Here is a 66,356-nt window from a genome sequence, read left to right on the forward strand (position 1 = left end):
GAAGCGATTCGTTACATCGAATAATTTACAGTATTTTGTACTTGAAAGAGAATTTCATTGAAGCCCAGTGTTATTGAGCCAGAAGAGTGGGCCAGATACTAAGCTTGCGATACTTACATTGCCTATGAACGCTGCTTAGTCTGGGCATGCTTGGACATGGCGAAGACCAATCTAAAAATCAAATATGTGGAAGCAGCTTAGGAATGGCTCTTTCGCAAAGGTATTGAGACTTATTTAAGCTTAGCGCTGTCAGTTGACAATGCTTGTGGTATGCGCAATATGTGAAACAGAAATTAAATTATCGTTCGTCTGCGCTCGCACGTATTGAAATGTCTATTTGCAACGTGTTTTGTTATTGCTACTGACTGTTTATTTTTACGTTTATTATGGACATTCATTTTGTTCATGACAATTGTTTTTTATGACAAGTTTCGATTAGAAACATTATGTATCGCGCTTATCTAAACTTTGACAATTTTGGCGATATAGCCATGCCCGTCTGTCTGGCTGTATGAGCAATTGATTCTCAGCAACTATAAGAACTAGAGCAACCAAATTATGTAAGTATTGCAGTAAGTACACGCTGAACAGCTTACACGTCACAGCGTCGGTAGCGACTTTGACATGGCACGCCCTGAAGCACCCCGCTGTCTATATTGAAAGTTGTGGAATTCCAAAAGTGTGAATATTTCCGAAGTTATTGTTCGGCATCGGCTAAGAGCATGATTTGGCTTGTGTGACTTATTTGAAATTTTTCAGCAAAGTATTAAGTATAAAACGAACTGCTTCATGATTAGGAGCACATCAGTTTTGAATGTCGTAGCTCACACGGCAGACAAACAGACTGATGGACATAGCTTAATTAACTCAGTTTGTCTTGGTGATCAAGAATATATTTTCTTGCCTGCCATTTGCACTCTCTGATACCCTTGTCCATTTTTAATATGTATCAAAAATAACAACAAGAAAATTATTCAAAATAGTCTTTTTAAGCGCAAACAATATGGAGTAAATTGTTTTAAATGTCTAATACGTGCATGCGGTTAAGTCAGCAAGATGTATGGACCATTTGCAGATTTATATTCAGCACGCGTGCATCGAATAAGCCAGTTCATTAATTGGGCAGACTGGTGCATCACCGTAAAAATTGCCTGTTTGTTCATATATCATATATACATATGTCCTTGCCAATTAAGAAATCTAATAAATATTTTTTGCTTTTTGTAACACTTTGAAAATCAATGCACTGCAAATGATTTTAAATATTTTTGGCTGATTTTATCAAAACATTTGTGCAATTTCATATTATAGCATATATGTATGTGACCCTGCCTACGCCCATAGGGGCGAATTGTGTGTAACATGCGGTAAGGCACTTTTGTTTCAAATCAATACCTTTCCCTGACCTGAAACCCACATCAAGGCTGTTCACATCGATTTTACCAAAACCCCAAAATATATGATTCGGCCTTTGGGTGGGAGGCATTTCATTGTGTGAACGAGTCGTAAGCATGTGTGTGCCTTTTCATAAATTAAAGCAACAAGAACACAATACAGCAACAATCTGGCAAATCAGCCTACAAACAAATTATACAGTCACAGATGTCACACGTAACTCGCAAAGGCTTAACAAGAATACAAATGCATATGTACGTGCAAATGTACATATAGGAGCAAACAAAATGGCAACTCATAAATTAGGCATATGTATGTGTATGTGTATGTGTATGTGTATGTGCATGTGTATGAGGAGTGTTGTAAGTTAGTCGTGCGCAAATGTTTTTGCATCAAATGCAAGTCAGCTAAACTAAATTGCTCATACGCACTGCCGTCGACAGGCGCAAAATGCCTCAACTAATGTTAAAATTGCTTGGATTAACTAAATTGATTCAAAGTGCCTAAAATTATATTTAGCCGATCCAAATTAAATTTTGCTTGACCTTTTGCAAACATGAATTTGTGTTTGTGCTGTTATCATATAAAATTTTAATTGCTAAAAGTGCCATTTGTGCACTTATCAAATTAATTAAAGGCTTGTGGTTTACGTCAGCGCCATGAGTGTTTTCAAGTGTTTCAGGAATTTCTGTGGAATAGCTTTTAATATTCTACCAGTAAGCCAAAAAATTGCTTATAATCACTTATGTATATGTACATACTATATATAAATAAAGTTGTGTAGATGACAATGGCAGAAATGAGCCTGCATGTGGCTGATAATTATGCATTTTAAGCGATGAAGGTTATTTATGCGCATTGCATTTATATTTGCTACAATTATTCTGATTCTCGTATGACCGTTTGGAGCAGATTCATAATCTCTGCTTTAATGCAATAAAGAATAAAAAAAGCTGTCAAAAAATTTGTTGCAAATTTTTATTGAGCATTAACTCCGCACGCGCCAAATTAGCTAACATGGCAACGGACGGCAGTAACATGAAACTTGGCGCAGTTACACAGAAATGAGTGCCCATAAACTGAGGACTACATTTGTTCAGCAGACAGAGGAGCGCGTTGAGCACTGGTCATGTACGCGCATTGCTTCGTGTGCATGTGAGAGTCATGTACTTTTTATTTAGAGGAGCACGCACAGTGAGCAATCGCGCGCAGTCAGGTGTTCTGGGATAACACAAACTTAGACAAGCATGTAAATGTGGACTGACACTAACTGGCAACAAAAAGCTGCCAGGGACAGTACACGCTTTATCCTTTTTGTGATGCAAACTCGAAACACGTAACAAATGCTAAGTGCACGATACTTTGACTTAGTCCATTGGTCTATTATCAAGTGGGTAGAGCAACTTGCAGAGCTTATTGTCACATCGCTCTTCTTTCTGTTGACTGCCTAGTGCGGCACACACACCACACGCAAACACATACAGCATATGTGTTTAGTATTTTCTTCTCTTTATTGTGGCTACACACTGTGTATGAGTGTACTTACAAATTCGGGTAATTATCTCAGCATAAATGTCACTTTAGCTGATTGTCTGGCATTCCCTCTGCCAAACACACATTGTCTGGCGTGCGCCGCCTCAATATTCTTGTTATGTCATTTGCGCATGTGTTTAATGTCTGTGTGCCATTTAAGCAGCCGTACGCAGCCACAGATGTCATTAGGCTTCGAGACATTGGTTACGATAAAGTCTGACAGATCACAACTAAGGTCAGAGCTCGATTCGATTGCCTAGCGAGAAATGTCATTTTTAAATGTTGCAAATTCTCCAATTCAACGTGGAATTCTATATTTTTAAATATTAGTCCTAGCACAACTTATCGGAATTTGTTTCACTCAATCAATTATATTTTAATAAATGAACAAATTCTAACAAATTTGACAAATTTCAACACAATATAGTTAATATATGCATGCATATATTTATTTATTTAAAGTTCATTAAAGCGGTTTTTTTTTAACTTTTAGCTATAAAAATCACTGGTGTAAGATGATAGTGCATGTGTAAGCCAATGCGCCATTTAAAATGATTTGATTTCGAGTAACTTCATTGAATTAACAATTGTGTCAAATCGCATTAAGCATAAGAGGCTAACAATAAACAACTATAAGTTGACTTACCCTATAAACGATGAGATCGACTTTGCAACGGGGTTAAGGGCTTAGTGCACGCTGTTGCTTCAGTTAATCTGCGTTAAGAGTTTTTATAGTTTAAGGATTACATTTTCCACGAAGGACATTTCCCAAATAGACAGGGAAGCTCACATGCTGGCAAACGTTGTTCAAACACAATGTTTACCACAGTTTATGTTATGTTAGTTTTTTTGGTCACGCACATAATATTCTGTTACAAAGTTTAAAGCTAAGTCAAGTTTCTATTTAAATGGTTGGCTTCTACTGGTTATAAGATTAATATTGCATTAAAGGTTTTTTGTTTTTGGTAAATATTAAGATTAAGGTAAATATATTATATTCATATTAACACATATATATTATTTAAACTACTTTGACTTCGACTTCGGTTCAGTTGTTACACGTTGCTTCGTTGAGTTTAGACTGAGCTCGCCTTTGGGAAGAATGCTCCTTTTATTGGCGGCCAAGTGAAACTCACCACAGGCAATCTGGGTGGGAATGTGTGGTAGAGCAAACGGGCTACCCCCAGCGGCTGTTTGGAAGGATACAAATAATTGCAGATGCATGTCCAATAGAGAATAAGAGCGAGAGAAACAAACAATGAGGAAGAGAGCTGCTAAAGCTTTTTCTCAGCATACACTGTAAAACAAACTTCTAATTAATCTACACATACATACTTGTAAGGAAACAATTGTAAAAAACAATTGTAATATCACTTATACGAAATGAGACAAATAATTTAATACTTTTTCTGTTTTCTGAAAACTTAAACCTCATATATGTACCATAAAAGCTTTTTGCATGTCCATTATGATCTGGCAACTCTGTGAAAACACTGTTGAGCTTTCGCTCTTGGCATCATGAGCTAAAGTGTTGCCAGCTTAGCCATTTTCCGGATAAATCCTTTTACAAGCTGTTTTAGTCAAAGCGAGATTCTCATGTGCCCTCAACTATTCCGAAACCAATACTAATAATTCTTTTATAGATTTATATAGTTTTATATTGGTATAAGAATTGTTGAAGGCACTGCTATCATGTATTGAAATTAAGGATTTCATTTGAAAAGAAGTTGAATATCTCGATACTAATCGTAGTAGGCTGTGTGACCTCACACAGTATGCCACGTCATTATACGTAGTTCTGACAGATATTGCATGGCATCTATAATGAATATTAAAATAGTATTATATTTTGTTAAACACACTCAAATATTTACAAATACAAAAATATTTTATTTATAGATGAATTAAATTCAAAAATGATTTGAATCTTTTACATCTCTGGTGCTCAGCACAAATATAATTGAATTTTATATTATCAGCTTGGACAATAATTATATATTTTCATAATATTTAAAATAATTAGAAATGCACTATGTAATTTTACCACATATATCAATGAATCAAATAAAAATTGTTTCTACATTTCTACTCCAAAAAGTTATTTTATAGGCTACTACAAAAAAAATAATTTAATTTAATTGAGCCTGCAATGATTTTCTGTCGTTTTTGAAGCATTTAGCATTTTTATTCCCAACACTGATGAGCTTTTACGTATCAAAACAAAATTATACCCAAACAAAAGCACCGAGCCTTATATACACACAGACACTCGAAAATAGGACGCGCACATGTTTAGCGCCGCCTGAGTACGAGGTTACAATTTACAACTGTGGTGAATATACATTATGTGCTACCGGGTGCCGCCGCGTGTAGTAATGTAAGGCACGAAGAGAGAGAGAGAGAGAGAGAGAGAGAGAGAGATAGTGAGAAAAGGCATCAGTTTTGGTTTTAGTATTTGTAGAAGGTATCTCTGGCCACAACCCAACAACTTGCACACAAACGATGAAAACAATGCAAACAAAAATTTCCGATTTTACTAGCAATATCATCAACTGAAGCATCATTTGAGCATCAACATGAACATCAGGTCACGAGTTTTTATCTCATTCCTCTTTATTGCTCATATTTTTTTGGCCCTTTGCAGTGCAATAGTCTTTGGCTAAGATGTTGTGGGCCAGTTTGTGTTTGTCCTGCTTATGCAGATAGTATTTGTTTCATTTTCTTTTTTTTTTATTTCCATAACATGTTACTCATTACAATGATGTTCCTGCTAAGCAACAAATTACCAAGCATTCAACTCGCTTAATTGTACGGGTGCGGAGAATGGTAAACTCAAATTGGTGTTGTCGTAATTATAATTGTAATTTCGACCGGCAAACCTTCTAAAATTTTGGTAGACGCTTTGGGATTGCAAGTAAGAGTTGGAAAAAATTCAAGCAAAAAATAAAGCAAAATAGAAGATTTAAAAAAAAAATGAATTAAAAAATTATATTTGTAAAATTGAAAATGGGAGGTTTTTGATGATTTTTATATACAAATTTAAATTTTATTTAAATATTTTTTTCCATATATTTAAAAGTTTTTTTTTTAATTACATGAAAACTGTAATGCTCATAATAAACATAAAATATTTGACATAACGTGGTGTTTAGTGTTTTACGGAAAAACATTTAATTTTAAAAGTTTAATAGGAATATTAATAAAGTCTGTCATTAATTTTGTTTTGAGCTTATATGGATTTAAAAAAAAAACGGATCCTTTATGAATGTTTATTTATTTTAGTTTCGCAGACCATACTTTACGGCCTTTGAGCGTAATAAATTGTAAAAAAAATATGATTTTTCTAAAGAAATTTTGGGAATTGAATACCATATATACATATATCGAATCTATAATATATGCTTTATTTGACTGCAGCCCAACAATTCCAACCTTTCTGAATCATTTATCTTCCAATGATAAAGGATAAAACTGGAATATTCTTTCGAGATTCGAGGGCTTCCTCTAGCGGCTTCAACGGACTCCAACCGAGTTGAGGTACCTCTTCCATTATGCAATATATACATTGCAAAGTATGAAAATCATAAGCCATTCAACCAATCGTTTTATTAAAAATACCTAAAATTGGATCCAGTTGCTATCAACGCAATCAAAAACAAAAGCCCAAAAGCATTTGTTGCATCACTAAAGCATGCGTAACCAGCTTTAGTTATGCATTTTGCACTTTAAAATTGCCACGACAAACGGGATGATGCTGACATATACGTTATACGTATTTGATTTGTGTTTCGTAACTGTGATAGTTGCTCAACAGCATTTGTCGATTGTGGATTGACGTCATCAGCAACAGTTATATGCATTCTTAAAAGCAAAACTGCAATTATGCAAAAGTCTTTTGGAAATGTTGAGAGCGATCTATTTTCAGTCGGTCAAAGGTGAACGTGAGTTCTAGTGGGTAAGAAAACTGCGCACCTCGTTAACCTTTTAATCTCGAACGGGACTCGATTAGAATTGTGTCAAGTGCGAATTAAATTGAAGGATTTTTATTGAAGCTTATGGTTTATTTTTAATTATAAACAAAGTTTTTACTAACTTAAAGAGCGATTGAGCGTTCACGTGCTTTCTCAAACTATTAACATAAAAGCAAACAACTGCCAAGAGTCCTTGAGCGCTGTGTGTAGACCCGATTGAGCATTGTATAGCTAGCTCGGCATCAGTAACAGCTGTGTGACTTGTTTGCTAATTAGACTTGTTATGGAGATTAATGTTTTGTTGTAGTTGTACCCAAATTGACAATTAGGCAGCAATTGTTCGCATTAAAGGTCATGTAATGTTCGTGCCAATATGATGTATATAACACTCAAACACAAATTAATTTTCAGTTTCTATTTTTTAGACGCACTTACACCAACATTCTAATAATGTGTGACTTAAAAGTATTTTTTATCGCTGCGGAGCGTCTGTGGTCTGGCATCACGTGATCTGCACGCAATAAGCCAATTTGATTGGAATGCCCTGGGCAGTGTTGCTGTTTTAGCCTTGTCCTTTTTAAAATTGCTTTAGCAATTCTTTGCGTTCGTCCACTATCCGGAAGTTCAGACTTTTAAAATAGTATTATGCACTTTTAAGAATTTCCAATTGGATTTACATATATTGAAAAGAAATGTAGGTATATAAAAAAAAAAAAAGTGGGTTTCTCTAACTATTACACTAATAACTTAAATAATGTCGCTTATACCAGAAGAAAAGAAATCTCAAGGTTGATTAATAAGTAACTATGAAGAAAATCTTCCCATCAGTACCAACTAGGGTCTCTGGTTAAAAAATCTTCTATTTCGGTAATAGAATTACCGAAACTAAACTATCTATACATAACTAAGCAAGCTCAGTGCATATTTAGCATGGCTATAAGATTCTATATAAGCAATAAAAATAATTTCACAACCAAAAATTGTATGTTTCATCTTTCATTATTTATTTTTCTATTTAGTTGTTATTTTTGTTGTTCCTCTGGTTATTTCAGATTGGAATTCTGCATCACTGGCGTCTGGCACCCTCTTCTGGCAGTCTTCGCCAACACACCTGTGACTGCCGTTCTAGCAAGCTTCATTGTTGCGTTCACTCCTGCACAAGGCTTGTCATTGTTGCTTGCTTTCAATTCGCTGTAATTTAATTTCGTAATTGTATCCTGCACTCTTTCTGTATTGCAAATTAAACTACCGCACAGCCAAGCGTCAAATGGAAAGGTTGGCACTGAATGGGCAGGGATCCGGTTTCAGTTTCGATGAAAGTGTGCATAGGACTACCGGAAACTACACATTTATGCAGAGCACTTATGTTAGGATGGAACTGCACTGACGATTTTAATTATCAGCAAATTCTGGCTCATTACGTATACGCCGCATGGTATCTGCTCGATTTCCAATTAAAAGTCGTTGACGCATTCGTAAGTGCAAGGCTGCAATGTTATTATAACTACATAGTAGTATTCTGAGGGACAAATTGTTATGAGAGCTCCTGAACATGCTTTGATATAAGCGCGTTTGCTAAACCAACGCTATACTCACTTATATACATTGCTCAATACAAAAATTCATTTTTCTCTTACCTTTGCATCTTTAGCGTACAATAAACAGCTGCGCTTCAAGCGAAAATATCGACGGCGCCAGCGTTGAAAGGACCAAGTGTGCTTCAGCAGGAAGCCTTCCCTTATAACGGCAGCCTTGACATAAAAAAATAAGAACGAGAAATAAGTATGAAGCATATAGTAACTGTCGGTGCTAATGCAGTGTGTCTGGCTTTGTTTTGACTATAAAAACACTCAATCATAGTGGGGCAGCGCTTAAAGAGCTGATGAAATCGTTGGACCAGCGCATAATGAGTGCAGTGACTAGTCACAAACACGCTTAACTTTTTGCAACATTTCTCGTCACTGGCAATTTCTCGACAAAATGTCAGCTTTAATTGGCTGCAGGCTAACAAAAGCGCCATGTCCTCTTCGCCTTTATACCTACCTACCTACCTGCCTGTTTGTCAGCACTGGGTGTGGCGTCGATGTGGCCAACAATCAATTGTTCAAACAATGGACAGTCACATACACACACACACATACGACACATATACACACGACACCGCACAGTCAACTAGTTGACCAGGCTTTCATTTTGATTTCACAGCGCTTTCGATTTCGCATTGTTCTCTCGCTTACCATGAAAGTGTAAATAAGCGTTAAGCAAACTAACGTATTGACATTAAACTTGTCCAATTATGTGGCAAGCTGAGGTTGTAACTGCAGGTTTTTTGAGAAAAATTCAAGAAACTGCAAAAGCCAGGAATGACAGGTTTATGTTGACAATGTTGACAATCCATAAGAGGTAAAATCTAGATATAAAATGTTTTCACTCGACCTTTTGAAGGCTCTACTATATCGTTTTATATTCAGAGTAAAAGACGAATATGTAAGAAGGCAAAAATAAAAAGACGTCATCTTGTATTATATATTTTCCATATTTTTTTTTATTTTTTATCAACTTGGAGATACAATTCAATTTAATTTACGGAAGGATTTTTCCACGTAACTATTTTAAGCTTAACCCTCCATATTTTTTTTCATTAAAAAAATAATTTTTGAGATAATTGTGTTTAAACTTTAAAGTAAATGTTTATTCTTGAAAAACTTTGCTTTGGGAAAAAAAAATGTTTGTAAACAATAATGTTGCTTACAGTTGCCAGCTTACAATTTGGAATGCGATTCGAGCAAATACTTTCCCAAAGAAAGTATTCCCCGGAATTTGAGATATACAAGAAGCGGCAAAGAAGTGTAACAATTTATAGAATTTCACTCCCCATTTGTGTGGCTTGTCTGGTAACTATTGTCAAAGAAAGGGTTCATCTTCGTTGCACACATTTGTTCATCTTCTTCTTCTCATTGAAGTAATTCACGATACGCCATATTTTGTATAAAGAATCCTACAGAATCCTATAAATTCGGGTGTATTTGTTCAACATAAGTAATATTATGCCCAGCGCTTGCTTTGAGTTTGCGTTTCTGTGCAATCGAAGTTGACGGTGAAGTTGGGAAACGAAGTGCATCGGAAAAAGATGATGATTATGCACTTGTCGTCGTTCCATGCCTACTGACGCAATTATTTGGACATAAAAATATTTAGCTTGTTCCACTTTCAAATATAATTTACATATAATTTATTTGTCCTCGTATTGTCCCAAGACCGCCTCGTATTGTCCCAAGATCACGAAAGCCCTTTTTTAGCGTGGGTTTTGTACTCGTAACCCACACGGCAATAATTTTGTTTCCAGCGGCAAACTTTTAAAAATATTTTTAAAAAAAATTTTTTAACGCACTTTGTACAAATTAATAGTTGCACCCGCATGGCAAAAGCAGCAGCTATTGCAAGCCTTATCATATATTTTAAACGCAAAGAAATTTATTTTCGGACTTCTCCGAATTAGAAGAACGCTGTCTTGGGCACTAGAGGGTTAAGAACTGGTACATACAGACAACAAGTGTATATATTCTTGATATAAGGATGTTGACAAGATAATTGGATATACCCATGTTTGTCTGCCTGTATGAGCGCCTAGAATTCAGCAGCAATATGAGCTAAAGATATATCCACAGCCGTATATGCATTTTGGTATACATATAAAAGGTATACATATAACAGAAGAAGGAGCCAGCCGTCTTCTGCTACATAAATTTACACAACTTCAAAATTAAATTTTCCATTTACAAAAAAAATTTCAAATGTTTTTATACACAAATGTCAATTGTTGGTTAAATATTGGTTAAATAAACACTATGTACTAGTACTCGTAATAACGGCTGCGTCAATATTTACTTTCCGAATTTCCTGAATACTTGCAAAAAACATTGGGAATATTGCTCAGACCCATTATTTGTTACAATGATTGAAAACTCCGAAAGTCCAATCCGGCCTGAAATACATTTTTTAAGAGTCAAATCTGAAGCTTCTAAGCTAAAGACAAGTTAGAGCAGTTAGAAATGCAAGGAGCAGTTAGAAGTGCAATCAGTAAGTAAATTATAAGGATATACCTGGCAAGTAGTGATTGCCATGTTGAATGCGACCTTTTTATCAGCATTCACTAAAATACCAGTTTTATTATTCGTATTTACTTAGTCAAATAATGATTAGTAATTGTAATCACTAGTATTTAAAATATATTCATTCTAATAGTTTTTTATTGATTGCAACCGTAAGAGAGAAAAATAAAGAAATTTTATTTTAATTCGACATTAAAAGCTTCATTAAGGCTTCAAAATTATTTATTAATTATAATTCCACAGTTATGACCCAATGAATAATATAAATAAAAATACAGTACATCCTCAGTTAGCAACTGGCTCGTTTTGCGAGGGTCTACTCTATTAAGTTTGACATATGATGCATTATTGAATAATTTAGTCATTAATATATAAATGCATTCGGCTTCAGTTGACTGAATAGGAAAAATTCATTGATTTGGTATTTCATAATTTCGGTCGACAATGAAACGTAAAATTTATGGCTAGAGAAACATTTTTATTTACAAAGCTTAAAGCACACAAGTGGAGCCCAGCCAAATATGTCATAACTGAGTTCACAGAACTTTAATTAAAACGGTCTTAGGGGGGGTGGTGGTCTCTGTTTCAACATGGATATGATTTTGCCTTATGTGCTGTAACCAAAAATTAAAGACATAACTTCTTTGCTGGCTATGTTAAAGATCAGCTAATATCAATCAATCATTTTAAATTGACGCACAATGGACAAGCTGGCTATAATCGGTTAATATTGAGCATTCATCTGGTTGCAAAGGCATAATGTTAGAATATGAAACGCGCCTTATGATGATAAGTCACTTTGAAATACTTTCGATGGCTATTTATTGATTTTATGTTATGCCCCTTTGGAGTATACTAAGCTGCTGGCTACAGACAAAGACTCGCCTCCATAAAAGCCTTGCTCCTGTTTTTCGCTTCAGTTGACGGGCATTGGCATTGGCAAGAAACGTAAACATAACGTAAATATTGTACATTTTCTTTTGTGCTCTGTTTTGTTCGGTAACTTTTTGGCTCGCTTTGATTATTTAATTTGACGCTCATATGAAAACACACGCAACACGTTCCTTGCGTGCTCATGTTACGAGTATCCTCGCTTGTTTGTTTAACTTCTGAAAGATATCAGTGCGTATGTAGTATTTTATTTACGTATAGCTGTAACAAAACACGGCATTAAATAACGTACAACTTATTGCCTTTATTTTGAAAATGGACGACTACTTTGGGGTCTCGTGAGTTCAAGCGTTGCCAAATTGCCAATTGGCTGTGTAAATAGTCGTAAATATTTCAAACGGCGCCAAAGTTTCCTATGAGCTCACATACACACACATACACATACACCCAAGCACTCATCCATGAATACCATGTTACTCAGACTCTAAAGATGCTGCGGCAAGTTTACAAGTGGCAGACAATGTGGCTCAGCAATAACATGACTTTGTTCTTGGATCTTTTGTTGCAGTGATTGTAGAAGATGTTTTGCTATACATAGCTGAAGAAATAAATATCAATCCTAATGCCAATAAGGCATGCTTCTAAATGCATGAACAGAGCTGTTTATACAACATTGTAGTTTGTCGTTCATGTACGCTTAGTACTCTGCACTTTTGTCGTACGTTGATGGTTGCCGCGACAAAACGCGACCATTAGACATTAAGAAGCTTTTGTTTAGCGGTGCTTATTGTTTGCGCTTTGACATATGATAACAGTCTAGGCCCCAGACTCTGAAGGACATTTACTATGGAATCTGCCGGGCTTATGGGGAGCACTTGACTGCAGATTGTCACTATCAGGGAAATGTATTTTGTGGCAAGCACATTGAGCACAACAGGCGTATATTGAGAAAATAACAAATGGATTACGAGTTTTATTTCGATAAGGTTAATACATGCTTACAATTTGACGGCAACTGCAAGAATTTAAGAGTAGAAGCAAACTGAAACATACTTTAATCGTTCACTAGATTTAACATTGTTCGACGTATAAACGAAAGTACGACCCTAGGCAAACTGAGCAAATGTAATAATACCAATTGTCTTGGTAAGCAAATGAAAAGTGTAGGAGTGCGTAAGATTAACATAAAAAAAGTAAATTGCGGCCACAATATTCATACGCAGCGTCGTCCAACTACTGCTGGCAGCAATAACAAGTGGACACATTAAAGTTGGGTGCAACCAACTTTTATATACATTTTTACTGGGGCATCATGCAAATATACTCACGCACTCACAAGCACTTACACACAAACAGCGGTCACGTCAGAGCTAGCGACGGATCGGTCGAAAACATGACCAAGCGTTTTTGTTAGTTTGTTTTAAAATTTTTAAAAATTTAGGAAATAAAAAATAATAAAATAAAAGCGATTTGGCACGGTTATAGGAGCCTTCATGCTGAGAAACAGGCACTCATACAGACAGAGGGGCATGGCTATATCGACTCAGTTTCTCTTGCTGATCGGGAATATAAATACTTTATGGAGTCCACGCCTCCTTCTGGCTGTTACATAAATTTGCACAACTCCATAATAACCTTTTCCATTTTTTACAAAAATGTAAAACTGTCTAAAAAGGCAATGCCCAAAACGGCAATTTGCCATAAAAAGCAAAGCGAAAGCGATAAAGAAATGACCGCGATTGCCTTTGCATTGTGCGACCTGCACTGGACGCAGCAATAACTTAATTAAGACTCTCGTTTGGTTTCAGACAAGATGCTTTGGCGGCTGCAATCTTCTGCGGCTTTTTTGCATGCTATTTTATGGGGCTTTTGATTTGCTACTATGACAACGGCAAAAGCTTTGATTTTTCTTTACAGATTTTGTTGCGATTTAATGATGTGCTAATTAAATTTATTATATTCTGTCGTTCGGTGGGTCATTACAATGATGCCGAAGAAAAGTGAAATTTTAAACAATGTGCACTTATATGAAGAAGAATTGTGTATTTAAATTTAAAGCAAAATTAATAACTATAAAAGATAGAACGAGGGAACTAATTAAATCCGATACTAAAATTTGAGCCTTGAACTTGTGTTCATCCACTAACTTTTCTTTTGGCAAGCAATGCATTTGTTCGATTTCCATGGCGACCATCAAAGCATTTGCTAACAACTTGAACCCAACAACTGAGCGCTGACCTTTAGCTCAACACATGCCCTGAAATACTCCAACACAAACACACAGACAACGCTAGTACATATAGATTGCAGGCGTGTAACTTCCGCTCTAGAAAGTTTGCAATTGGTGCGCTTCACTGCTCGGTGCGTAGTTAAAGGCAACCATCGAAGTACTTGTACTCACCAGATTGTGACTGCGCTGCGTGGACAGCCGTCGATGGAAAATACGTGCCGGCTCTGTTTCAATATCGGACTCAGAGTCGGAGTCATCACCATCGCGACTAATCGCAATGATGGGTATGATGGGCACCGGGGATATGCTGCCCGAGCTGCAGGCACTGCTATGCTCGCTGCTGTAGCTGCTCCGATGCCTGGGACTCTGGCTGGTCACGTGCAGCATGTTCGGGTTTAGGTTGGACATTGTTGCAACGCAGCCTGACTCGTTGTAGTTGTTATTATTACTGTTGCTCTTCGAGTCTTCGATGCGAATTCTTTAGCATGCTCTGAGGCAAGCTTCACTTTCAGTTTTTTGTCACGTTTCCGGACACTACACTTAGAGTTTATATAAGACTTTCCCATTTGGCATGACCAGCTTCGATTTGCCGCAGGTGGCTATTGGGATAGCTCGAGGTGCTGTCCATGCTTGCTTATGTAAAAACTCACGTACACATCTGCGTTACCCCCATTAACACATAGACACACACGAGTACAGTAATGCAGATATAGTCATTTGTATATGCATTTGTGCTTTAACTTATGCTGCCATTTGTTGCTCCATTTTAAATAGATAAAAAGTATGTTCCATTTAAAAAATACGATAAATTTACATTGTATTTATTTTATATATTAAATAAGTGTAAACATTTATTCGTTAGATGCAATATCCATAAATAATATAGCAAAAATAGTTGTACACCAATTTACACACAAACCATAAAAAATATATGTATGCATATTTTATGTATATATTTAATTAAGCAGCACTAACTAAGTTTATCAATAGAAAAAAGTCCTTCGACATTCAATAATTACACATAGAAAATGTTTATCAAAATGGTCATACACAGAGTTAGAGTTATGTTTATGATAATTGGTTTCTTATAATATTATTTAATTTAATTACGCGCTTAGCTACACAAAGTGTTTTTAAATCGTTCACTGCCGCAGCTAGTTAAGCTTTAAATGTGTTTTCTCTATTCATTGTTCAATTTATTTTCATTTTACTTGTTCTTTTCCATTTTATTTGGAACTGTCTTTTGGAACTGCGTGCTGTGCCTAGAGCCACGCGGCGTACTGAACGAGACCGCAACCCTCACTGCTGTTGCCTGTTTGCCTAAAAGTTGGTCGAATATAGCCTGTTGGCCGTAGCGGTCTCAGCACATATCCTTTAAGTGTTGTCAGGCAGCCTTGCATCTTTTTTCCCTTAAAATATTAATAGAAGCTATACTTTAAGTCCGCATGTATAAAAAAAGAACTATCACATACATTTAAAGTTTTAAGATTATTAAAAACAATTATATGTTATCATTGAAGTTAAAATAAAAATATTTTAAGATCTGACAACCCTAGAGAGAGAGAGAGAGAGAGAACGCGCCCCTTGAGCCTTAGCTTTAGCAACAACTTTTTGTACTCTCCAGTCATATATTGTTAGCTTTCGTCCCGGCAACCATCTTTTATAGTTTTCTCTCTCTCTCTCTTGCTTTCCCTTTTTTGCTTCTGCGTACATACGCGTTGAGATTTCAAGGCGAGCCGTCACCACCAAAGCAAACTTATGATAATGCAAATAAAGCGAGCAAAACAAACCGACTCAAAGTGGAATATCATACAAGGCGAAAATAACAACAAGGTAAACAGAGAGACATGTAAAGAGAACTTCGTAGCACTAAGCAATTGTGACCGGGGTTGGTTTGTTTCTTCTTCTTTACAATTGTTGCTGTTCACTTTCTGGCATTACGCTTTGCACTAGATTTTGTCTCAACGCGTATGTGAGTATTTACTTTGTTCGCCCCCAACCTTTCTACCTGATGCGTTCCTTCGGGCATTAGTCCTCACGCTTGGCTGCTTCATGAAAATTTTGCAAAATTATTTGCAGGCCAAGCAGAGGTTTTTATGCCTGTAAGCAACAGAATTTAAATAATAATTCTGGCTTATTTTCAGCTCTACAATCGCTCTGGAGATCCGTCTTAAAACTTCTAGAATTTACATTAAAACTCATTTACATCGAAAAAAATCTATTATGGAATTGACTAAATTAAAATTCACGAAAAAACCTTTAGACGAAGATGGACAATGTAACTGAGATAAGGTATTGCATTCAGGTATTGCAGAACAGGAACGATACTTAACCCACCGTCCCTGGTACAACAACAAATGGGGAGGCGTACAGATTGCTTGCAAGACGACTACTACAGGCTCGTACTGGCTTTACAAAAATGGTTCGTCGTCAATTCGTAGTACGGACCTGTGTTCATTACTTGCGGGATAATCCGTAAACTTATTCTGTACAGGCTTAAAGACTTTAAGGATGCAAATGGTTGCCAGTGGCAGTATCTCATGTAATTAAAAACTGAGCTTGCTCAATAGTAAATTTAGTAACAATAATACCCCTTTTAGGGGATGCTCGCTATGCTATGACGGCGTTTTCACAAATTAAGTGTGGTCTAAAAACAATTTTACGCAGCTCCATCCTGTAATGATTTGTGGATTTATGGTGCCAAGCGTTCGTAGATCCAGCCATTTTCACCAGCATGCACCAGCTTGCCATCGACCTCTGATTCAACGCCGCTGCCACGACGGAAGCGTATGCGATCGTGCAGGCGATCTGTTTGTCCCTGCCAGAACTCGATTAGGCTAGGCCGCACAAGATATCCGCCCCAGTTTGGCAATGGAACTTCCGTGTCAGCACCCAGCTTTGCTTTGATTCCGGCCTCAACCTCGTCTAGATAACTGCGTGAAGGAATGCGTTGACTCTGTGGACTGGCCGCAGCGCCGATTTGACTAGCCCGAGGACGCTCGTGAAAGTATTTAAGCGAAGCTTCTTGCGGTATCTTCTCGGCCACACCTTCAATGCGTATACTACGTCGTAGCGGCATCCAATAAATGGTGATTGCCACATTTGGATTGCAGGCAATTTCCTCCGCCTTGCGGCTGCTATAGTTGGTAAAAAATGTAAAGCCTTCGGCAGTTGCTTCCTTGACTAGCACAAAGCGATTGGAAGGCTTGCCCTCATCATTAACTGTGGCTAATGCAGCTGCATTGGGCTCCAGAATCTCTTTGGCATTGAGCGCATCACTTAGCCAGTCGCGAAACACACAAAACGGATCCTTCACTTTAATATTCTGCTCCAAAAATGCATCCTTACGCTCGTGATACTTCATGCGGAGTGCTACAAAAAATAGTGTATATTAATATAGAGTTACACAATTTATAAAAGTATACCAGAAAAATGTTCAACGGAGGCGGCGTCGCTCATCTTGCGCACAAATCTAAGAAGTTTCACTGTGTTTTAGGTTGCGGAATTAGATCTTATTGTTACAGTTTTTGCAATAGTACAACGTACTTTTGTAATGTTAATCAAACATAAAGCTCTTCTTTGTTAAAATCTGCTATCACTTTGTTATTGCTAATTGCATAGAGATTGAATTTTATTTTGATAAGCGCACAGCTGATTTACAGTACATAGGGCTGCCATATCGTCGAAAAATGAATAATTTTATTTATCGAATAAAAATACTAAAAGATTTGATGACAAAACATTAAAACATTTCTAGCAAAATTATTAAACTACCACGAAATAAGAAAAATAAAAATATATAAATAAAAATATGCTTTTTAATTTTTAAATTTCCCATAAATAATAACACGTTTTTCGCTGGCCACACTAAACACCATTATAGAGGACTAAAAGAGAGCTTTTTCGATTGTTGGGGTTGGTGCATTGTAGCTTCGTCGCTTGGTGTGACAGGACTCGACAACATAATAGAGAATAGAACCTATTCAACACGAACGGCTGCAGGACGTGTGGGCTTAGCAAAGCGAAGCGAGTGCGGAACAAGCGAGAATTTAAAGAGATAGGCCAAAGCGGGGCGAATACACAAAATTTTATTAAAAGAAAATTCAAAATCTACGCCTGAAAACAAGAGCTCAAAGTCTCCTCAAAGTATACAGAAAAATAAACATACATATGTACACATATTTATAAATTTTGCTGTTGCTAAAATTGTTGTTAGTGCGTGCGTAAAACTATTATCGCAAAATTAAAGTAGGTTAAAAAGGTGCATAGGGAAAAGGAAAGAGAACACAGACACGAGAGCTGCTTTCAAAATAGAATTGCTTGGAGGTTGCTCGTGAAACGCTTTGGTCGGTAAATTGAACGTATTCAGTATAAAAAGCAGTAGCAAAAAAAGCGTTGATAGTGCGCATTGTCTGCATGTTTGTGCGTATTTGCGTATGCGGCTGTGGAGTTGTGATAAAATGCAGTGTAGTAGCAAAAGCAAAAAAACCGAAATGCAAATGGCTTGATAGCAAATCGAACAGATCAGAAATTAAATTAAATTAAAACAAAAATCCTTTTACAAAACACACCGTGATATTTTGACAAACTGTGACTTGCTTTTTTGCACAGTGCAAAACATACACAAATACACACTCATACAGCCTTACATACATACATACACTTGAGGTACACACAGGTACAACATACACAAGGACACACACAAACATAAAAACACAGAGATCTAAGCGGACTATATAGCAATATATGCCCATTGAGTGCCTTATATCATTTGATAATAATCCACAAGGTGTTTACTATGCCGGACAGGAACTATCTGGCATTGTTGATCTCAGCGTCGATGCCAGTAAACGCATTAAAGGTAAGTCCACGCAACCTGTCCAGGTGCGCCCACCCAGCTCTGATCCCATGACTCACGCGTCTCATGAGTAATGTTCCATAATGGCAAATGTAATATGTATGCATGTATGTATGTATGAATGCATGTACACATGTACAATCTGTGTGTATAAATTTTAAATACCTGAAGGACACGCGCTGTTGCCCTTATTAAAACGTATTTTCCAACTCATACATACATACCTTAAATCAGTCTCGCCATTTTGTTGTTCGCCTGCCATTAATTGTTATTGTCGCATGTCCTTTTCCCTGGTGAAATTGCTAGACGCATACGTATGTATGCACTCATACATATGCACATATGAACAACTACAATTCAATTTTTATTTAGCTTTTTATTGCTGCACACATTGTTTTCGCTTCGCTGTCTGTTTTGGCACTCCGCCATTTTTATTTACCCATGAACTCGTTAAAGGCGTGGTAAGTGAGTGCTTTGCGTGATGCTGTTATTATTATTGTTGTTGTTGTGGTTGTTGTTTCCATTTTAGACCCTATACATGAAAAATTTACAAAAGCATCTTATAGTTTATTCGAATAACAGTCTGAAGAAAGCGTACTTATGTACATACATATGTGTTAATGCATGTTTTTGCTCACCTTTTGGTGTTCTTGAAAAGTTTGTTGGCCTTAGTTAATATAACCGCATGTGCTCATCTGTCTGTTTGATTACCTCAATCTCAGCAACTATGCGATCCTCAGATAATCCAGTAAGGTCTCTGTACGAGGTGAGCTTTATTTAGTTTGTAGCTGGAGAAATCATTACTTACCACCTCTAACCTTTTACCTTTCGTTTTTTTTCCTGGATTGCGTTTACGCTTTCGTGCTTGTACTGGGTCGTTCTGCGTTTTCTTAAAATAGGCTTAATCTCCAAGTAGGGAAAGGTGGGATAGGTAGTTCACTTATGGCCAACCAATATTTCACTAATGAAGGGTGCACACATATGTATATGCATATATTATTTAATTCAAATGACAAATTTTAATTTAAGTTTTATTAAGAGTGAGAGAACATAATAATATTTTATGATATAATAATCACAGCTTCGATAACTCGTGAAAACTTTAATTTCAAATTGATCCTATGTGTGCTAATAATTATTTGTTTATTTGTATCAGGTATCCACGTCACTGTCAGTGGATATGCCAAGATACGCTGGATAAAAAAGGGATATCCGCGGGACAGCGAACGCTCCATGTGTCGTGCCTATCGATCATATTTGTCATCGAGATCATATGTACTGGGCTCGTGTGCCAATAACTCCTGCATTGACTGGCAGGCTGGCGAGTACTCGTACACGTTTCATGTCATCCTGCCTGAGAATTTGCCTACGTCATTCGATGGCAAGTATGGTCAGATACACTATGAGATTATAACGACAATCGAGCGGTTGGGACGCTATCCAAAAGTCTTCAAGCTGCCATTTACCGTGATACAACCGTTAGACCTGAATGCCGATGCCATCTATAGAGTGAGCATTTTTCAGCTTATAAGCTAAATCCACCACTTATGAAGGGTACTAATTATATGTTAAAGGTTCCGCTAGAAATATTGGATAGGAAACGCTTCTGGAGTTTCTGCTGTCCAACTGGGCCTTTAACTGTAAAATTTTCGACGCCATATTCTGGCTACGCTCCCGGCCAGAAAATAAATTTCGTGCTCTATATCAACAATGAGTCATCAATCGATATAACCGAATGTGAGGTGAAGTTGAAGCAAGAGGTCAGCTACGAGTCGCATGATCCGCAACATGAATATCGCTATGATAAGCATCTGATAGCTCTCAAGCAATTTGGCAATGTGTTGCGCTGGTCGAGAAAAGTATACAGGGGTTACTTGGACCTGCCCTCGATACCGCCCACTTCGGTTAAGCCGACATGTCCCATTAGCGTTAACTATTCAATTAAAATCATTGTGAATCCAACGGAATTCCATTGGAAACTAAAACTCAAATTACCACTGACCATCGGCAGCATACCAATAATGGATGGACCCGAGGCGTTGATGCGATTTAATCGCCAGCAACTTCAGCATCAAGTAGTTAGTCAAAATTTATTAATGTCAACCCAGCTGAGCCAAAGGCAGCGCGATCGCTCTATGCCCCAGCAGCAGCAACGTGTGAGCAATAACAACAACAGGAATAGCAACAACAACAATCATGCATTGTCTGAAGGTGCAACACTGCCAACCAACATAGTAGTAAACATGACCAGTGCCAGTTCACATTCATCCACGCCCACGCCAACGACTGCCGCCCTAAGGCCAATTGTCATGCCGGAGATACTAGTGACTAGCGATAATGATAATCCCCCAGATTATATACCCATGAGTATGCGCAATTTATAGTGAATTATGTAAATTAGGCTTATAAAACTTTGAACTATTGCAGTGCCGCCCTCGTATGAAGATGCCATAGCCCTGAGTGAAAAATTCAGCGATGATACAGAATTTTTAACAAATGTTAGCATGAGCAGCATTATGTCCACTCAGGGCGATGTAACAAGTGAGCGTGAACACTTTAAACCGCGCTATCCGGTCTATTTCGATTATGAGACACCAACTATACCGCCCGGTAGTGATGATTCCAATGAATCCGACACATAAATCCAAATTGTTACAAATTGCATTCAAACCAACAACAAAAAGAAAATTTAGCATTTGAATGGCTGAGTGGCATTTTATTCAATTCTTTATACTTAATTCCTTTCAATTTCTAGTAGTTAGTAACATTTTTCAAATAATATGTCAAATACCCAGCAAAGCATTGTTTTTGTCCGTCCCAAGTCTTAGGCTCTGTTGTTGTACAAATTTTTCGTTTATCTGCTTTATTTCCAATGCTGTATTTCCAATGACGATCTTCAGGCTTAGAATAGAACACAATGTGAGCCATGTCTGATTTACTTCACTGTCTGTATCAATGCTCTGCTGGTTATTTAGTAACAAGTTTTATCCTTAAAGTCTACTTTGCATGTCAAAAACATTTTTCCGTATAGTAAATTTAAAATAATAATAATAATCTATGTTTATATATGTATATGTTGCTGTTGTTCCTTTTATTCACTAAACATATTACAAATAATATATATTCAAACATTTTTAAATTGAAAACGTAAAATGATTATAATATTTACAGATTTATGCAAAGATTTGTCTGTGCTTATTGTGCTTTAATTAATTGGAGCACTACCGTGAATTGAACGCGTTTATCATATAAGTTATCGTTAGTTTCGGAAATTAATTAATATTTCAAAAACAGTATACTTAAGTTTTATTCCATTTACTTAACACCTTTGCATTTTTCTCAGATTAATAAATTCTAGTCTTAAGCCAACTGGAAGGGTTTCACAAATATACTTAAATTGTACATTTATTCTCCCCCCGCTCACTGTAACACATGCTACCGTCCAAACAAACCTGCGCCAATCTGCCTACAAACGCCTCTTTTGTTACTGCAGAGATGCTCTACAGTGAAACGCAAACGCAATTTCACATCGCCGTGCGGCAGGAAGCGGTCCTGGTATTGGATGAGGAATCGAATAACCAACACACAGTTAGTTTGGCGAGCATTGGCAAGAAATGATTGTATGGCTTCCTTAGAATGCAGAGCAAAAACAATGACATATTTAATCAAAATTAAATTAATTATCTCCATTATATATACATTATATCGCGAATATAAATAGCTTTAAGGCTAACATGACGGAAAACAAATTTGATTTATTATATTTTCTTTCACAAATTCATTTCCTTTACACCACTACTACACTAAAACCTTAAAAACAACTTGAATAATTTGACCAAACTATTATTTTAAAGCAAACGTACTGTATTCCATCAATTTTCATCATCCATAACTTTGAAGTTTTCCCTAGCAACAATTTCCAACAACTTATAAAACTGCACTGGTAAACTTGTTAAATCCAAACATATTTAAATATATGAACATGTTAACGCATATTTAGCAAACTTTTAGATGTAAGCGAGTATTCATAAATTTGCACAATTTTACCAAAATCAATTGAATAAATACTTTTAATGTCCATAAACGAAAATTTACAAACATTAAGTTAAACAACAAAAACATCTAATGATTCGATAAATATGTATTCTGAGTTTATGTCCAAATATATCTAAATATAGTAGTGATAAAACCAAATGCTCCACTATAAAAATTCTCTGATATAATTTGTAATCTTTACTTCCTAAAATTTATAAGCAGTCTATCCAGAACCACACTTTTAAGATTACTCTGTCTTCAATTTATCCAAGTAAACCAAAATGGAGCAATATATATAAATATATACCAATATATGTATGTAAAATCAATATAAAAGTGTTTCAATATAGCATGGAAATGAGCTGAGTGGTAAATACATAATTTAGGAAACAGCTGGGTATTTAAGCAGCTTTGGCTAAAAAATACTTTAAAAAAGTTTACATATACATATTATTGTGTCTAAGCTAAGATTCAATCAATCTACATACGTTCGATAGAAATATTATAAGTAATTTACAAATGTACACACTTTTTCCTTTTGAACATACGAAACATTTGAACATTCGCAACCACGAACCTTCATAAGCTCCTTTTGAAAATTACACAAACCCATTAGAACCTGTTTATTTAGTTGCGTTAAGGCAAGTGATACAGGTTGGTTGGCTGGCCAGACCAACAGGTTGAACAATTGGAGCAATGATCGCTGAGGCAACAATTTTTCAAAATATTATTGAGAACTCACCACAATTGTACTTTCAGTACTAATAAAAATAAAAATACACACAAATTATAATCTCAGCGAGCCTAAGCTTAAGTCAAGCTGTAAAATAAATTTATCTTTATATCGCTGCTTGAACGAAATAAAAAAGCAGCTACAAACAATAATGAAAAATTCCATAAGCAATAGTCGCGCAAGCCAGCCGGCTACAGTTGTCGTTGTGATTACACTTCCATGCCGACCGTTGAGCAGTGAGGAGCGTTTGAATTTCGCGTGTTAGCGTGTTTGTTTATAAGCGTATTGGAAAACAAAAATAAAAGTGGAAACGTCATAACTTTAAAACAGTTATACCGTCTTGCTGCGATGCGCATAAAGTGCCATTTTAATTTGTCGCGCTTGCCTGCGGTTTATTACACTGGCGAGCAAATTTCAGGCACTCTTGCATTGACAGTAAAGAAGAAGCCAATTGCGCTAAAAGGTGTAGTGAGTTGTCATTGACAAATGGCTTTGTTGTGTCCGCTGATTAGATACACAACTACCGAACATTTCTGCTATAATTTCATAGATTCACTCTGTTTCTTAGGCATAACCATCTCACTGTGCGGCACGAGCAATGTCAGTTGGCACGAGCCTGCAGCGCACGCAGTGCTACAAGTGGAGCATAACGACAGCACACTCGCCCAGGCTGAGCCACCTGCTGGGATAGATTATACCGCGCAGAAAGTGCATATTGAACAATTTCAGAAACTAAGTGGAGCTTTGATCTTGCAGCCTGGCTGGACAGACCTTGGCAACTTTGAATTTACACTGCCCAACAAATTGCCAGGTAGTTGCTCTCTTCCGCTGGGCTCTATTAGCTACGCACTGTTGGTGAAGCTGGAACGCGTATCGAAGCCTGAAAAGATCTATCAGCAAAAGCTTTGCATAAGAAAACACATCGAATTTTTTGAACTGAATGCAGGCCACTGTGAGAGCGCCGCCTTACGTCTCAGCTTGCATCGCAGCGTCTTTGTGCCTGGCCAGCGCATAATCTATCGTCTGCAAGCCAAGGAGCCTGCCCGCATCTTCCAGAGTCAGACTCGTCTTTGCCAATGCATTAGCTATGCCAGTCAGCAGCCTGTGGCCAAGATCAATCAGGTAGTGCGTGTGCTAATCGCGAGTACCGAGCCAACTGATGCACTGCGTCTGCCGCGATTGGCGCCTCTTATGAGCCAACAGCTCGAGGAGCCCATACAAATATCTTACTATCTGGAAACTTTGTCCAACTGCTCTGATCCGCTTAAAATACCGTTGTATGTAGGAAGTGTGGCACCACTTGTTGTTGATCAACAGCTTGCTTGCACTGATTTCACGAGAGCTGGATGTTATGTTAACCTGGGTAAGCATTTCACTGAAGCCTATACAAACAGTTATTAATTTTTAATTTTTTTCAACAGGTCTGACGGAGATCGAGCCGATGTTCTATTCCATGCGACAGCTGTTGCCAATCAACAACTATTCACAAGAAACGAATGCTCTGGGTCTGCCGCAGAAACTCAAGTTACTGCAGCTCCAGAAGAAACAGTCGTACGTGCACTTAGCAATACGGCATTTCTACAAAAGTCTTTTTCCATAATTCGATTTACTTTATTCAACTGACATTTTTAGTTAGCTTCGTACGTGCAATGAAATAATTTCAAGTTTTTGTTCAATAATTGGGTGTGAGTAGTAAAAAAAAAACTAAAATAATAAACAAACAGTTAAGAATAATTGTCGGGTCGATTGAATTTGAAGTGATAAACAAGTAGTTGAATCCCCACAAGGGAAGTTTTCATTTAAAAAATTTTTGTATCCCCACTTTTTTTTGTTCAAGATGTTCAAAACCTTTTACTTAACTCTTTAAAATTTATAGCAGCATACAAATATAATATTTGTAGACATACGTTAATTTCCTATTTTTATTTATTTATACAAAAATATTTAAAATAAAAACTTATGAAAAAAAATAGGTTTATGTATATGTATAAGAAATAAAATCAAATATTAAACATTCTCATACTTAATGCATCTTATATTTAGAGACAAGCAGTTTTTGGATGGATGGGTCAAGGCAAACTCTCTACCCCACAATTATGTTCAGCGAATTGTGAAAACTGTGCGTAGGTCTTAAGCTGTGTGTACTGAGAACGAAAAATGTCTCAACAGCCACATTTTGTGGCAGCAATGTGGCAAGATAATTACGCGAGTCCCGCTCTCAACGAATTGTGTGTGCCGCCAAAACGAATGAGTTTTATTTGCTTTTGTTGGTACTTTATTTGGCTTTGAGTTTGCTGTTTAGCCAAAATATAATAATGTAATATGCGCATAAGCTAGTGGAGCGCCGCTGACCTCGCAGCGCCTCGCTGTCCTGTGGCGTCACTGTGGCCTCCGTTTGTGGCCAGCACAAACAAAGAAACTGAAAGGGCGCAAGCAACAAACCGTTGCTCCATTTTGGAGCATTTTCGCATTGAGATATTAGACCAGAAGCAGACTGTAGACGGTTACACAGACGCATGGCGCCAGCTTATTGATTCGTGTCAACCACCACCTCCCCCTTTGTCGGAAAGCGAAAGCCTGTCGGATGCTGGCCAGAGCGAAAGCAAATCGAGAGAGTCACAACAAACGAGCTTAGTGCGCGTCTGGCTGTGTCAAAGTTTAGTTCACGTTTGCATTCTGCTCCTGCTCCTGCCCGGCTCCTGTTCTCATTCAAAATTCCCTTTCTATCTAAGTCCATTGTGATGTGAAGTGACTGTGGAAAGTGCAATTAAAACAATAAGTACATGAACCATGCCTACCACCTGTGTTTTTCAATTGGATCGCCTGAATCCTACATACAATAGTGGCGAGTACATAAGCGGACGCATTTTACTGCGTACTGATAAAGTGAAACGTGTCAATGGTAAATCCATAAGCCTATTTCATCATTTTATTGAATTCTTTTTCTGATGGCATACATACGTCTAACAGCTGTCTATGTAACCCTCGAGGGGGAAGCCAAGGTCCAGTGGTCTATGAGTGGCAAAAGCGATACCTCCAACTATTCGGGCCATCAGCAGTATCTGCACAACCGCACCAATGTATTCGACAATTCTCTCTTCCGTGCAGGTGTGCATGTGTATGTGATAATGGTTCGCATACCACCTTCTTGTCCCAGCACCTGCAAGGGACCATATGGCTTTGTGGCCTATAATATATCGCTAACAATCGAGAAACCTTGGGGCTTCAATGAGGTCTTTCGCAAGTCCATCAATGTGGTTCAAACGCTGGATCTCAATTACAACGCTGAGTTTGCGGTAGGTTGAAACGTAAAGTGTCGTTTGAACAGGGGATAATTCTAAATAAAGAACTTAACATTATTATCTCGTTTACTTGATAAAAGAAAAAAGAATAACAACCAAAAAATAAGTATATAGGCTATTAAATCTATTATATAAATACATATGTAAACGCCTGACTCTTTTAGCTGCCTGTTAAGGATGAAAATATTAAGTACCTGTGCCATTGGCCATGCATCTCTGGTCCCATAGCCTCAAGCCTGGCCCTACCTGCGTCTGGATTTACACCACTGCAAGATGTCCCCTTCAGCGTGGAGATTGACAATCAGTCTCCTCACTATGATATCATTGCTCTAGAGGTGTCCATCAAGCAGCATTTTGTGTTTCTATCGCGCAAGCCCGTCAAGCGCAATTTCTACACAAAAACGCTGAGCAAAGAGATTATTACTGAGCGCACTCTAAGACTAACCAAGCGATTGTACGAGTCGACCATCTGTGTGCCCATGGACACGCCTCGCTCTACGCTCAATCCCAACTACATTGTCTTCGTGCATTATACGTTGCAGGTGAAGCTCAAGACTGGCTGCTTTCACTATGATACGGAACTTTCAGTGCCCATTGTGATAGGCACCACGCCTTTGCAACACCTGCGAACTACAGTGCGCACACAACAGCCGACCAGACGTACACCTACGCCGGAGAGGCAACGCTTGATTGAACGCGTCCAACCAAGGCCGGAAACGCTGACAGAAGAGACAGCACAGGAAACAGATGCTGCCGTCAGTGATGTGCGTCAGGTGCAAGAGGATGATGAGCCGCCCACGTACGATAGCTGTCGTGAGTGAAACAATCGCATTTGACTTAGTCTAAGCGAGCATGAACTTCCCTTTTTTATTTTTCAGTTCCGCCTTCGTTTAGTTTTGCTACTTTGGGGGGCAGTCAGCTGACTCTGGAGAGTCAGCCTTCGGGACAACAACGCATACAAATGCCAAAGTTCCCCGGGTTCAGTACTCTGATTGGGACAGCGCAAGCTCATGGCCTAGATCTGGAGGACTCTGGACTGGACGTTCACCACTATCACTCCTATGGCTCATTAGACACTGATCATACAGGGCGCAGCTTGGATACATTTGGTTCGCTCTGCGGTCCTCTCTCCGAGCAAGGTGAATGCGAAGCTGATGTCGAGCCGGGGGAACAGTTGGCTGTGTTGGACGTGACAGCTCAGGTGCATCAGTTAGCGCCACTACAAGCCCAGGACGAGCATCAATTCTAATTTCCAAGTGTCTTACGTAACATTGAATTAAACTGATATTTAAAAAGTATACTTTCATTGTGGATTAAGTATACATACATATATTGACTCATTGAAGACTCTCAGATAGTATATATTTAATATTTTACTGCCATCCACATTTAGTCGAATCGAACTTAACAAGTGCCAAAAACAATTATCCATAGTACACAAGCATTATTTCATGCCTTTATACATATAAAATTATATATACAAATATAAATATTTACTCACAATTTTAATGTTCAGCTAAATAATTTATTGTAAGACTTGTATGTTCATTATTGGACAATAAAGATGTATACCAACTCTTATTCCTTTTCAGAATAAATCAAAAAAGTTCGTCAAATTGGTTCGATTTAGATTTGTATTGTTTTGTATTGATATTTCCAATACACTATGCAAAAAACTTTAAACTTTTCTACTCATTTAATTAAGGTATATTTTTAATTAATGTGGCTCCATTTTCTTACATTTTAAATATACAGACAAACATATTTTTAGAGAATTAATGTTGCCACTGCAAACCACACATTTCAAACATAAGTAGTCAATACAGATATCTAAGCTTTATCTCATTGCCAGCTAAACTGCTGATAGTTAATGTTATATCGAGCTGATACGCCTATATATAGGCAATGCTTGACTGCAGCTATTGCCAATATGAAGGCAGCTAATTTAATTAAATTTGCTAATTGTTTATAGCAAGCGAGCGTGAAACAATAAGTGGTAGGCATCCGCACCCGCCCTATCTGTGATTAGATAATGTGACTATAAAAACTTTGGTTCAACATGCATAATGTCGATAAGGTAATGTCGTTTAATAGGCAAACAGCAGAACTCACGCACAGCAGACGCAGTGCAACAGTTGACCAGTGAACAGCTCAATCATGAATCATCGCTGCGATCTTCAGTTGGAGAAACCCAGTGGTATCTACTACGCCGGCGAGACAGTCAATGGCTGCATCTATTTAACGCTGCCGGAGCGCGCGCTAATCAGAGGTAATTGCCAATGAGTCACGGTAGTCCGATAGATAAGCAGCATGAGTCACCACAAAATCGATTAAATTTATTACTTGCCTGCAGCCATTGCCTTGGAATCGAATGGGTTTGCGTGCAGCGCTTGGTTGCAGCCTCAGCAAAAGAAGAAGAAGCAACCGAAAGTACCAAAGCCCCCACTTTCCTATGAACAGCGTGTGGATTACTTTGCGAAGGTTGACTATTTCCTGGGCTCCGAGTCATCACTGCCGCAGCTCCTTGATGCAGGCTGCTACAGATACGACTTTAGCGTCCAGTTGCCAGCGAATTGCCCCAGCAGCTATGAGGGCGCCAATGGCCATATACGCTACACTCTAAAATTGCTACTACACAGTAGCACGGATCGACCAGTGGAGGTTGTCTTGAATCGACAATTGCAGGTGCAGCCACGTTCCGAGGATAGCTCAGCACCTGATCTAGGCGCCTGCGAAGCGCAAGCTGTGGAGCCAACACCTGCGCTGAAATTCTGGCGAAAGCCGCTGCGGCTGCACTTAGATATACCCAGGGCAGGCTACGAGCCCGGCACAGGAATATCGGTGCATGTGAGACTGCAAAATTTGCAAGAATTGCCCTTGAGCATGCTGACCTACAAGTTGAATCAGATGACCACCTACGTGGCCCGACAAAAGGACAAGGCCAAGCGGAGTGAGTTTAAAGTAGAGCGCCGTCAGCTACTGAGCAGCAGTCACCAGCTGCAGAGTGTGCCACACGGCGAGCTGCAGAATTTTCAGCACTTGTACACCTTGCAAGTGCCAATCACACCGCCCACATTAAGCAGCACTGCCTGTGCCTGCCTTCAACTCAGCTACGAGGTGGAGGTGATTGTCCAGACCAAGCATAAAAAGCGTTTTATTATGGCTCACATACCGATAATAATATCAAATGCGCCCCATATCCTGCAGTGTGTTAAGCAGGATGGCGGCATACATAGTTCCCATTTCGATTTGGCGGCCATGTCTCCTACTCAGACACCCGAACGTCTGGCCACAACGTCTGCTTTAGCTGCCACAAACTTAAGCGCTTCCATGAGTTCTTTGGGTGAGCTATTTCCAATTTATTTTGTACATAAATCTTTACCTTCTGATTCTTATAGCTTCTAGTTTTCGTGAGGCGGAATTCATGGCGATCACTAATCTGAACAAGAAAGACAAACATGCCATGTCTGGGGAGCAACTCGATTTTAGGCCACGTTATCTCTACTACGAGATCGAGCATGCCGACACGGAAAAGGTGCTTTAGGCTCACAGACATATTTATGAAATAACTGAAATAAGATAATTATTAAAGATTTTAAAATTTGAAGACCAATTTATAGTATTTTACGTGAATTATGGGACAAAAGCTTTGGTTTTAGTACGTGAGTAAGTACAAATTTTGATAAATTTCCTACAGGGTTTCAATTGAGTCTCGGCGCACTCGGCAATATTAATGTTGGTACGTCCGGTCTATCGTCGAGCAACGGCGCCGAAGGCGTCGCAAAATTTGTATACATTGGATAGCGAGGTATAAAGTCGTCGGTGCGATTGTGTTCATTGACATCTGTATCCACAAACTTGGAGCCAATATGAGTGGCTTCTTCGAAGGAAGGTGGTACTGGAAATCAATCAAATATATACAGACTTATACAGTTTGCACAAATATTTATATTTCAAACTTACGGCAATGGTCATAGCTCGGCGGCAGATCAGCTGCGGCTCCGGCTGGAGTGTCTGGCGTCTGAGGTATCCATTCAGACGCATTTGCGGGATTCTCGGCACTCTGAGCCAGAGGTATTGTGCCAACTGTAATGGGCATATGAATATCCGAATCTCTGTGGCAATCGCCGGTCTTAATGGCCATTTTGATCTGATAGGTCACTTTAATGATGCCCTGCTGTCTAGTCGACGGAGGCACCGGTGGAATTACCAGACTGGCATTTATAAGTCTCTTCGATAGGCGACGTACTCGCTCGGGCTGGTACTCCTCCGAAAGAACATTCGAATGTTTTCGTGATTTGTAAGAGGGTGATGTGGCCTTGAACTCATAGATCTGTATCAAGGATAACTCGATGCCGTGCAGATCATAGCCGTGCGATTGATTGTCTATTTGCAGTGTGTAGTGTATTCTCTGGCCGGGCGCATAGCCACCAAATGGTATGGTTAGAGTAGAGATGACTGGACCTGACGAAAAAGGCCAGCAGCAGAAATACTTGATATCCTCGTTCTTTAGCGGCACCTACAATCGTAATAGTCAACAAACGTTAGAGTAAACTTCACATAATCGAATTTGGTAACCTACGAGCATCTCTGGGTACATATTGAGATTATAAGTCTGCAGCACTGTAAGTGGTTGTTTGAAAACATTGTTGAATCTCCAGGAGCGATCCATTACTAGTGACACTTCATACGCTATCTTGCCATACTTCTCCACACACGAGGTCGGACACTCCAGCGGCAGGGGTATGCTGAATGTGTATGTATGTGTGCCCGCTGGAAACTCGCCCTCGCCAAAGACATTAGTGCACGTATTCAAATACGATTCTGAGGCACGGAAGTGCACAGTATAGGTTTCCGTTCTACCATTAACCGTGCGGGTTCGATGCTCCTCCCAGCGCACTTTAGCGGCGCCTTCAAATAATATATAGACAGCTGTGGCATAAAAAATTGTAACACAGTTAGCACAGAGATAAATAACGAATAATTCCACCCGCTTATAATAGAAGTTTACTTTAGCAAAAGGCCATCGGATGAAATCCACGTTTTAATGGATAACATCCACTCAAAGCTCAGTTACTCAAAAGCTCGAGGTTTTTCAACCTGTGAGTAGTACTACTTCCAGAGGTGGCAATAAAATCTCAACAGATATAATCCTTAAATATCTTAAATCAAATCGTAGGACCGCAGACCTCAGACAAATTTAATTGTTCTGAATTGTATTTGCTACCATAAAAATGTACATTTTGCTTCTAAAAGAGAATTCCGTATCGCCTAAAAAGCTGATATTGGGTTGGTTTAAGAGTTACAACATTTATTTTCTTGTTTTGCCCAATTTATTATGTATCAGTACCAAATAGTACATCGTAGTAGTAATTATAGTATATTTTATCTCATTAGCGTCGCTTGTGTTTAAGGCGCAGTGAAACTGAAATAAGATTGATAAGACTTGGGCATGGCTGTTAAGCTTTTATACTAAAGAGCTTTTATGCTCACAGCTCAAAGCGACTACGAGACGACTCTAGAATGCTAAAATATTTTTGATCTCTTTCAAAAATAGGGAATCTCACCATACGTTTGGTACATACATATGTATATATGTATGTGTATTGCTTATCCCCCAATTGTGATCTTTGACGTCCAAAATTTTTGAATATTTACTTATTTATTATTAACTGTTGCATAAATGAGAAACACAGACGCGACTTGGCAGATGTAGAGTATGAAAGTCAATTATCACTTTTCAAAATTGATTGGTAATTAGACGAATACATATGCATACGTACATACATATGTACATCAGACAGTCCAACATTAATTCAAACACTACATTTTAAAGAATTCTACTATTGACTTTAAATTTAACAAAGTCTTCAACAAACAAGAGCATATTAATTTTTAATCCTGATATATTTTTTTGTCAACATTCTTTTGTTTATAAAGTTGCGTGGTGTGGACAAATAAATGTACAGCTATGTATGTGTATGTATATGCTAATTATACAAGTTTGCTATATATTCCACTCATTACTGACCATTAATGTATTGCATAAATTACTATTACACCTGATTGCAAAAAAATAAAAATTACCATTCACAGACTTGTTGCTGCTGTTAGTTAAAACAACGCGACCATTAATTGTTTCGCCGCTATAGTAAATCGGATTGGGTCTGTCGAAAGAAAACACACAAGTCGAGGGCATTGTTGATTAAACTCGATAATTAATATTCATGCTTTAGGTGTAGCGTGCAGGAATTTTAATGATAAATCTTTTCCAATATATTACAATGAAAAACGCGAGCTGGGCAACGAAACGCCGCAACGAACTAAACAGAACTGACAACGCCAACAAAAAAAATACTCAGCAAAAAGTTTAAAGCACGTGTGACATCATCAGTTGAGAGCACCAACTCGAAAGCTCTCAGAGAATACGCACGCGGTCGAGAGAGCGCGCTAAAGTGTTCGCTTCGTTTCTTGCTTTGTTTTGGTTATTAATTGAGCGAATAAGCTGATGAAAACAAAAACTAATAAAGCAAGGGAAATATCAGTAAAATAGCTTATTGCTTTACAACAACAAGATACAAGATCTCTCGATCCAGTTGTGGTTAAAAAATACAAAATCATTCTATCTCAAATATTTGTGTATATTGTTAGGTTTTTGTTTTATAAGTTTCATGACGTGGTCGGTGTTTGTTTATTTCGCGCTAGTCGCAAACAGACGACTCTATATTTTAATAATGGTTTTTAATACGTAAACATAATACAGATAAGATAAGTATTATGTGATAAAACTGCACCGTATTTAAATCTGAACTGGTGACTCAACCGGTTCTCTCTCCTTTTCTTGGCTCTCAGCTTTAAGCGCTTGCTTTGTCAACTGGCGTGGCTCAGCGCGATGGCGACGACGACGTCTTTTCTTCTGCGGTGGATTGGGCGGCGGGCTTTGAAATGTATCAACATCAAAGACGGGATAGCGGGGCGTAAATCGAGCGGCTTCGCTAACCGTATTCGTATCGTTGTCCGCAATGTCAGCGGTCATGAACATGGCCTGCTCATACGTAGGAGGAGCTTTGGCATAGGTGGCAAAAAGATGCAGAAATAAATATAAAAAGAAAAGTAAAAGATATAGTCGTATAGCTTGTAGACTTACGCAGTTCTGGCGGCAGATCCTCCTCGGTTTCGAACTCATCGTCTCCATCCTCAGGCAACTCGTAGTCCTCGAGCTCTGTGTGCTCAAAGGCACTGTTTCCGAATCCCGATGCGCCTGCTAGCGCCATCGCGCGCGCTGACGTGCAGGGCAAGTCGCCAGGTAAATCAGCGTAAGGAGGTGAAGTTGAAGATCCAGGTCCAGGCCCAGGTCCAGCAGTAGCTAACGGCACGTTCCCAATGGTAATGGGTATGACAACCTTCGGATTGGCCATCAGCCAATTCATGACAGCCACAATGCGCACCTCGTACGAGACTCGCACTATTTTGCTGAGATGCTCACAGGTTGGAGCTGTGGCCGGTATGCGCAGCGACTCCGTGAATGATTTCTGGCCATGATGCACCACCGGACCACTCTCCCGTTTGGCCAGCAGTATCTTCTCAGAGACCGTGCGGAAGGCTGGCGTATCGGCAGTGTAGGTAGCACGCAGATACAGCATAATCATTAGCTTCTTGCAGTCTGAGTTGGAGTTATTGCTTACATCGGCATGGACAAGCAGAAACTGACCCGGGACGTAGCCCTGCTGTTGCAACGTCGCTTTTATGTGCACTGGCTTGTCGTGCATGAAGCAAAAGTATTCCATGGCCTCATTGGTGGCCGGCTCGCGCAGCATTTTGCTCTCCTGATTCAGATCGAGGAGCTTGAGCACAGTGAAGCCTACGTTGGTGGTGCGATTTGAGGCGCCGGGTCTGATGAATGTCACTTTGGCCAAGTAGCGTATGTGTCCATACATACCCTCAAACGAAGATGGACAATGACTTGGTATGGGGCATGCAAATGTGTACGTATAAGTGCCCGCGTCAATGTTGAACACCTGACCCTGCTCCGAGCCCATTAGAAATGTAGTTGATGCTATATAATCCTCGCGTCCCACAAAGCGTCGTCGTCCGGGCTTCACATTCACCTGGTGCATGGGCATCACACGGCCATGCTTACGGCGCCATTGAGCACAGGCATATCCGCTTATTTCTAGTTTGATGCCTGAAATATGAGGAAGTATTTTTGAAAAGCGTGTGTGTTAAACATTTTGTTAAACGCAAATACGTGTGTAAATTAGGCCATTGGTTTCAAACGATATTATTTATATCAATTAAAAAGCTTGCTGTGCATATCCTATGGTGAAAATATCAATAACAAGAATAATTAATTACCATAGTATTAGGTGAATCTTCTCAAATCAAACATTTAAATAATATATTTTTTTTATATATACCCAGTACTAGAAACTGTTTATTTTTATTTTAGCGGGAAAAATTATATTATGATTATGTATAATTTAGAAAAATAATCTTTAAGCCTTGGTTATTTTATTGAATTCCCCAGAATTTAGTGGATTTTAACGAATTAATTGTTAGTAAAGCTAACGGTGTGAATTGGTAACTGCCTATGACATCGCCGTGTTAATTTCACCAATGTTTTTTACGGGGGGTAACAAAGTTGATGATCGGTAATTGGAGAAGTTACTGTGTATTCACCAGTGAACTGCAGGGCTTTTCCCTATCAAATATTTATTTTATTTGACTACGGAGCATATACATATATGAATATATGATTGTACGTTATGTACATTCCCTATACAATATGCAAAATGTAAAGCGCTTGAAGGCAACTAATTCTAAATATAGGCAAGTGTAAAGATATGAGTCATCACGTCTGGAATTTCATGAAATTATCACTATTGTATAGTATATATGTATATTCCGTAAGTCTCATTGCAAGCGTTTTGCATCAATTATAGTTAGGCATTAAAAAATTGCAAGCCAAAAAGAAAACCAAATAAAAATAAACACAGCCCAAAAAGTGCCGCAGAACTAAATACGCTGTCTACAGATAAGATAAATATAATGGCGATAAGCGCGAGGGGAGCCTATATAGCATTGGATATAACTTCCATAGACACAAATTACAAATTATAGCCGACTGATGTTGTAAGTTTGGTACATACCTCGCAGCTTTTTGGATTTATTGAGATTGACTATAGCTTTGCCGCTGACCACCTGACCCGTAAAGTAGGTGCCATGCTCATTTTGATCAAATGTTATCATACAGTTGTTCGACATTTCGAATGATTAACGCTTGGAGCCAACCGAACACGCTCGGTGCCGAACGGTAACTGGGCTTTTTGCTTTTAGTGTCTTAATGCGTTAGTACTATAGCGTTGAGTACTATAATTATCTTATCGCTGAAATTCTCTATAATCTCATAGCGCACGGTGAGTTTGAGTTACATGTGGGCGAAATTTTAACTTGCATTTTCTGTTTTTATATGTATAATATTTTATGAATATTTATGTTCATACGCGCAATTTTTGACTTACAAAACAATATACCTATGCATGGTAGATGCGTAGAGAGTAGAATATTGATATACCTTGTAAGTTTAACAAAATCTATTGTGTTAAAAAAAAAAAAAAAAATACATTTACCTGTATGTGGACTAGATAAGATAGCGGTGTCAACTCTGTCTTTTTGTTGAAACACTTGTTGCTTTAAATTCAGTGAAATTCATACACGCAAACAAAGCAGATCAATTTTATAAACATTGAGTACAATTTATTAAATATGGTATTAAGCTGTGAAATTCAATTCAATGACAATCCACTCGGCACTTACTTTGCGGGGCAGACAGTTCTTGGCCGTGTAATAATAAATACAGATAAACAAAGTTTGGTCAAAGGTAAGCTATCAAATTAAAATCAGAATCTTAATCTGTCCAAGGAATATCGTTCATTATTTTTTGTCTTGACAGACAGCGCATGACTCAGCGATGTCTGATATTTATTATTTCGATTACAAGGGGAAACACTGCTGATAAATTGAGCTGAATTTGCTGATATTCTGTATTTAAAATAATTTTATATATTACCTATTGATAGCTGTGGTATTGAAAATCAGAGGCTATGCGTCAACATATTGGACCGAATCAACCACTGATAGCGAAAACAAGTCAGAAACCGATGAGTATACTGGCCACGAGGATTATATTAGATCAAAAGTTGAGCTGCTGAGTGCAGTTGGTACTGGTGAGTATTAAAGCTGCCATCAGACGATTGTGTTTTAAGCGAGTCTTTGGACACACTCAATTTTTTAGCTCCTACAGCGTCCTTATATAGCCTTGTAGAAAAACTCTGGTATTATTTGAATTATAAATGAATAAATTATAGATACAGCCATTGCTCCGGGCTGTCATGTGTACAACTTTTCCTGCCAACTGCCTACCGCATGCCCCTCCTCCTTTGAAGGCAGCCACGGATGCGTGCGCTATATGATAACAGTAAAGCTGATCAGGCCCTGGAAATTGGACAAAACATTTTCACGAGCGTTTACCGTACTGAAAGTAATGGACCTCAACCGGGATGAACTCCTATTGCGTGTATGTCAAAAGAGATTGTGATTGCCCATTTTCTAATTTGAGCTTTGTACAATTTAAGTCACCAGCCCACGCAGAGAGTCAAAAGACCTACAACTGTTGGCCCTGCAACTCGGAGCCGCTCTTACTACGGTTATCGTTGCCCCATCGAGGATTCGTGCCCGGACAAAGCATACCACTGGACGTGCTGGTGGCCAACGACAGCCACATCCAGGTGAAGGAAATCAAGGCCAGATTGATTATGATGGTTGTATACTACTGCCAAAACCGGATGGGTACTAACAACGATCGAGTTGTTGTAAGCCGCAAAACTGGAGAGGGCGTCCATCGAAGCAGCAAGAAGCAATTTACTTTTGAGCTTCGTGTGCCTGCCACGCCTCCCACCTGCTTTGACCTATGCAGCATTATACAAATTGGCTATCAGGTAGAGGTGGAGGTCAAGGTCAAGGGCTGGCATATTAACGAGCGCCTGCACCTCCCCGTCACCATTGGAAATGTGCCGCTTACTAATAAACTTATTCAGCAACCACGCTCCGTTGCATACGAGGTGCAAGTGCCTCTGCAACAAGTCGATGAAAAAGCCTTAGTCCTAGTTGAAGCACCAAACGCCGCTCTAGCTCTACCATCACCCAATCCCTGGGCTGCAGATGACAGCATACGTAAGCGATTAGTATATATAATATAAATGAGTTTTAATTGAGTTTTTTTGGCTCTTAGCGCCACCCACTTATGCAGAGGCCATGCATTCCAGTGCTGCACCAGCCAAAAGATCAAGTGAAGAGGATACACAGAGTTGTATCTTCAAACCACTATATACTGTATTTAATATATCTAGCCCACTCGACAATGGGCAATGTGTCACCACGAGGAACGGTCTTGCTCATGAAGATGTCGATCGCAGCACTTGGTTTTGAACCGAAGCTCAAAATTGAAATTACGAATACATTTTTTTCAAATTTATATGTACTTACAAATAAAGATTATAATAAAGTAGTATGCTTATATATTGTTTCTTCTATTTGTGTGTTTCTGTATGCAATACACTTGGCGAATTGTATTATTTATACTTGACATAGTGATAAGATAAAAATTGTCCATTGCATGGTTATCAACAAACAAATTTTGTATCACTTTCAGTGTGCCTCTAACACTCATATGGAGCTGTTTCTACAGCGAGGAAGCTTGGCTGAACGCCAGAAACAAAAAACCAAAATACAGTAGCAAGTAGCTTGAGCTGTAATTAGAATCAAATCAGTTGTGTTAAACACTCTGAATGCGTAAAGCGCAAAATCTGAACGAAGGTCACTAATATTAAAAAAGAACCGCGTTTATCGATTGGTTCATATTCCATTATGGGTGTTACATGTGTAATTGAGTTTGATAATAATCCACATGGCACGTACTTTGCGGGACAAGTGATGACGGGAAAAGTGACTTTAAGATTGGATAAAGTGAAGATCGTTAAAGGTAATTAAGATCTGTATTTATAATCATTATATTTGGTGGACTACACAGTTGGATCATTCTTAATGAGTCATGCTTATCTTATCGGCACTTTTGTATTTAATATGTTTAGAAGAAGTTCTGGTGAGAAGTGTGACTCATGGTATGCGCTACATCAAGTAGTTGATGGCATTTTGACTTTAGACAATCATATCATATAAAATTTAGGCTTATGACCATATCTTACTAATTTAAATTATTATGAAATTCTTTTTAGCTGTTACTTTGAATATCAGTGGATTTGCTGAAACCCACTGGACAGAAAGCAGGCGACAGAATGATAAAACCTCAAGTGACACGTTCCGGGGGCGCGAGGACTATGTAGCGACGCAAACATATCTATTGGGTTCCAATGAAAGCGGTAAGGCAGCGCGCTAAGGTTTGCACTAACAACAATCTAACATATGTGTCAATTGGATAACAGCTCAAGTAAACTTGGAGGCGGGTATACATGTTTACAGCTTTACGTGTCAGTTACCCGTCGTCTGCCCATCCTCCATTGAGGGTACCTACGGCAGAGTGCGTTACATGACCAAAGTGGCTCTGGTCAGACCCTGGAAGTTTGACCAATCTTATACTCGTTGCTTCACAGTACTTAAGCTTATGGATTTGAACTATGACAGCCCAATCCTGCGTGTAGGCGCCCACTGCGAGACCCAAAAGATCTATTGCTGCTGGCCCTGTCACTCGGAGCCACTAAAATTGGAGCTGTCCGTGCCCCAAACGGGCTTTGTGCCCGGCCAGACAATCCCCATCGGTATCCTGGCCGCCAATGATAGTCACATACGCGTCGAGCAACTGCAGATTAGCCTGGTCATGCTGGTTACCTACTATGCTCAGCATCTGTCGCGCACACACTCAAGAAACGAGCGTTTTGTGGTCAGCCGACTCCTAGGCGAAGCCGTACCAAACCATTGCAAGAAACAGTTCAATTATGGAATGCGGGTACCCGCCACGCCACCCACATGCTTCAATCTCTGCCGCATTGTTCAAATCGCATATCTACTGGAAGTAGTGGCAAAGGTCAAGGGTTGCCACAAGGACGAGCAGCTGGGTATGCCATTGACCATAGGAAGCATACCTTTATTGGGGCATATGCAGGAGCTGCCACTTGGGCCAAATCGTCAGCCCCTCAATGTCCAGGGTTTTGCTAATCCTGTTAATATGCCCACTGCTCCTTCGCCAGATGCTCCTTGGGAGGTCGATTGCAATATACGTAAGTACGTACTGTATTAATGTATATATCTTATTGTTGTTTTTTTTTTTTTTTTATAAATATGTAGCTCCGCCCAACTATGAGGAAGCTGTTCATATGCGCTCAACAAACCGCGCAGTCGATGAATTCGACGGCACAGCTCCACCAAATACGCTGAGCTTAGATGAAAATGGATTTACACCTCTGTACGCAGTGTTTGATGTCCCAAGCCCCACAGCCCCTATCGATTACACTGAAGGGCCTTTGAATAATAATAATAATAATAATAATAATAATGAGCCTGGGAAGTCTGATATGAATAACAGCAAGGGAACCTGGCTGTGAGAAATTGGCCGGAGCATATGCTAAGCATAATCTAACATAGTCCTTTTTTAAAAACTAAATATCTGATTAAATAAAATACACTTATCTTGAGATGAGTGACATGCTTATTAAAATGCAAATTCTAAATTATTTAATTTAGTTTTTATAATAATACATCTGCGACATATTAGTAATAGCCCTGAACTTCTTGAGCTTATCAACGCGTAAACTGCCATATCATAAGCATTTAATTTTAACTTGTTAAATTTTTGTGTATACCATTCGCCCATCGTCAAGGTCTGTTCACTGACTTGCCTTCAACTTCTATTATTTTCAATCCGCATACGCTATAACGAACTTGCCTTTCGGTACGAACTAACTTACAAATAAACTGCCTTATCGCTTATCTAGCTCAGCGCTCAACATGTCCAGCACTTTTCCACTCGCACTTGCCTAATTTAGTCGCACTCCATAGCTCGAACTAAATGTAGAGAGGCGCATTCAAACGCTTACTTACTCGATAATAAGAGACGATCGACCGTCGATATGGTTGTTACGTGTGAGATTAGCTTTGACAATAATAAGTTTGGCATATTCTATGCAGGACAACTGGTGAGCGGGTGTGTAACCTTAAAATCGGACAAGGTGAAGGAGGTGCAAGGTAACATGTTCTACTATTTATTTGCAAAACTATTTCATTTGCTTTCGGTACTGTAAATGCCTTTGCGATAGCGATAAATGTGATAATGGATAGAGGGAATATATAGTATACATGTATATACTTATGTGCATGTTTGATTATGACGACATTGATTTTGATAACCCTTTGCGTTGTAGAGTATTTTTAGAAAGGAATGCGGAATGCCAAATACGGAATGCGAATTTCGCTAAACGCATCTAATTTTGAGCATTAAAGCTGATTCAAGTTCCATTTATTATAAGCATGTTATGTACTGAAATGCAATTATAGCAAGTGCCTGGTCAGCTTATCATTTGATATTTTATATAATTTTCCCCAAGTTAATTTACTTACCATAAATTACAATTCTTTTGACAGCGGCGTTGGTAAAAGTTGTCGGTTATTCTTTGACAAAATGGAGCGAAAGGCGTATGGCAACTACAAAACTCTATGTGGGACGTGAAGACTACATATCTTCGCAGACATATCTACTAGGCTCCGAGCAGAGTAAATATTTTAACTTTAACGCATAATATGTAAATTATTTTTCATACAAGTTATGTGATTTTGGAAGCGAATGACAGGTATACCATACAGGCAGGAGTTCACAACTATAATTTCGCTGTTCAGCTGCCATATCAGTCACCTTCGTCCTTTGAGGGTCGCTATGGCTGCGTTCGCTATATAGTCAAGGTTCTGCTTATCAGACCTTGGAAGTTCGATCAGGCCTATACTCATGGTATTACCGTGCTAAAGATGATGGATCTCAACTTTGAGTCGCCCATACTGAAGGTGGGACCCCGTTGAGCATATTCAATTATTATTCTTACGAATTTCTCGTAGGTAGCTGCACATAGCGAAGGCTACAGAACATTCTGCTGCGGTCCCTGCAAGACGGATCCCCTTAAAATGGAAGTCAACCTGCCCCAGGCTGGCTACGTGCCCGGTCAGCGCATTCCTATTAACGTTGTGGTTATCAACAATAGCAATATGGCCGTCTCTAAACTAGACCTATATCTTGTTATGCTCGTGCGATATTTAAGTGTTAGTCCGGAGCATTCGCGGGTGGATCGTATTGTCATATCAAAGGCAAAGGGCGACAGTATCTTGCGACGGTCCACTCGCTCGTTGACAGTCGAGCTGACAGTGCCCAGCACGCCACCTACTTGTCTTAGCCTATGCAAGCTTATACAAATCGCCTACCAGCTGGAGGTTGAGGCATCGGTGAAGAGTGTGCGAGAGCAACAGCTGATTACCATGCCAATCACGATCGGCACATGGCCGCTGGGAGTCGGGTCGGACTCTCGCGCCACTCCTGGCATTGTGCAGCAGCCACCACGTCGAAGCGCCCGGTATGTGGGCGAGGGCAATGAACTGCCGCTAGTGACATCCATTGAAAACATATTAACTTCCATTTCTCCTGATATGGGTAATCATTGATTTAACCTCTTTTTATATAACTTTCAAACTGATGTTCCCAATGTCACGAACAGAGTCGCCAAGATATGAGGAGTCCAAGCATACATTGCGGGGAAACATCAATGAGGAAGAGCTGCACGCCTTTGGCGTAAACGAATTCGCGCCTTTGTATCCAGTATATAATATAGACAGTCCCATACCTGTCATATCCCCGAACAGCCCAAATATTGGCTACATAAATCAGAGCTTTGTTAAATAATATAAGCCTATTATTTATCTACTACTTATGTCATTGCCAAGTTGATTTAAAACTTTTGAGAACTCCTCCGATTTCCATTACCATTAAGGTAGAGCAAATTATTGGCAACTACAAAAAGGAAAACTATCTGCCCCCACATTGTAAACCTTTTTTTATTTTGTGTATCCCAAAGCTCAAATAACGATTGGATGACAAACTTGTCAAACTATTCTATATATGGTTGCTTATAAATGTAAAATAATAAATTTCATTTTTATACACCCTGACATTTTTATAAAAAATAGAGAAAGTATCATGAAGTTGTGCAAATGTAACAGGCAGAAAGAGGCGTGGCAGACCCCATAAAGTATATGCTTGCTTTCCCTTCCAGCTTAACCAAAACGCAACACAAACAAAGCTTGGCTCTTAAATTAGTACTGTCCTTAAATACAAATATGCTCCACACATTATAAGAGCAATTAATGTAAATCAAATAACTGTATGTTTGCCTATGCTCCTCACCTCTTCTTGCTTTATATATGTATGTAATACTGTTCCCTTGACCTTCCATTAAGTTGAATAAACTGCAGCAAGATCTGATCTACTGAGTTCGTCATCAGCTTTAACCGCGTTTCTTTTGCAGGTCGGGGCTGCTGGCAGTGCACAGATTATTGTGAACATCAAAATAAGTTCGCCCATAAGATATATATATATATTTCTTATTGCCTTGGTTATTTTCTTTATTGTCAAACATTTTTATGAGCGGAGCGAGTCTCAGCGTGTGCGTCGTCTTTCACTTTGCAAAAATCAAGCCCAACTAGATTCTCAACTACTCTAGATATTCCCGTTGTCTCGTTCTCTCAACGCAAAGGATTTACCTTTTGTAACACTTAAGTATTCGCTTACATAGTTAAGCACGCAATATATATATATATATATACATACATATATTTAAAACTCGATAGCTATTGAAAAAGCTCATTAGCTCAACATATATACATATATGGTATATACATATATGGTTGATTAGCAAGAATGTGCGTCTGTGCGCATCGCTGTGTGGGCCACAAGAAATCAGAGACAGTCAGCAAGCAAATTTTGTATGTAGGCGACTTACGCTCACAATTTTTAAAGGAAAAATGTAAATTAAAAGCTTTCTAAAATTTTTGACATCGACCGAGAACATGGTGAAGCTTATGTGTAATTTATTTTAGATTTTTCCGTTAAATTTATTATTATTACAATAATTAAAAAAAATTCATATTCTAGATTAGTAAATAAAGCTGAGTCGATATAGCCGATATAGCCAACTTCATAGAAACGACCACCCCTAATTCAAAAAAACTCGGCTACAAAAATTAAGTTTTTGTTTTTGTAACGGCAATTTAGAATTTGTTAACGAAATGAATTTGTCGCTTGTGAGGAGCGAATCCAAACTCTGTTAATGCACTGTTAGCTGTAAAATTAAACACTGCTCCAAAAATCTATAGTGGCGCCATCTATGCTTTATATATACTGTTATAATTAAATGTAATACTTTATACTGATATACGTTTGTATAATCTTATATACAGCTTGCTGTATACATCCCTTTATTAAAATACTGATATAATTTACTATACGCGTAACAAGAACAGTAATATATTATAGTTTATTATAATATACTGCTTTAGACTGTTATACGTTTGTGTTCCGTTATACACTGCTTTCTCCATATTTCCCCCTTTTTAATGTAATACAGTTTTTATTTAATATACTGCTATAATACTGTTTAGCACTGTTATATATAACTGTATTTCCCAATGCAAAGGTTCTTAATACTGCTTCTCTTATACGTATTCTACGGGTTGTTTAAATAAAGCGAGTTAACATTTGCAGCGATGTGCAAAGCCTAGAAACGTAAAAACCTTACCAAGTGACTATGCTTTTAATTTGCTTGACCATATTAACCGCAACTGAATTTTTGCCCCAAATTTCTTTCTTGGACATATAACTATCGCTAAGTGTATTTTCCACAACAGCATCTGTGGTTCTATTCTAAATTTAAAAAAATGGCTCTACCTTTTCTATTTTGCATTCATGTCTGCATGGACGTTTATTTAACAATTACAATACACAACGTATTTATCAGCTATGTACAAATAAATTACTTGACTAAGAAGACCATATATATATACATATGTATATATCGCTTGTAGGTTAATTCTGATTTATCAGTTGGGTATAACAAATTATCACAATTAGCTCATTCGCGTGAAACAGACACGTTTTAGCAACAACTGTAATAACTATCTGTACAACGGTTACTCTACCCAGTCATAAACTAAAATCCAACTCGCAACATTTTTAGTTTGTATCGTTATCTGTGAACTTACATATATGCAACAAAAGTGCGGTTTGATTGTCCCTTTTTGCGCACTCAATTGTTGGGTCCTCCTGTTTAGTCGTGATGGTTATGTGGTCCAGACATGAGTCAAACTGTAGCTAAAAACGAATGTTAAGCCAGCGCAGCCTGTTCGAGTCGCTTTAGTTGCGTATCACACGGCATTAGCTTAGCACATTCTAAAAACTTTTAATCAGCTTAAAGTTAAGCAACAGCTGTGTAAAATTTGTACGAAATGCTGCCAATACAGAATAGGAAAGCAAACTGACAATATTCTAATGACTTTTCAAAGTGTCGTCTCAGTTCATTTTAAATTACAGTTCAAAGCCTTAAACGCAGCTCAGTTCTGAGGTGACAATGGCAAACATCAGCTAGTAGTCATGTTAGAGCGTCAACCTAATCCAGTTAACCAACAACAAGAGCAACAACAGCGAGGACCGACGGGTAATGACGGCATTAGGTAATTTCCAGCTTGGCAAACACTAATTCACGTACACATACACCTTGTGCACACACACACACACACACACACACACACACACAATCGGCTGCAATGCTATGCCGAATTCCAGGCATCAAACTGCCCTATACCATACCTAACCGCGCAATGTTTGTATATTCGTAGAGGTAATTCGATAGGGATTTAGTGGTAATTGCCGTGCGGCTTAAGCAAAATAGTTTTCAGGATGATTATGAGCTGCTGCGTATGTTGCACGATCATCTATTGCACGATCCACTGTTACAGATTACGTATCCGTCAATTGTTGGACTAACTAACAAAGTGAAGTGAAGCAATTCAGATGAGATTCTTGAAATTCGTTATCGTTATTAAATCACATTGAAATAGTAGAGCTATAGCAATAACAAAAGTATGCTCATACATAAATATTTTTATGGTACATTGCGTAAAACTCTCGAGAGTTCGTAAAAATTGTTTATAATTCAATTTATTTTTTATGTGACATTTTCTTTTGGGTTATTTTTTATGTGTCAGACGTTTGCAATTGATTAGTGTTTAACAAGCTCTTATTTTTCAGCGACTTAAGTGGATTCTAATACGCACGCACACGCACACAAACGCATATGCAAGTATTGAAGTCTCTTGAGATGTGTTTTGTCATGGCTCATTGATAAGCATGTTAGGGCTAACAAACAAATTTTCAGCCAACTTGAGTGGTTAGGTGAATACAAGAACAACAGCACAGCAATGTCTACTTTACATATCCGATTTGTTGTTATAGAAACAAAACTTGTACTTTTTTGTTGGCTTTTTTTGTTGGCTTATACATCTTTGGCTTATACATACTTTGCACCTTAGCGCCACAAAGTGCGCAACATTTTTTACTTGGCCTGAATTCACACGTGTGTTTGTGTGTGTTGGTAAGTGGTTTATATATGTGCTTGTACGATTTCACGGGTATTTCATTGCTCGCTGATTCTGCGCTAGTCCCTCTGCTAGTTCTAGCGAAGCTGCTGTTCTTATTTGCTCATTGTGTTTGCGGCCAAGGCGCGTCTGGCAACAATCTGAAGTGAGTTTTTCCCACTAACGAATTTAGCTCCGCTTGCTGTGGGCGTTTTAAGCGTACGCACGTTTGCTTACCTTGTGCCTTATATATGTGTGTGTGTGTGTGTACTATATGTGTGCATCTGAGTGGTCAGTAATAAAGATGATTGAGTACTTGTGATTAGTGCAGCTGTTTTGTCTGGCGAAGCGCTTTGACGTGCATACAAGGCAAAGCAATTAACAGGAGTAGTGCCTTGTGGTGTATGCGCCTTTTAATCTTGTAACTTGTAGTATTGAATTTCCATTGATCTGAAAACAAATGCAAGCTCTTAATTATTAACTCGGCTTTTAGTAGCTGTAAAGTTTCTGTATTTTGTTTGCTCAACTTTTCTAATGCCAAAAAGTCATTACGCTGCTTCAAACTTTTCACGCACTCACACACACACACACACACACAACAAAGTGCACTTGGGAAATTCGTTGCTGGCAAAGGGTTAAGCAGAGTCACCTAAAGTTTTGTGTCAACGCCAAACAGTGCAACGTTTTAAGCTTATTTACAGAGCCGCACATAAAGGCGGCAAAGTGTTGTCAAAGTGCAGTGCCTGCTGGCTAAATTTACGCTCAATAGTGTGCGTGGCGATGGGGATGGCGATAGCGATGGCGTAATGGGTGCGAAATCTATTCAATTTGCTTCAGGTTGCTCAGAGTTAAAGCAGCACGGGTGCGCACATGGCCAGGAAAAAGTTTGATAGTCAGTCGAAGTCAAAGTTTCTAGCAGACACGAAATCACTGGCCCCTCCCTCTTCGTCCGCTGCTTAGCACCAGGTATGATTGCGTCGCTGCAAAAAATTTCATAAATCAAAGTGGTGCTGTCGACCTCAAGCAACAGCAGCCAAAGCTGATGCAGGTGCAGGACTAACAGATACAAGAATTCAACTTCAGCTCACGCTACTGTAATTGCTTTATGCTGTGAAGCGTGACGCGGTCAGCAACGCAACGTGAGCAACCCATTTTGATATTACACACAAGCTTGCATACAAGTGCATAGAAAAATTGTATGTTTATGTATGGAAATGTTAAAGTTTAAAAGCTATTTAATATATTACAAATTTGATAGCTCGTTGAAGTCTTCACAGGCCTTGTACGGCCTAAGTTTTTTGTCAATATAAATGCAGTATGTATGTATGAGGGCACATCCTCCACATTGATAATGTATCTTAAAAAATGTATAGAGATATTTATTGTTAGTGGCATCTTTGCAGTTTAACTATCAGTGAAAGGCTCCAACAATATTCAACTGGTGTATATCGTGTGTATGTTTACGCAAGTGAAAACTAATAATTTTCAAAAACTATTCACGTGTATGCACACACACCTACACAAACACACACACACACGCACATGCACGGCAGAAAGTTGTGCTGAAAATGTAGCTGACAAAGCAAATTAAAAAGCCATCTACTTCGGGTCAAAAGGCAAAAATCCGTTTAAAATGCAAAGGAATATTTGTAAAAATTGCACAGACAACAATAATAAATTATGCTGTTAGCTGCTGGCAGCGCTAAAAAATATATGTCGGTATACAATTTAATGACGGAACGAAATTTACTCTCAACACAAAAACACAAACACAAACACAAACGTAATACGCGCTGAAGCTTCTTTATAGACTCTACTATATGCAGAAGCACACATACTACTTGCCACACCTCCCCTGTTGCATTCAAAGCACTGCAAAGCTAATAAGCTGTTCTTTGTGGCAGCAACTCATATTATGAGCTGCTCCTCGCAAATATTTTATTTATTTTTTGCCAGATTTATGGCCTAAATAATAAAAAGAAAAAAAAAAAAAAATAAATAAATAAACTGAACAGCATGAAAGACTGCGAGGCACCTTTGTTGAGATTGACGACTTCTGGCAGGTGACGAAAGTTTATTGCCCATGTGTGAAGCTCACAATTGCAAATACGCAGCATACTATCGCCGCCGCCGTCGTGGCAGTGGCCTCAGCTCTAATTAATGTCAGAGTTTGCCACAAGGAAAATGCTGCTAATTAAAAAATATCATCAGCGGCAGCACCCAGCAGCCATAGAAGTTGTAAAAACTTTTTGTTAGCTGCTCGCTTTGTGTTACTCTTTTGCGGATAGTATATACCTACAACATTTACACCCAGCTATATTATATATATTTATAGACCTGAGTAGTTGATGTGCTGCTTGGCCATTTCTTGTGATTATATCCAACAATTTACGCCATGACTGCATTCGTGGCAACCTTACAAATGGCTCTAGGGTTGCGAGTAATTGTCACTGCTTCGCTGCTTTGGATTTGGATTTGCCATTGGGTCTGAGTTTAGTAGAACGTTTTGGCTTTAGCTTTAGCTTTGCCGCTCAACATCATTAAATGTACATAATGGAATTGCTGTGATTTGTTTCGCGCCGAAGATTTATTATCTCAATGCCGTTTCCAGGCGAAAAAATCGGCTTGCGTTTCGCTTCGCCAGCTCCACTGAATGCAGCAATAGCAGGGGCAGGCATAACATAACAATAATAATCAAAGTCGTTTACACAAGGACATTCAAGAGAATTTATGGCCCGATGTGCGACAATTGCAAAACTTTACGCATTTAATTTGTGCGAAATTTGCTTATGACTTGAATTGAATAAACTTGCTGGATATCTGCTTTTCCCCCCAATCACCTACCATCAACGCTCATGCCGTTTATTTGCATTCATAGTTTATAAACAGAATATATGTCGAGTGAAATTGTGTAGAAACATTTGCTTAAGACACTCACTAAACTTCTACATAGTACTTCTGTGTATGAGCCAGTCGTACATATGTTTCTGTTTGGTGCAAAACTTATGCTTCAATCATTTGCATTTCAAGTGGTTCACTTGAAAGTTTCTTTACAAGAAACCGTTGGCATGATTATAGCTCGGCTTCATTTCATTAAAATATGTTTACTTGGACATGAGTAATGGCTGACCCTGTTTGAAATTAATTGCTTGCAAAACTATAGCAACGCTTGCACTTTTAGTTCTCCCCCTTTCTCTGCTCTGCCCGTCAAGGTGAACAATTTCTAAAGTCATCAAATAAATTAAATGTAGGCCATGTCACAAAGACTCTCAAGCTTTCGGCTGAGCTTTGCAAATTGTTGTGATAACATCTCGGTCGCCTGCAACTTATAAGATTTGTTGTTCACTTTGTTGTGCCTGTCACAAACTGCAAATTGAGAGTTATGCATCAACAATGAAAAAGTAATTAACTTTTTTCAATTTAAATTATTTACACATATTATATTTATTTATACGTAGCATATGTACATGCTTATAAGTTTTATTATTTTATTTTTCCAATCGATTTTGCGTCATATATTAGTATATTTTCACATAAACACCGCGGGCGCTTTGACACTTTCAAGGTGTGTCACAAAGACCAAAATTCTCAGGAAATGGAATCTTTTTTCAATTACAAGATTGTAGCTGGCTTTCGAAATTGTTAATAAATGTTTTGTATCGAAATTTACTAAATTAGAAGCGCAGGCAAAAAGTTGTTTAAAATAAAATGGCACGATTTTATTTTGAAAAAGTTTTGCCCCACCTCGCTGGGGCTAAGGCGCAGGACAACAAATTTCTATGATTTTTGCAGAATTTGAGATATTAAGCAGTCCTATTTCGTTATTATTTTGTAATAAGTATTTCATAATTTTCAGGCTCTCTTTATGTTCACTTCTCACGCCAAAAACTTTTAGATACACTTTGACTAGGGCATCGCAGCAAACACACGCAATATACAAACACATGCACTCATGAACGCACACAAAACAGCGGACGCGTCACAGGTGGTCGCTGTAGCGTCAGCACGGTGCACCCCGGCTGAAAATTGAAATGTAAATAATTCCAATTTATCCGATCATTCTGAAATTTTCAAAATCTGCGGAAGCAAGAGATCAGACTTTAAAAGATTGTTTATGCCTATATCGTTTCCTGGATTTAGGACAGCACCTACACACAAATTTTGTTGCTGTAGCTACTTATAGTGCTGGAGAAAATCGCACTCAATACAGACGGACGGACAGACGGACAGACGGAATGGCTATATCGATCTCAGCTCGTCGAGTCATCAAGAATATATATACGGAAGGTCCACTGCTCCCACATTACATGGCAACTTCATAATACCCTTTTCTTTTTTACAAAAATGTCAAAGTGTTTAAAAATGAAGTAAACCTTGCCGCGGGCGTTAAGTGTTATTGATTTGTATTATATGATATAGTACTTATAATAATCTATATTCATTCCATTAGCATTTTGACAATCAGCTTGTTTTGAATTTGAATTCCAACAAATTTGATGTTTTTTGTATGATATGATAATGACATACTGATAATGATATGACATACTGAGTAGGACGACTCTCAAGTATTTTTATTAAAAGTGCAAAATTATATGTAAGATACTTACAGAGGCTTATAAATTGATCCTAACTATAAAAAACGTTAATTTATTTAATGTAAAGATATATATTTTTAAAATATAGCCCAATATGTATATAAATTTAGATTTGGTAATCAAATTAAGGGTATAATCCTTAACCCTTTTTTTTTTAAGAACAAGGAAGTGTGAAATGTAGTTAATTTTGTATAGGAATCGCCCCTAAAAATTGCTTTCACCTGCTTATATGGGCCTAACTTTTGAGCTGAGTTGAGGTGTGTATATTACGATAGTTTTTAATTTTAGCGAAAACTCAAATTGTTAACCGCATGCTATTCTTTTTTCTTGCACATATTCTATGCGAGTGGCCGGGTTTGTATACACTTTGATATTTGATTTCATGATGAAGTTGAGCAAGTGTATGTAAAAGAGAGAAAAAGGCGATGCCCTAATCCAAGTGTATATAAAAGTTGGTTTCGCCCGAGAGATATACAGACCAGCATGGAGAGACTTTAGAGAGACTTTAGGCTACGGGCAAGCAATTTAGTATGAACGCATTTGCTGGGTTCTGGTCAAAGTGGATTTCGAAGTCGAATGCGTGCAATTGTTTGTTTTTTCTGTTGTTAAATTAGTTCATCATGCGAGGACAATTAAAAATGCATTACATGAATTATATGCGTAAAATTAAAGTGTTGAGTGGACACGCGCATTTAAATATGAATTATTAACGGGCAACTACTTAAATGTAGTTTTTTGCTCAAATCAAATACAAATTGCAATTGATACTTGTTCTGTCTTTCAATCAATCAATCAATCAAACAACGTTGTCAACAGCTTTACAGTTCAATCAACAATAAATAGGCGGTTTGTGGGTGTTTCCACCCGCTTAAAATTAAAATCATGGCAAAAATCATATTTGCCACGTGCCCGACTCACAATAATTCTCAGCGGAGTGTGCACATCTATATTATTGGCTTGTTGTTGATAATGTCGAACATTGGGGACGGCGTTCATTATAATAAACCGATATTTGGCTTGGGATTTGAGTGAATGCGTTTCATAGTCATGAAAGCAGACTGTTTTGAATAATAATGCTGTGTATTAAACTCGCCACAGATGCATTGCTGAAGTTGTATAATTTTTGCCCAATCTGCATGCATTGCTCATAAATTGCTTATTGCTTCGCCATTAGCAGAAGCTCTGAGCACTCGTACTTAATTATACCTTATTCAATGGCGAATAATCAAACAAATGTGTGTGCAATTCATTATGTGCAATTAGAGTTCAATTCACTTGGTGCTTGTTAAAGTTCAAGGTTGTACTTATTAACATCAGAGACGGCAAAAGCCAAAGAGAAATCGCTATATATAGCACTTCATTAATATATTCCCCTTCTCCTTCGTCTGCTCCTTCTTAAGCTCTCCCCTGAATTAATAATAACAATAATGTGGTCGTTTGTTTTTAGTGCACACACACATCGACGTTAGCGTTGTTAAATGCCTCCCTAATAGGCTTCACATTTGTGGCCATGTTTTTGTAGAGCAAACATTTGCCGTATATCCTGCGACTGCGGCGTCGACAACCGCAAGTCCTTCTGAATAAGCTACTGTTGCGGTCAACCTTGATGTCAGGCGAATTTGTTTCAGAGAAATATGTTTCGTCGTCTACAAGTTGAAGTAGCATATAATTTTTTTTTATATTAGGGTAAAAACACATATTATTATATTAGTTCTCATGTGCTTGAACGAATTTATGTAAGCATCATAAAAATTATAAACTTCAAGTCTGATTTGCCAAGTAAAGTCAATCAATTTTTAGAAAAAATTCTTAATTTTTTATTCAAATCATCAGTATCAAGTATCAAGCCAACAATGAGCTTCAGAAAGTCAATAGCTTCTATAAGAAGCAAGAGAGCATCTATAGCCAGTCGTCACTCCAGAGCGGGAAGTATCGTTGCAATGCCAATGTTTGAGCAAAGTATCCGACAACAAAAATACTTTACGACCGTTGCTTATGACTTGGAGGACTGGGTGCTTATAGATCGAATCTACAAAGACAGTGCAGATGTGAGCGAGCAGCCCAGTTATAGCACTAAAAAATTCTCTTAGTAAGTGTATAGTCACCTAATGTGCCTGAACCTAAACTTATTGGCAATAGTGAGCTCGAGTGTCATTGGCGTTATCTGCAGATGAAATCGTTGTATGATGCGCAGTTCATGCGCCAATTGAAGTATTTCATATCCACAAAGCCAGTAAGCGAACAATACTTTACTAAGAGGTACTCCGCATACATTCAATTTTACCTTGGTCTAATACTATGCAACTTCTTTCCAAGACTCTTGTCATACACAACGCTCTGGCCTCCTCTGCACACCAAGCGTGAATTGGAGTATTTTAAGAGGAATTTCTTCAAACTGACACCGGCGCGGGAGAAACGCTTGGAATACTTATTAAAAACCGATTTAAGCATGGACTGCTAGGTAATATGCATTTAATTGTAAGTCCAAACGTTTATGCGAAATGTTTGAATTTACAATTAATTGCTAAATTCGGTCTCTACTTGCTCTAATAGCTAATGACGCTTTAAGCTTCACTCGTCATTATCGGTATGAAAGCAATGAAATCTGCAAAGCCTTTTAAGGCAAATAATGCATGAATAAACAACTGTTTAGATGATGAATATTTAATTTCCATTCACAGTTTGCTCACTCATTTAGTCAATCATAAATAATTGGTTGTAAAAAGAACAAAAGAAGCCTATTGAATTGTAATAAAACAAAAAATGTAAAAACAAATATGCATCTGTACATATCACAGTTATGTTTATTCAAATGTTTGCTTGTCGCATTGCAATTTAGAAAAGTGTTAAAAATGTAGTAAATGTGCTTGTGAATAGATTTTGCAATATCAGGCAATCGTTAGCAGGAAACACGCCATTTGTCACATCGAATTTTATGAATTGGGCTTTTGTATTTTGATAATACAAACAAAAACGAACTAGGAAGACTTTTGGTACAAGAAAATAAATGTAATAAATACTTTTATAACAACTTGAACTCAGGAAGTGTAAAAGGGTGGCATTATATTTCAACTCGTATTCTTTTGAACAGCCAGTATTTATTATTATTGTCATTTATCAAGTGTTTTAATAAAAGATTAAAACGTATTATTATATTAAAATGAACAAAGTTAAAATATATTTTGTTGCTAAATTTTGATATTTTTAACAGCTTCGATTTGTTTTATTTTATTCACATACACAAACTCGGTAAGAAACATATTTTTCGCTATAAAATTCTTTCTTTTACAAAATTCTTTTACATAATTTTGCATCCTAGATACAATTTGTTGAACGTGGGTGCTTGGAGTAAAATGCACACTTTCAATGAATATTTAAGCAAAAAAGAGAACGTGAAGCTGCGCAAGCTTATGCAAATCCCTGCAATTACCTATGCCAGCACTATTAATGAAACTACAATATACTTATGCTTAAATGTTCATTTAAATTAAATACTAAGTACTGATACGGTTAACATTAAAGACAACTCATGTGAATTCCGTACTTTATACAGGTTCTATAAAAACATTTTTTTTAAATCACAGTTGCGACGTCGGCATCCGCAACTCTAAACAATAAATTATAATTTCCACATGCTTGGGGTCCCAATTTTTTTTGTTATACACTGTTCTATACGTACTTATGTATATACATTTGCGTTTTTTTTATTTGGTTTGCCCTACACCTGTCCGAGACACGAGTATTCGCCGCCGGCCAATGGCTCGCTACGGTCATTCTCAGTTTTTCTTATGTTTATGAAAAACGGATGAAAAAATCAGTTTTATACTGCATGCCTGTAGGGTGTGTGCGCCAATTTCCGCCATGAGAGCCCATTTGTGAGTGCGAGTGTGAGTATTTGGTCTGTGGTAGCGCTTCAAATGTTTGGCTAGTCATTTTTTTACGCGCTGTCTGGGGGTGTGAGGGCGTTGCCGTGAGCGCAGCAAACTAAATTGTTATTAATTGCGCTTGAAGTGTCCACTTCTTTGGTTGAATGCACTTAAACCAATTATGGCCGTGGCCAGCGCAAGTAAGGTGTTCACTCCTGTGTGGCTTTAAAAATATTACGTATACGCACTGTGTTTAAGTATAAGCTTGAGTTGCAATTCCACGACGCAACTCACTCTCAATGCACCAATAATATTAGCAAAAGGCTCAATGTTAGCGCTTCTAGTTTAAAGCTTAACTCTTTAATTGCACTCTTTGGCTCACTTTGGCACACATTCACTCTATCAAGTGCTCTACTAACCCAGCACAATGTGCTTGTGTGGGTGTGTATGTGTGTATGTACATATGTACATATGTATTTAACAAACAGTTCGCCAAGGCAATCATTGTCTGTGGTTGTACTGATTCGACTTTTTATGGCATAATTTTTATCATTTGCTCTTGTGCACTCAGCTCTCCCGTTAACAAATCTGTTTGAGTGTGTGTGTGTGTTCCTGTATGTGTTTGCAGTGGTCTTCTGGTCGTAACTTCCGCTTGGGGCGCACAACACTTGAGTTTTGTGGCATTGCAAAATGCATTTTATACGCAATAAAAATACACTTGCCGGGTTTTAACAACTGGCTCGGTTCTTTTGAGTTGGCGCTGCAGCTTTTAGTGCCGTTTTTCTACTCTAATATTTCCTACTTACAAAAAATAAAAATATAAATAAAAACAAGTCAGCTGCGGTCCGCTGTGTGTAAGTAAGTAAGTATTTGACTCGCCGGCTTGTTGGGTTGGTACAAGAAATGTAATGAGCTGGTTTATGTTGTTGTTGTTTTTCTACGCTGTTCAAGTTCATTTTTTCTCTTTTATGATCTTAACAAGTTTGCTGCTAAATAAATTTAAATTATGTTGTCTCACTTTTTCCCTGCGTCCAGTCCGCCGACCTTCCTGGCCATTACATATAGCTTCTGCTATTTTCCAAGGCGTGTTTTTACTCTTTTTGCAAACAAAAGCGCAATTTATTGCAGCTTGTCGAAAGCGTGCTACAAATTTATCAAACACTTAATGATTGCCTTCACGTTCAGCTGAAATATAAATGAGTGAATACAACAAGTAAATAAATTGCATTCGAAATTGCTGCATCATTCTAAAATTCATTTTCCAAGGCTTTTACTTTTAGCTAAAGCGACTGCCTTGACTAAACTTTTAGTGCTGTGGTTGTGGTAATTGATGAATCAAAAATGAATCAATGATAATTTGCTTGATGAACGAACATGATAATTCACATAGGCAAAGTAAAGTACACATTTCTTAGTAAAGAAGGTGCATTAAATATGCCAACATTGCAACATTGAAAGTTCTCCACCGCTTTGAATTTTATTATTATTTTCTTTTTACAACAAGGGCGTCGCTAAGTGTGGGTAGGTTGCTACTAAGACCGTGCCCAAGATTTCCTCAAGCAGCATAAATAAATATTATAGAGGCTAAAAACTTCTTTATATTTTCGGTCGATACGCAAACCTCTTTCGATATGCTAACGCAACAAATGTATTTACAAAAAACAACGAATTGGTAAACCACCCTCCCACAAATTACATTCTGGCTACGCCCATGATTTCCAATGCTTACAACAGAATCTGTTGAGCATAAATGCATTGGACATCAGCACTTTTACAAACGAATCAGAATTTAGTAGACCATAAAGCTATGTGTATGCTTACTTTTGCCAATCTTTCTTATTTATTTATTTATTTCTAAAATTTGCATGCTTTGACCTTTCGTCCGCTTTTGCTCGCACAATTGAGCTCAAAAATTCAAACTAGATTCGCAAATCTTTATTTCCTCTAAATTTAAGTTTTAACGAGAAATTTATAATAACGTGACATCTATACATCATTTTTTGTATGCTCTCATAGACCATTGCTGTTGTTGGGGTATTTTTAGTGTCATTGCGTTATCAGCTGGTGCTATAAATATTTAATTTAATTATGTTAAAAATCCAAAACACCAAAGCTCGCAAACAAACTCAATAGATTGTAAAATCATAGGCAATTGCAAAATGCAAATGGAAAGTAAATAATGAAATTGTTATACTCAAAATGGGTGCTGCCAAATGATGTGACCGTCACTGTTGCATTCTGGCCAACAATCAACAAATGCCATTGATAAACGAGGTCGAAACCAAATCGCATTAAAGTCCCATACAAAGTGCCCGGCAGCGGTAATCAAATGTGCGGCGTGCACCCAAAACAACACAATACAAATGCCGTTAAGAGTGTTCCAAGAATTAGTTCCGCATTCAATTCAGTTCAGGTTACGTTCGCGTGAGCTTACAATATTTAATGAAATGCTACAGAGCTATCAATAAAAATCATTGTCACTGTTAAGTATTTAGCTTATTGCATTAACTTGGAAAGAACACGAAGAATTCTTCTACAAGAAGAGTGCATTTGTTTAATTTAAATTATAGGAATTAGTAATTTTTCTATCATAATATAATATAATCAACAGGTTATAATTAGGAGAGCATACAGTATTGACGATTTTGCATTCGCATCAATTTTGGAATTGTTTTAGAGCTTGCTATGCATTTCAGCGTAGCAAAAAAAAAAAAAAAATGAAAATTGCTGCCAAAAATCCACTTTGGCATTTTGACGGGCGCTTGAGTTCTAAACGGGCCAGCAACGAGTTTATTCAGGCCAAAGTCATAAATTGTACAAAAGTCGGGAATTGGCATTTGTGGGTATGGGGAGCAATTCATGAGGACTATGTGCTGTGAGCCACTTTGGCATTGCCACTGTTTGGGTTTGAATGCTAAATGAAATTATTGCAGGTTCAGCTTTTGCCTAGTTTTTTTTTATTCATCGCGATACACATGGCGTATGCGTAACGTTTACCCAATTCATCAATCAGAGCGAGAATAGCCAAATTCAGAGTCTCGCTTTATGTTGTGTTACGCAGATATGTTTGTAAAATGTACATGCTAACGTGCTTCTATTTTATTTTTTCTTTGCTGGTCAACACAACAAACAAACTGACTCGGATTTATGTGTCCGCTGCCACAGCGGGTGGTAGCTCTGTCGACTCGACACACAGTCACTTGCTGCACTTATGAGAAATTAGGCTCAAAATAAAACTTAAAACACACACTTATGTATATGCTACATTTAACTAAGAGTATCACTCATAAGGCAATTGGTCAAACTGATTCTAATTGGTGATCTTGGTTAAGAAAACAGCTTCAAGACTTACAGCATCTACCAAAATATAATTGAGTGTGGTCTTTGCGTTCGCAGCTTGTATTTGATTAATACACGGATTATGCTTATGTTAGCTTCCATTAAATGAGGCCTTAGCAAAATTAAAGTCAAAGTAATGTGAAGTTCAAGCAAATCAGACCCAAAGTCCAACAGTTTACATATTATATGCATAAATGCTACACTTAATACGCTTCCCGATATACATACATATGCTTAAGTATGAATATGTGCCCTAGGGTCACTCGAGACAGTGTTTGCAAAGCCTTGCCACAGTGCGAGTAATCCACCAGCAGGATCGTTAGAGCCGGCGGCCATTTAAAATGCTACAAACGTAACTCAATTACGCCGCGTCGCCCTAGCCGTCCGTTCGATCCAGAGAGCTGCGCCAAATCTCTGGAGGCCATTATACAAATGCACGCACTTGATTTCAAAGTGTGGGTGGGAGCGGGAGTTGGATTGTGGAATAGCCAATTGACAGCAGTCATTTGGCCAGCAGGTGTTGGATTGCTCCATATCAGTCGGCTGGTGTTAGTGGTAGTGTTTGTGCTTGTGTGTGTGGGTTCGTTCGTGTTAATTACATTTGGTTTGCATTTGTGTAGAGTTGTCTGAAATTAAATTAAAACTTTTTGCTGGTATTTAGGCAGAGTGATATTCTTGTTGTTGTTGTTGCAGCCACCGCCACACATGACCAGACGTGCAAGTCGACTAAAAAGGAAACTGAACTTTCAACTACGTGGAGGCTCAGAGTGTTTTTTGGCAACGGTTGCTTTAAGTTGTTGGCAGGGCGCAACAAAAACGCATCAAAACAGCAGTTTTTCATTTAAAATTTACGATTTGTTTTTTGGGAGCCGCAAACAAAATGTTGAACAAAAAACTCTTACTGTTAAAAAGCGTTTAGTCTGCATAAATTCCATCTTAATTTAAGCGAAACTTGTAGACACTCGCGTCATGCCCACTCTGGGGTACGAAACTCCTTCTGACTTCAGCCGCTTACCAATGCCAAACTGCGTAGCCGTGCCGCTCTTGTTTTCTATTCGATCCGCTTAGGGGCATTTGGTTGCACTTCAATGCACTTCATTGAATAGCTTTATTTAGTTCAGTTGTTCTGCTGCCTGGGCTGCATTTCCTGCAGCCCTCATTAACCTTTCTCTGCACTGAAATAATGAGCCATTCATTGTCTACTTTGTTTAACACTGCTACGCCCACTTGCCGCCCGTTGCTCAGCATTTCCAACGCAGCAGTTACACTGTACGCTGGCCGGTGTAAGTTGAGCGCGCCCAGTGCGAATAATGGAAATTCATTGCCAAATTGCATAGAAAATCGTTGAGGGCACTAAGATGCTGCCCCGCCCACACTTGGCCTGCTGAAAGTTACTTTCGAAGAAAGCAGCGTTTTAATTACCGCAAACGTTGGCAGTAAGCGCATTACGTCTAAGCAGCGCTGCACCATTAAAACTGCCGATAAAATCGCATTCAATGCAAGTTAATTAAAGTGCGTAAACTTCGCTATATTCGACCAACAACACGCTTTGCCTTGTCTCGCCTTACTTTTAATTAAAAACTTAACTTTACAGAAGGTGCATTTTCTAATGGTGTGATGTTCTCTCTTCATGGCCGCAACTCTCCCTCTATCCAGCTGATATACTCCGAAACCCTGGTATAGACGCCAGGCCAGCCCGCGAGCCCACAACGATTACCAAAGGAGACGACGCCTTCTAGAAACCAAGCGCTCGTAAGACGCATCAATGGACCACCCGAATCTCCGTCACAGCTATCGCGAGCGAATTCTCCGCCAGCGCATAGCTGGTTACTTATCAAACGTATATTCGCCTCTTCAAATTTTTTGGAGCACGCTTTACCATCTACGAAACGTATATCCAATCGCTGTTTGACGTTACTCTTGCGTGCTGGATCGAAGAATGAAAGGAGACTTAATTAGCTTGTCTAGATCTGGTCTTTATTTTTAAGGGAACACACTTACCCGTCAGCGAACGTCCCCAGCCACTGACAGTGAATACCTCGACGGGACTGATAGCTGATCGAGTGCTGGCGAGTGGCAAACAGACGGGTTGAATGTACTCATTGAGCACGACGGGCGCGCTCAGTCTGATCAGCGCAATATCATGATGCTTATTGTTGCTACTTGGGTCGTATTCCGGGTGCGCGATAACTTGTTCGATGTTAAATTCCTGTATAGGTGGATTGCAAACCTCATTGTGGCAATCTCTATCCGTGGAGAGATCGTGCTCGCCCACGCGCACTCTAGTACTGCATAATTATCAAAATGTTTATAACAAGTCAATTAGCCAGTTGTAAGCTACTTACAGACGACCCACTTTCTTTTCGACTTCACCTATTACACAGTGGGCTGCGGTCAGTACATAGCGACTGTTGATCAGGCTACCCGCGCACTCCAGAGCACGTTGACCATTCTCTGCAAAATCAAAACATATGTATAAGCAACGTCAAAGTTTGGGAACAGTTGTGTGTATTTCTTACTAGTTTCATATTCCAACAGTACCATCCAAACGAACTCATCTAGTGCGGTATCATTGCCATTGTAGATTTTATCAGCAAGTGAATTGGCTCCACAGGCCGGTGGCTTGGGCAGTTCAACGGACGACATAGCGGCAGGTCTCACGGTTGTAATGAAGCCCTTATCTTCATTGCAGCACACAAAAGGTGGACGGCCTCCCTGACCATTTTGACATTGAGATTTCTGCAGAAATTGGCGATCCTCGCTGCTGATTTGTCCAGTTGGCTTCTGCAATATTTCCAGCAGACTGGCGCATTCATAGATTGAGATGCATCTACCATTATTTCGGTTAGGATTCTGGCAATCTACAAGAAATAAAAAAAAAAATAAAATACAAATTGGGCGCAATCAACTTTTATGTACACTTTGACTAGGGCATCGCAGTAAATACACGCACGCGCTCACTAACACAAACACACAAAACAGTCCACGCGTTATCTGCAACGCTGCTGTCAAAGGTTATTATACTCTCTATTCTCTATTCTACAGGAAATTCCATATAAACGCGGAATTCCCATCATTAATAACAGTTATAGGGGAATTACCCAAATAAGATTAGTAACTGAATCAATCTTGTTTTAATCTATTGTACGGACTTAGCATTCTCCATTTCTAAATTATATTTTTAACATCTTAGCATATAGAAAACTTACTTAGCATATACATATACCAATGAAAGCCCTGAGTTGATATTATTAAAAAAAAATCATAATTTTGCTTAAGTCATGACAACAGCTATTACGAAAATAAAGATAAAATTACCATTCTATTCTTCTTATTGAAAACACTCTGATGTAATAAGCAAAATGAATAAATACGTAAGTCTACATACTAATTGTATAATTTAAATAATATTCTATGGTGAGAAAAAGCCACTGAACTTATTCTCACTTGTACTTGTACTAATGAATGAGTAAGCTTGTTGCCATACAACACATATTCCGTGGAGGTAAATAATTGTTGTCATATTTTGTATTACATATTATAAATGTAAACAATTGAAATTGCTGCTGAAGTAATTTACACCACTTGATTATATCTTTGATGAATCGCACATCATTTGTTAATGCACTAATTCCAGTGCGCAGTGTTATGAGATGCGATATGGCTTATACAAGTAAATTGAATTAAAAACTGGTAAGCGAATTCAATGCCGCGCAATGCTAACTTGTCGATAGTTTATCAGCTGTTTGTACAGCTTATAGGGCAAACAGGGGTCAGGGTCATGTACGCAATTATATGAAGGCGACTGGTACTTACTCTGTTGCGCATACGCTGGGACGCACAGCAGCGCAGCAGCCAGAACTGATAGTGCAGCTAACGTTGTCTTCATTACTTGCTTTGGGAAATAACGTGTGCTGACTAATTCGCAAACACAAATTAAATTACAAGCTGAAATTCACTTTCGATTACTCGCACTCGAAACGCGGTTTAATTCCGGTTCTAATAGAAACAAGCTGAACGCGCCGCCGTGACGATCACACAGCAAACAATGATTGGGACTGATAACTTGGACTGAGACTTGGCGTTCAGTGAGCAAAAGTTTTGAGTGAGCTTTGAAGCGAGCTGAGCTTTCGCTCACTCTCAGTAACAACTTTAGCAGTGGCTTATCGAGCAATATTATCGAACCGCTTCTTGCTTGCACTCTGGCGTTGCGATAAGCTAAGTGCAAAAAATTCCCCACGACAGAAGCAGCTTAAAAGTACGACTTTAATTTTGAATATAATACAACTGAACTCACAAAGCAAGCTGTTAGCAAAATAGAAACAGAAAACACATGTTCAAAGCAAAAACACAAGCACACATTAAAATAAATAATTGAAAAACACATACGACTAATACATATATTCAAATAGAATGGGCGATGGTGAAAAGCGACGCGACCTTGGAAGCGTAGCCTCGCTTGGAAAGGCGAGATTGACCGGGATCCGTTTCTCCCAAGTGCAGCCAAGAGAGAGCATACAAGTACCGAATGTAGACGTTCGCGAAACTCTTCATCCGTTCAAATTCCGTCACTCCGAAGATGAAGATGGAAACACCTACAGGAGGGAGACCCAACTGGAACTGTACTTATCTGAGCACAAGCACATCCCGCATGACGAAGTAGATGTTTCAAGTAAACATCCCAGTTATACTAACTTCAAGATTCCCTAGTAAGTACCTAGTAAGTCATTTGCCCTAAGATGATACCCGCATACCCTGCAGCAATATGGTCTGCGCACAACGTTATGTAGAGTCTCGCAAGACCTACGAGGCCCAACTCGAGCATGAGATCAAGCAAATGATTGATTTCCAGCGCAGTGCAGCTGATGCCTGCTATTTTGTGCGGTGAGTGTCGAAGAGCTTATCAAAACGGTTAAAATACTTTTCTTCTCGCGCTTAGCTGCATGGCATATACCACGTTTTGGCCACCCTTGCATAATATGACCGAAGTGAGGCACACGGGGAAGCATTTCTTTAGGCTGACGCGCAAGGAGAAGAGCCGCTTTCTTCAAATCATGAACACTGACATAACGTAGACTAAGGGATTTGAAAAACAAACTGTACCAAATTGTCATTATTAGATAACTAAAGCTTTTTACAGAAACAATTACTCACATTGTTTTAAAATCACTCATTCGCACCATGTTCATTCGCATTAGTTGGCTTAGAATAATTAATATAAGCTCAATATGCCGTGCTTTTGTTCTTTTATGTTTAGTTGCCGGAACTTCTGAACCCTTTATGTTCTACTTTACATGCGCCATACTTAATTTGCTTACCTATAAATATTTAACTTAGGTATTGTTGAACTTCCTTTTTAATAAGCCTCTTATCGCATATATCACTTAATTTTAATTACAGTTTATTCACTCAAAGTACCACTGAGCATATCAGATCCAGTGTCATCACACATCGAACTTTATCTTTCGAGAGTCACAAGCATGTATGTATGTATATGAAACCCACAAAAAACAGAAATGCATAATGCGAATGATTTTTCAAAATTTGTTTACTTCTGCTCAGCAGGTGGGTATTATAGGCTCCCAGGGTTAAGTTCAGCTTAGGCTAACTGCACTTGGCCAGAAGTTGTGACTGTATAACCAGATAGTTGGATGAATTGAATGGCAAACAGGTACATAAGACCAAGTAGTTGGCCCTACAAGTGCTGGTGCTCAGTTGGGAGCAGATACAACGGTTATCGTATTTGAACGAGGACACAATGACTCTTAACTGACACTTTGTTGTGCTTGTTGCTGTGACAGTTGGGCTACTAGCCTGTGTTAGGCTTGGCTTGACACGGCTTTTGTCTCTTGTTTTTCCCAGCTCAGCATTTTAGTTGCTCTTTTTTGCATTCTTTGCAGTTGTTTTTATTTTTTTTTGCTATGCTCAACGCTGGCTTTTTATTTGTGGGCTTAGGTCAGCCGTTTGCTATTTCATAGTTGGGCTTTCAGTTGTTTGCCGCCCGTGCAGCATTGTTTAATAACTTTCCTGCTTAGAACAGGCTTTTCCAGCACGTTGCCGGATATGCCGGACACGGCGACGCAGACAGAGACGGCAAAGAAAAACTTGCTGCGCAAATTTAACAAAAGCAGCTTCTGCTTCTGCTTTAGTCTCTGCTGCTCTTGTTTGCATGGATTAGTTTGCACCGCGCTGACCATAATGATGAAATTACAGCAGCTCTTAAAACTGATGATGGCCAACAGATGCTCTAGCACTAGCTAGCAGCGTGACGGCTAATTTGCGTGTCGGCTGCCCAGCAGTTGGCCAGAAGTTTGCGTAAAGTTTCAAGCTGTGTACGGCTAGCGAGCCAGCAATTAAATTTTAGCTTGCTTTGCTTAAAGTGTTCGTTCGTCAATTGCAGCAAACTTCAAGCGCATCGATTGCCACTCGAGCCATACTCAGCAGCCCCTCATGCCTTTGGTAGGCGCTGTCAACTTCTATGTTGATTTAGTGCCTTGTTGTTCACATTTTAATTGAATTCAAGAAAATCTATTTCAAGTACTATTCAATTGCCAATTATACATACATACTATATGCATATACATGGGCAGCTGTAGATTTGTGCGTCCTTTTTTTCGAAACTTTATTTAATTATTAAGAGTCAAGTTTAAAAAACATTGTTTTGATAGAGATTATAATATAAATTATTCTAAGCCCTTAGTAAACTAAAACAAATAGAAAAATAATTATCTAATTGATGTTTCTTGTATTTCGTTTATGCTATGGCGCTTATTGTTTTTAATGATTGCGTATGTCACTCTGCTGTCACAAATATTGTTCTTGATGCTTTTGTGGCATCAAGTGACACTTTGTAAGTGAAACTGCTACAAAACTTTTAATTACTTAAAATAATTTTCAAGCTTCATGACCAGGAATAAATTGCTTAAATTAAGCAGAAGTGCAGTAAATTTATGCCTCAATTAGTTTTCATGTTTTAAAACTGCTCTTTTACTGGTACAAACATAAATTAAGCGGGCGAAAAAAAAACAACAACAAGCAGCATGAACGTATTAGTTTAAGGCGCAACCAACTTTTCAATACACTTTTATGACTCTAACACGAAAAATCTAAAATTGTGCGGAGCTATGTAGTAAACAAATATTAGAATATTCATTTCTATACACATTGACATCTTGATAAATTGAAAAGGGTATATAACAAGCAGAAGGAGGCGTGGTAGATCTTATTAAGTATACATAATCTTTATTAGGAAGAGATACTGAGTCGATATAGCTATGTCTATTTGTACATTTGGATGTATGAGCAACAGAATCTAAGCAGCCAGAAGAGCTAGGCTAACAAAATTTGGTATGAGGTGGTCATATGTGCGAGCCAAATTGCTTTTAATTAATTTTTTATTTCCTCCCCCCTTCACAGCGAACACGTGCTGTGACCCGTCAGCTGTTGTGTGTTTATGTGCTTGTAATGCCCTAGTTAAAGTGTATGTGAAAGTTGGCTGCGACAAACTTTAATCCGAGTTCTTATTTATTATTGAAAACAAAACATTTTTCTACCGGTGCTTGCGAAATATTTTTTTATTTATCAGAATATAAGAGGTTCAAATGCAACCCAGTACGTCTGACCACCATCTTATCCGACCAGTTACCATAAAATAACAATGAGATTTTATAGAATGGGTGTATAAGCGTAGACCAACCAAAAAAATATATACATTTATGTTATTAACGAATGTATTTAGTCTTAGCTTTGAAATTCGACTTTATGAGCAAATTTTCAATTTCTTATAGATAAGTTCATTGATGAAATTTACATGTATTAC

The 66,356-nt window shown here is 38.3% G+C and overlaps 13 protein-coding genes across 23 annotated transcripts; 9 read left to right on the forward strand and 4 right to left on the reverse strand.

Annotated features, from left to right (window-relative positions):
- Nucleotides 1-16,413: 16,413 nt before the first annotated feature.
- LOC108603994 (pyridoxine-5'-phosphate oxidase) lies at nt 16,414-17,750 on the reverse strand. 2 transcript variants are annotated; one of them, XM_017993226.2, is made up of 3 exons: nt 17,679-17,750; nt 17,558-17,617; nt 16,414-17,504 (listed from the first exon to the last, which is right to left on the reverse strand). In XM_017993226.2, coding segments are annotated over exons 1-3 (741 nt in total). In that variant the 5' UTR covers nt 17,680-17,750; the 3' UTR covers nt 16,414-16,824. The 2 variants fall into 2 exon arrangements, with proteins under 2 accessions (XP_017848715.1, XP_017848716.1); XM_017993227.2 differs by having other exon boundaries at nt 16,415-17,504; nt 17,558-17,744.
- Nucleotides 17,751-18,293: 543 nt separating this feature from the next.
- LOC108603993 (arrestin domain-containing protein 17) lies at nt 18,294-23,334 on the forward strand. Of its 3 annotated transcripts, none has more exons than XM_017993224.2 (5): nt 18,294-18,993; nt 20,147-20,499; nt 20,565-21,357; nt 21,418-21,531; nt 22,484-23,334. In XM_017993224.2, the coding sequence occupies exons 1-5, from the start codon at nt 18,879-18,881 to the stop codon at nt 22,606-22,608; spliced, it is 1,500 nt and encodes a 499-aa protein (XP_017848713.1). In that variant the 5' UTR covers nt 18,294-18,878; the 3' UTR covers nt 22,609-23,334. The 3 variants fall into 3 exon arrangements, with proteins under 3 accessions (XP_017848713.1, XP_017848714.1, XP_017848712.1); XM_017993225.2 differs by lacking the exon at nt 22,484-23,334 and adding an exon at nt 22,162-22,233; XM_017993223.2 differs by having other exon boundaries at nt 18,295-18,993; nt 21,418-21,600.
- A 612-nt stretch (nt 23,335-23,946) lies between these two features.
- LOC108602266 lies at nt 23,947-25,598 on the forward strand. Its single transcript, XM_017990321.2, has 3 exons — nt 23,947-24,221; nt 24,327-25,121; nt 25,180-25,598. The coding sequence occupies exons 1-3, from the start codon at nt 24,107-24,109 to the stop codon at nt 25,356-25,358; spliced, it is 1,089 nt and encodes a 362-aa protein (XP_017845810.1). The 5' UTR covers nt 23,947-24,106; the 3' UTR covers nt 25,359-25,598.
- Nucleotides 25,599-26,458: 860 nt separating this feature from the next.
- LOC108602443 (arrestin domain-containing protein 3) lies at nt 26,459-28,322 on the forward strand. The gene is made up of 4 exons (XM_017990565.1): nt 26,459-26,660; nt 26,729-27,054; nt 27,225-27,873; nt 27,939-28,322. Exons 1-4 carry the CDS (start codon nt 26,549-26,551, stop codon nt 28,307-28,309), a joined length of 1,458 nt encoding a protein of 485 aa, XP_017846054.1. The 5' UTR covers nt 26,459-26,548; the 3' UTR covers nt 28,310-28,322.
- Nucleotides 28,323-29,166: 844 nt separating this feature from the next.
- LOC108601677 (arrestin domain-containing protein 17) lies at nt 29,167-30,673 on the forward strand. Its single transcript, XM_017989586.1, has 3 exons — nt 29,167-29,329; nt 29,414-30,403; nt 30,459-30,673. Exons 1-3 carry the CDS (start codon nt 29,218-29,220, stop codon nt 30,602-30,604), a joined length of 1,248 nt encoding a protein of 415 aa, XP_017845075.1. The 5' UTR covers nt 29,167-29,217; the 3' UTR covers nt 30,605-30,673.
- On the reverse strand, nt 30,549-33,387 carry LOC108601678 (arrestin domain-containing protein 3). Of its 3 annotated transcripts, none has more exons than XM_017989587.1 (5): nt 33,148-33,387; nt 31,643-31,992; nt 31,024-31,579; nt 30,756-30,958; nt 30,549-30,629 (listed from the first exon to the last, which is right to left on the reverse strand). In XM_017989587.1, the coding sequence occupies exons 1-4, from the start codon at nt 33,257-33,259 to the stop codon at nt 30,762-30,764; spliced, it is 1,215 nt and encodes a 404-aa protein (XP_017845076.1). In that variant the 5' UTR covers nt 33,260-33,387; the 3' UTR covers nt 30,549-30,629; nt 30,756-30,761. The 3 variants fall into 3 exon arrangements, 2 of the variants coding, with proteins under 2 accessions (XP_017845076.1, XP_033149846.1); XR_001915218.2 differs by having other exon boundaries at nt 30,550-30,629; nt 30,689-30,958; XM_033293955.1 differs by lacking the exon at nt 30,549-30,629 and having other exon boundaries at nt 30,673-30,958.
- Nucleotides 33,388-33,687: 300 nt separating this feature from the next.
- Nucleotides 33,688-36,360, reverse strand: LOC108602060 (arrestin domain-containing protein 17). The gene is made up of 3 exons (XM_017990079.1): nt 36,210-36,360; nt 34,208-35,245; nt 33,688-34,125 (listed from the first exon to the last, which is right to left on the reverse strand). Exons 1-3 carry the CDS (start codon nt 36,322-36,324, stop codon nt 33,860-33,862), a joined length of 1,419 nt encoding a protein of 472 aa, XP_017845568.1. The 5' UTR covers nt 36,325-36,360; the 3' UTR covers nt 33,688-33,859.
- A 430-nt stretch (nt 36,361-36,790) lies between these two features.
- Nucleotides 36,791-38,635, forward strand: LOC108602433 (arrestin domain-containing protein 3). Of its 3 annotated transcripts, none has more exons than XM_017990552.1 (5): nt 36,791-36,940; nt 37,140-37,286; nt 37,428-37,636; nt 37,695-38,292; nt 38,351-38,635. In XM_017990552.1, exons 1-5 carry the CDS (start codon nt 36,826-36,828, stop codon nt 38,545-38,547), a joined length of 1,266 nt encoding a protein of 421 aa, XP_017846041.1. In that variant the 5' UTR covers nt 36,791-36,825; the 3' UTR covers nt 38,548-38,635. The 3 variants fall into 3 exon arrangements, with proteins under 3 accessions (XP_017846041.1, XP_017846042.1, XP_017846043.1); XM_017990553.1 differs by having other exon boundaries at nt 37,434-37,636; XM_017990554.2 differs by lacking the exons at nt 36,791-36,940; nt 37,140-37,286 and having other exon boundaries at nt 37,525-37,634.
- Nucleotides 38,636-38,781: 146 nt separating this feature from the next.
- Nucleotides 38,782-40,774, forward strand: LOC108602111 (arrestin domain-containing protein 2). The gene is made up of 4 exons (XM_017990136.1): nt 38,782-39,100; nt 39,354-39,497; nt 39,561-40,352; nt 40,420-40,774. Exons 1-4 carry the CDS (start codon nt 38,986-38,988, stop codon nt 40,674-40,676), a joined length of 1,308 nt encoding a protein of 435 aa, XP_017845625.1. The 5' UTR covers nt 38,782-38,985; the 3' UTR covers nt 40,677-40,774.
- A 357-nt stretch (nt 40,775-41,131) lies between these two features.
- LOC108602067 (arrestin domain-containing protein 17) lies at nt 41,132-43,266 on the forward strand. The gene is made up of 5 exons (XM_017990086.2): nt 41,132-41,316; nt 41,713-41,841; nt 41,909-42,126; nt 42,178-42,763; nt 42,828-43,266. Exons 1-5 carry the CDS (start codon nt 41,202-41,204, stop codon nt 43,010-43,012), a joined length of 1,233 nt encoding a protein of 410 aa, XP_017845575.1. The 5' UTR covers nt 41,132-41,201; the 3' UTR covers nt 43,013-43,266.
- Nucleotides 43,267-53,133: 9,867 nt separating this feature from the next.
- Nucleotides 53,134-54,086, forward strand: LOC108602591. Of its 2 annotated transcripts, XM_017990730.2 has the most exons (4): nt 53,134-53,421; nt 53,472-53,591; nt 53,649-53,810; nt 53,886-54,086. In XM_017990730.2, the coding sequence occupies exons 1-3, from the start codon at nt 53,186-53,188 to the stop codon at nt 53,791-53,793; spliced, it is 501 nt and encodes a 166-aa protein (XP_017846219.1). In that variant the 5' UTR covers nt 53,134-53,185; the 3' UTR covers nt 53,794-53,810; nt 53,886-54,086. The 2 variants fall into 2 exon arrangements, with proteins under 2 accessions (XP_017846219.1, XP_033149991.1); XM_033294100.1 differs by having other exon boundaries at nt 53,135-53,421; nt 53,649-54,086.
- A 5,958-nt stretch (nt 54,087-60,044) lies between these two features.
- On the reverse strand, nt 60,045-62,594 carry LOC108601814 (serine protease 7). The gene is made up of 5 exons (XM_017989751.2): nt 62,354-62,594; nt 61,057-61,398; nt 60,883-60,991; nt 60,539-60,825; nt 60,045-60,464 (listed from the first exon to the last, which is right to left on the reverse strand). The coding sequence occupies exons 1-5, from the start codon at nt 62,424-62,426 to the stop codon at nt 60,166-60,168; spliced, it is 1,110 nt and encodes a 369-aa protein (XP_017845240.1). The 5' UTR covers nt 62,427-62,594; the 3' UTR covers nt 60,045-60,165.
- A 277-nt stretch (nt 62,595-62,871) lies between these two features.
- Nucleotides 62,872-63,676, forward strand: LOC108602586. Of its 3 annotated transcripts, none has more exons than XM_017990723.1 (3): nt 62,872-63,246; nt 63,299-63,421; nt 63,477-63,676. In XM_017990723.1, exons 1-3 carry the CDS (start codon nt 62,951-62,953, stop codon nt 63,610-63,612), a joined length of 555 nt encoding a protein of 184 aa, XP_017846212.1. In that variant the 5' UTR covers nt 62,872-62,950; the 3' UTR covers nt 63,613-63,676. The 3 variants fall into 3 exon arrangements, with proteins under 3 accessions (XP_017846212.1, XP_017846213.1, XP_017846214.1); XM_017990725.1 differs by having other exon boundaries at nt 63,159-63,246; nt 63,328-63,421; XM_017990724.1 differs by lacking the exon at nt 63,477-63,676 and having other exon boundaries at nt 63,328-63,407.
- The last annotated feature ends 2,680 nt before the right edge of the window (nt 63,677-66,356 follow it).

The sequence above is a fragment of the Drosophila busckii genome, chromosome 3R, assembly GCF_011750605.1.
Source record: "Drosophila busckii strain San Diego stock center, stock number 13000-0081.31 chromosome 3R, ASM1175060v1, whole genome shotgun sequence".
Classification (NCBI taxonomy): domain Eukaryota; kingdom Metazoa; phylum Arthropoda; class Insecta; order Diptera; family Drosophilidae; genus Drosophila; species Drosophila busckii.

Excerpts from the sequence above, each read along its gene's own strand:
- LOC108603993 (XM_017993223.2), top strand. The coding sequence starts at position 18,879 with ATGCCCATTGAGTGCCTTATATCATTTGATAATAATCCACAAGGTGTT. Across the intron at positions 21,358-21,417 it reads CCCAGATTATATACCCATGA|TGCCGCCCTCGTATGAAGAT; the intron begins GTATGCGCAATT and ends GAACTATTGCAG. Across the intron at positions 21,601-22,483 it reads GACACCAACTATACCGCCCG|AGATGCTCTACAGTGAAACG; the intron begins GTAGTGATGATT and ends TTGTTACTGCAG.
- LOC108601678 (XM_017989587.1), bottom strand. The coding sequence starts at position 33,259 with ATGCCCTCGACTTGTGTGTTTTCTTTCGACAGACCCAATCCGATTTAC. Across the intron at positions 31,993-33,147 it reads CAGCAACAAGTCTGTGAATG|CTGTCTATATATTATTTGAA; the intron begins GTAATTTTTATT and ends TTTATGCCACAG. Across the intron at positions 31,580-31,642 it reads ATATGTACCCAGAGATGCTC|GTGCCGCTAAAGAACGAGGA; the intron begins GTAGGTTACCAA and ends TTACGATTGTAG.
- LOC108602060 (XM_017990079.1), bottom strand. The coding sequence starts at position 36,324 with ATGTCGAACAACTGTATGATAACATTTGATCAAAATGAGCATGGCACC. Across the intron at positions 35,246-36,209 it reads TAAATCCAAAAAGCTGCGAG|GCATCAAACTAGAAATAAGC; the intron begins GTATGTACCAAA and ends CTCATATTTCAG. Across the intron at positions 34,126-34,207 it reads GGATCTGCCGCCAGAACTGC|CTCCTCCTACGTATGAGCAG; the intron begins GTAAGTCTACAA and ends CCTATGCCAAAG.
- LOC108602591 (XM_017990730.2), top strand. The coding sequence starts at position 53,186 with ATGAGCTTCAGAAAGTCAATAGCTTCTATAAGAAGCAAGAGAGCATCT. Across the intron at positions 53,422-53,471 it reads AGCACTAAAAAATTCTCTTA|TGAGCTCGAGTGTCATTGGC; the intron begins GTAAGTGTATAG and ends TATTGGCAATAG. Across the intron at positions 53,592-53,648 it reads GAACAATACTTTACTAAGAG|ACTCTTGTCATACACAACGC; the intron begins GTACTCCGCATA and ends CTTCTTTCCAAG.
- LOC108603994 (XM_017993226.2), bottom strand. Across the intron at positions 17,505-17,557 it reads CTCCGTTGAACATTTTTCTG|CACTCCGCATGAAGTATCAC; the intron begins GTATACTTTTAT and ends TATTTTTTGTAG.
- LOC108602266 (XM_017990321.2), top strand. The coding sequence starts at position 24,107 with ATGCGCATAAAGTGCCATTTTAATTTGTCGCGCTTGCCTGCGGTTTAT. Across the intron at positions 24,222-24,326 it reads GAAGCCAATTGCGCTAAAAG|GCATAACCATCTCACTGTGC; the intron begins GTGTAGTGAGTT and ends TCTGTTTCTTAG. Across the intron at positions 25,122-25,179 it reads TGGATGTTATGTTAACCTGG|GTCTGACGGAGATCGAGCCG; the intron begins GTAAGCATTTCA and ends TTTTTTCAACAG.
- LOC108601677 (XM_017989586.1), top strand. The coding sequence starts at position 29,218 with ATGAATCATCGCTGCGATCTTCAGTTGGAGAAACCCAGTGGTATCTAC. Across the intron at positions 29,330-29,413 it reads GGAGCGCGCGCTAATCAGAG|CCATTGCCTTGGAATCGAAT; the intron begins GTAATTGCCAAT and ends ACTTGCCTGCAG. Across the intron at positions 30,404-30,458 it reads CGCTTCCATGAGTTCTTTGG|CTTCTAGTTTTCGTGAGGCG; the intron begins GTGAGCTATTTC and ends TGATTCTTATAG.
- LOC108602067 (XM_017990086.2), top strand. The coding sequence starts at position 41,202 with ATGGTTGTTACGTGTGAGATTAGCTTTGACAATAATAAGTTTGGCATA. Across the intron at positions 41,842-41,908 it reads TCTACTAGGCTCCGAGCAGA|CGAATGACAGGTATACCATA; the intron begins GTAAATATTTTA and ends TGATTTTGGAAG. Across the intron at positions 42,764-42,827 it reads TTCCATTTCTCCTGATATGG|AGTCGCCAAGATATGAGGAG; the intron begins GTAATCATTGAT and ends TGTCACGAACAG.
- LOC108602433 (XM_017990552.1), top strand. The coding sequence starts at position 36,826 with ATGGTATTAAGCTGTGAAATTCAATTCAATGACAATCCACTCGGCACT. Across the intron at positions 37,287-37,427 it reads GCTGAGTGCAGTTGGTACTG|ATACAGCCATTGCTCCGGGC; the intron begins GTGAGTATTAAA and ends AATAAATTATAG. Across the intron at positions 38,293-38,350 it reads GGCTGCAGATGACAGCATAC|CGCCACCCACTTATGCAGAG; the intron begins GTAAGCGATTAG and ends TTTGGCTCTTAG.
- LOC108602111 (XM_017990136.1), top strand. The coding sequence starts at position 38,986 with ATGGGTGTTACATGTGTAATTGAGTTTGATAATAATCCACATGGCACG. Across the intron at positions 39,101-39,353 it reads TAAAGTGAAGATCGTTAAAG|CTGTTACTTTGAATATCAGT; the intron begins GTAATTAAGATC and ends AATTCTTTTTAG. Across the intron at positions 39,498-39,560 it reads ATTGGGTTCCAATGAAAGCG|CTCAAGTAAACTTGGAGGCG; the intron begins GTAAGGCAGCGC and ends ATTGGATAACAG.
- LOC108602586 (XM_017990723.1), top strand. The coding sequence starts at position 62,951 with ATGGGCGATGGTGAAAAGCGACGCGACCTTGGAAGCGTAGCCTCGCTT. Across the intron at positions 63,247-63,298 it reads ACTAACTTCAAGATTCCCTA|CAATATGGTCTGCGCACAAC; the intron begins GTAAGTACCTAG and ends CATACCCTGCAG. Across the intron at positions 63,422-63,476 it reads GATGCCTGCTATTTTGTGCG|CTGCATGGCATATACCACGT; the intron begins GTGAGTGTCGAA and ends TCTCGCGCTTAG.
- LOC108602443 (XM_017990565.1), top strand. The coding sequence starts at position 26,549 with ATGCCTACCACCTGTGTTTTTCAATTGGATCGCCTGAATCCTACATAC. Across the intron at positions 26,661-26,728 it reads TAAAGTGAAACGTGTCAATG|CTGTCTATGTAACCCTCGAG; the intron begins GTAAATCCATAA and ends TACGTCTAACAG. Across the intron at positions 27,055-27,224 it reads ATTACAACGCTGAGTTTGCG|CTGCCTGTTAAGGATGAAAA; the intron begins GTAGGTTGAAAC and ends TGACTCTTTTAG.
- LOC108601814 (XM_017989751.2), bottom strand. The coding sequence starts at position 62,426 with ATGAAGACAACGTTAGCTGCACTATCAGTTCTGGCTGCTGCGCTGCTG. Across the intron at positions 61,399-62,353 it reads CCCAGCGTATGCGCAACAGA|ATTGCCAGAATCCTAACCGA; the intron begins GTAAGTACCAGT and ends TATTTCTTGTAG. Across the intron at positions 60,465-60,538 it reads CTGGGGACGTTCGCTGACGG|CACGCAAGAGTAACGTCAAA; the intron begins GTAAGTGTGTTC and ends TCTTCGATCCAG.